The sequence below is a fragment of the Chenopodium quinoa genome, unplaced genomic scaffold (genome assembly GCF_001683475.1).
Source record: "Chenopodium quinoa cultivar QQ74 unplaced genomic scaffold, ASM168347v1, whole genome shotgun sequence".
NCBI classification, from domain to species: Eukaryota; Viridiplantae; Streptophyta; class Magnoliopsida; order Caryophyllales; family Amaranthaceae; genus Chenopodium; species Chenopodium quinoa.
In genome coordinates, this window is record NW_018744626.1 from 802,053 (window position 1) to 865,110 (window position 63,058).

General features: G+C 35.3%; 5 protein-coding genes across 7 annotated transcripts; 3 read left to right on the forward strand and 2 right to left on the reverse strand.

Annotated features, from left to right (window-relative positions):
• Window positions 1-9,397: 9,397 nt before the first annotated feature.
• Window positions 9,398-11,020, reverse strand: LOC110700317 (dCTP pyrophosphatase 1-like). Its single transcript, XM_021877837.1, has 2 exons — window positions 10,187-11,020; window positions 9,398-9,723 (listed from the first exon to the last, which is right to left on the reverse strand). The coding sequence occupies exons 1-2, from the start codon at window positions 10,307-10,309 to the stop codon at window positions 9,502-9,504; spliced, it is 345 nt and encodes a 114-aa protein (XP_021733529.1). The 5' UTR covers window positions 10,310-11,020; the 3' UTR covers window positions 9,398-9,501.
• Window positions 11,021-11,123: 103 nt separating this feature from the next.
• On the reverse strand, window positions 11,124-14,007 carry LOC110700315 (dCTP pyrophosphatase 1-like). The gene is made up of 2 exons (XM_021877836.1): window positions 13,738-14,007; window positions 11,124-11,489 (listed from the first exon to the last, which is right to left on the reverse strand). The coding sequence occupies exons 1-2, from the start codon at window positions 13,858-13,860 to the stop codon at window positions 11,268-11,270; spliced, it is 345 nt and encodes a 114-aa protein (XP_021733528.1). The 5' UTR covers window positions 13,861-14,007; the 3' UTR covers window positions 11,124-11,267.
• Window positions 14,008-17,518: 3,511 nt separating this feature from the next.
• On the forward strand, window positions 17,519-18,442 carry LOC110700847. Its single transcript, XM_021878431.1, has one exon. The coding sequence runs from the start codon at window positions 17,519-17,521 to the stop codon at window positions 18,440-18,442; it is 924 nt and encodes a 307-aa protein (XP_021734123.1).
• A 5,377-nt stretch (window positions 18,443-23,819) lies between these two features.
• On the forward strand, window positions 23,820-28,290 carry LOC110700318 (probable serine/threonine-protein kinase WNK3). 3 transcript variants are annotated; one of them, XR_002507187.1, is made up of 8 exons: window positions 23,820-24,291; window positions 24,506-24,543; window positions 24,662-24,889; window positions 24,971-25,194; window positions 25,305-25,462; window positions 26,490-26,618; window positions 26,765-26,917; window positions 26,999-27,114. XR_002507187.1 is itself a non-coding variant. In XM_021877839.1 (8 exons), exons 1-8 carry the CDS (start codon window positions 24,205-24,207, stop codon window positions 28,069-28,071), a joined length of 2,112 nt encoding a protein of 703 aa, XP_021733531.1. In that variant the 5' UTR covers window positions 23,821-24,204; the 3' UTR covers window positions 28,072-28,290. The 3 variants fall into 3 exon arrangements, 2 of the variants coding, with proteins under 2 accessions (XP_021733531.1, XP_021733530.1); XM_021877839.1 differs by having other exon boundaries at window positions 23,821-24,291; window positions 26,490-26,682; window positions 26,807-26,917; window positions 26,999-28,290; XM_021877838.1 differs by having other exon boundaries at window positions 23,822-24,291; window positions 26,490-26,682; window positions 26,999-28,288.
• Window positions 28,291-30,122: 1,832 nt separating this feature from the next.
• On the forward strand, window positions 30,123-31,992 carry LOC110700319 (elongation factor TuB, chloroplastic-like). Its single transcript, XM_021877841.1, has one exon. The coding sequence runs from the start codon at window positions 30,289-30,291 to the stop codon at window positions 31,756-31,758; it is 1,470 nt and encodes a 489-aa protein (XP_021733533.1). The 5' UTR covers window positions 30,123-30,288; the 3' UTR covers window positions 31,759-31,992.
• Window positions 31,993-63,058: the final 31,066 nt, after the last annotated feature.

Genomic DNA, 63,058 nt, shown 5'->3' on the forward strand with positions numbered 1-63,058 from the left:
TTGGATATCATGCTTGAGGAGGCGCAAAAGGCAAATTATTATATATATATATATATGTATATACGAAGTATATCTTTTTTTCATGTCATCAATTTATGGATTAAAAACTATGAGTAGTGATATCATGTAATCAACAATAGTATGTCAATATACTAGTAGTTATATAACTTTGAACTCATTGTATTTATTACTCCCTAAAATTTGGTGTCACAAGTTATGTAAGGAACTAACTAAGCTTGTAAGGATTGATAGTATACAGTGGCAATTAAAATAAACAATTATAAAGGTAATACGAAGTATGCCTCAAAAAAATGTATGCTTAAAAAAAAGGTAATACGAAGTATAACAAACATTGTTTTGACTTCATTCTTAAATAAAACTACATATGTTTAAAGGGATCTTCATTGTTTTGACTTCGTCACTTTCAAATAATGCTATTACAAGGCAAATCAGGTGGTCGATTCCATGGCTAATCTTAGCCATTCTCATTCCAGTCTTTTCTCTATAGGCTCACGTACATTTTGTGATGATTCTTCTCTTTAATCATTCGAATGGATAAGATAGTTTGGTCTTATTGTAGAATTTAGAGATTAGCCTAATATCATTTCTTTATCACAAAAATTAAAATAAAATAAATCTATATTCTAATCGTAGATTAAAAAAAAAAAAAAAGGATTGTAGAAGCTCAAGGTTGACGTTGGCAGATCCCAGGAATTGTGGCATAGCTTTCATTTGGCTCCTCATACAAATACAAACTGGATTGATTTATACGGAGTAATTGTCTTAATTAATGTAAATGCTAGATTGAGCAAATCCATCATTATCATAAACTATACTAATGGATGCCGTTAACACATCCCGGAAATTTTGGTAAATTGGACGTTAGTGTTGATTCTCCTATTACATTAATACATTATACATACCTTATGGACTGACATGGTACGTACCTTAGCTTATTAGGTTAGTACAACTACCTTTTTACAATCCTAGGAGATGTTTGTCTAGATTAAGGTTTTGCTTATCATTGATTATTACAAAGGATATATAACAAGTTGTCTAAGTATAAGTGATTAGAATAACACTACTTCAATTCATCCATTAATTTATAACTTAAAGAGAGTAGATATAAAATGATGCATTACATATACAAATTAAAGATGATAATTTTGGAGGAATTATGTTGAATTTTAAATTTGATATGTTCAAAATATAAAAATGTGACAACTATTTCCCAACTGTTTGAGTAATAACAATGAACATTAGTAAGGGGATCAGATGAGAGGTTATATTGTTGTATAGTTGATTGGTTGTATAATGTGTGATGTGGTAAAATTTTTATGATTCACTTCCTAACAAATACTCCCCCCCTGCGGCTTAATATTTGCCTTATAAGGCCCTGTTTGATTCACCTTAATTTTGCTAAACTCAAATTATTTTTACTAAACTGAACTTATTTTTACTGAATTGAACTTAATTTTACTGAACTGAAATTATTTTTACTGAACTTAAATTATTTTTACTAAACTGAAATTATTTTTACTGATTTTCTATTATAATTCTTCTTTAAGAAAACTGAATTTTACTGAACTGAAATTATTTTTACTAAACTGAAATTAATTTTACTGAACTGAACTTATTTTTACTGAATTGAAATTATTTTTACTTAATATTATTTTTGTAAGGTGAAGAGAACAGGGCCTAAGTGAAAAGTGGTAATTGGTAAGGCCAAGTTGAGTAAAGTAGTGATCCCATATTCCCATATGACTAATAATAGTACAAGGCAAACTTAAAGAGACAAATAATCAAAAAGAAACCTAGACAAATATTTAGGAATAGAGGGAGTATTCTGTAATTTAAGTATCACAACCCAAAAAAAAAATTACAACAATAGTTGAATGCAATCCCTTAGGTGAATATTGATAAATGTTTTCGTAATTTGCACCTTTTTTTTTTGTATACTTGGAAGTTAAGTCAGTCTATGCTGGTGCAAACACCGTGCAAATGTAACTTCTAAACACATCCATCTTTATTTGCACCTTTTTTTTTTGTATACTTGGAAGTTAAGTCAGTCTATGCTGGTGCAAACACCGTGCAAATGTAACTTCTAAACACATCCATCTTTATTTGCACCTTTTTTTTTTTGTATACTTGGAAGTTAAGTCAGTCTATGCTGGTGCAAACACCGTGCAAATGTAACTTCTAAACACATCCATCTTTATTTGCACCTTTTTTTTTTTGTATACTTGGAAGTTAAGTCAGTCTATGCTGGTGCAAACACCGTGCAAATGTAACTTCTAAACACATCCATCTTTATATATGGAATATACTTTTTCTCATGAACTTCTACTCATGAATGTCTACTTAATTTGACTACTGACTACTCATTATCTTCATTTCCTACAATGCCTAGTCATAAAATATGTAGTATTCTATCTTCTTCCCTTACAAAAAAAAGAAGCTCAAATGTCATAATGTACACATTCATTTGTTGTAAAATAGGAAAATGTTGCCCTCATGATCATAGTAATCTCATAACAACATAATACATCCTATTTTCACCATAACATAATTACTTAACATTACATATATATAGTTAATTACATAACAAAATACTACTTTTAATTTATCCCCTTATTTTGGGTCATCAAAAAATGAAGGTAAGTTCAACACAAGATCAACAATAACTTGACCCAAAAATAAAATGAGAGGAAAAAAAAAAAAAATTAACACAAAGGAAATGCTTGTGGCCTTAAAAGAGTCAAAGACCTCAAATAAGCCTCTATCCACTTCCCATTAACCCCTATATCAACCATAAACTTCTTCAAAACCCGTAGCGGCCCGGCCATGCAACTCCAATGCACCACCGAGCGTGACCCAAGGCTAAACACCCGTCGTCGATTCCCCAACCTTATCGAGCTCATTCGTCGTCTTCTTAGCCTCCTCCGTGGGCGGCACCACCCCGCTAGAAGTGTTGAATTTGGAATGAAGGAACCTCTATTAGACTTTAACATTCTCACTAATAATACTTACTAATGATATCTTTTTCTAGGACTAATAATTATGGTCTAGTTAGTTTTGTTTGATAATGTTTAGTGAAGATCACATATTATATATAGTGGAATTAAGGAAGGATGTGCAATCATTATGGTCATTATGCCAATTATGTTTGCTTAAGTAATCATCTTATAATTAAAATTATATTAATTAAATTAGATAAGTAAAGAGGGAATATAATTTGCTTTAATGATCTTGTATTAATATTTTAAGGGCATGGATGGTTATCATGATGACAACTACTACAACAGACTCTTTTCAACTTTTGTGATCAAAATGAAGCTCATTTGAAGTCACTTCTCGCTAATTATACTTTAATTAAGGTAATTAACTATAAAGCTTGATCAAAGTACCAATTTGGAGCAGTGAAGGTCCTTTAGGAAATTGTACGAGCCGCGAAAAAGTTAAAGTTAATTAAATAATAATTAGTATAGGGTTAAATTACTATTGAAATCAAAAGCCAAGGTCAAGAAGTAGTTAGCATTATTTGGATCATGATGCATAGCTAATATGTTCTTTCTGCGGAAGGTCCCTCTTCATTGATAGATGTTAATATTCTTAGATAGAAGATAAGAAGATTGCCAAATTATTAGTCTTTTTTAGGGTTTTAATTAAATTGAACTTGGCTCAATAACTTCTTAATTGGACTCGACTCAATCAAAGCTTACTGAAGCAAATTTGGCTATTACTTAATATATTTAATCAATATATTAGTATAATTTTAGTAAGTTTAAAATAGTTTTTTTTAGGGTGTGTTCTGCACTGTTGCAGTAGACTTTGGGTAGCTTTTAGTGGTTGACTTGTTCCAACCACTACTTAATAAAGAATATTTATGAGTATTTGATAATGTAATAGTTGGAGTAATGTTTAATGGTGGATGTTACTTTTTATCAAAAGTTAAAAATATTAACATTTGAAGATTGGAAACAACGGTTGACAATTTAATCGATTTATAGTTTTATGGAAAAAAATGATTTTTATTTGTAACATCTAGTCAACTGCTACTTTATCGCTCGAACATCCATACTTTAATTATCTATTTTCATAACACAACTAATTAACAACTAACAGCTACTACTGCAACAAATAGCTACCTCCACAACGATATTTTGCCGAATACGCCAAGTTCAAGCCAAGATTTAGGTGACCAAAATCTAATTGCTAGAGAATATAGACTTTTGTCTCTTTATTAAATCACTTAAATTCTACCCAGGCCATACTATTTTTGGGAACCAATACTTGCATGTCATGGGGCAATCAAATTGAGTTAACTCACTTACACAATTTATATTACAGGTAAACATATATTACTTGTATCACTTTGTTATACTTCAAACTAAATTATAGATAGATTATACAAGTAATTGCTTTTCACAAAGTCTTATATGTGGCCAGCCACTATAAGGGTTACTTCGCTAGTGTAATGGGGGTTACTTGGTCAGTGTTAAAGGGGTTACTTCATCATTGTTATAAAGTTACTCGATCTGTGTTATAGGGGTTACTCGATCGGTATTACAGAGGTTACTTAATCAATGTTATAGGGGTACTTTAAGTGGTCACACGGTGTGGCCGGTCGTACACAAGACGAGCTGATTTTTTTTAGCCCATATCCCAACTTAGGGCCTGTTCTCATACGTTTATTTTCAGTTCAGTTAAACTCTTAATTTCCTTCTCTTATAAAATGTTCAATTCAGTTCAGTTCAGCTGAGTTCAGTCAATGAGAACAGGCTCTTACCAAGTTACCATGTTATATTAGTGCTAAGATTATCACTCAAACCTTGTTCAGTTGCCCCTTCCCTCTTCGAAAATACAAATACTAAGCTATATGTCATCATTCTCATGAAACACGAGATTGATTAATAAAACATTTCCTCTTAAGAAAATTCATAAAAATATGCAAATAATATTTAGAGCTAGATCAAAGACTAAAAGTCAAAAATTTTGTTGAAGCATCTTCTCTTTGTTTTACGCTATAGTTTGGAGGTAAGTTCAAGATTTAGTTTGTATTTCAACAATTTTTCATTTTTAATTAACATAATAACTTAAGTTATTGTCTCGCTTTTATACATGTTCTTGAGAGATAGAGCCATAGAGGATTTTTAATTAAGTTGTTTTGTACTTTTTTTTTTTTTTTTTTTTTGACAGGATGTTTTGTACAAAATTGATTATGTACAAAAAAATAAATTTTTTTTAAAAAAAACTTCGTTTTTTAGTTCTTCCGACTTCTTAGCTTGGTGTACTATCTTAATGGGCCTAATGGCTTAATTTGAAAGAGAACAAATATTTGGCTTCTAAGCAAGGTCTTTGATGACAAGTATAAGTATTCAAGTAACCGAGTGAGCTGTAACTTATAAGTATTTTCAGGCATTTTGCCTTCAAATTATGAAGGAGTTGCAACTTATGAACTTTCATTTCTTTTTTTGAAAAATTCGTTAATCAAGTTACTTTTCATAGAAGGTAAATATAGCATGTAATTATTTATAATAACTAACAGGTTAGTGTTAGGGCATGTTCATATTTAGTGAGTTGAGCTGAACTAAAATGAATTTAATGGAGCAGAATTGAACTGAATTAAATTGATTGAAGCTGATCTGAAGTGAACTGAATAGAGTTGAAATTAATATTTTATAAGAGAAAGAAATTAGAAGCTGAGCTGAACTGATTGGAGTTGAAATGGACTGAAATTAAACTGAATTGAACAGGCTTTGAGACTGTTAGTACTTCCTTCAATCTTTTAAACTAAAAATTGATCTTTTGACACACATTTTCAACAAATGAAATATATAATGAACGGACAAATTAATTTAAAAAAATGATATATTGATAACCCAAGTCTTTCCTCCTACTGATGTTTAAGTTATTTTAATCGATTATTTATATGCTTTAATTAGTGTTTAATTTCGCTAAGTGTATTACTTCGTACTAACTAAATTGGCATTGTACTTAAATATGAACAGGTTTGCAAATATTTCACTACCATTTCAGCAACCCTGGCATTAATACGTTGTACAAAACAAGCTGTCATTGTTGTTAAGCTCTGTATTTAAATTTAATTTGGAAGGAAAAAGGACATCTAACGCACCAACTACTTGAAAAAATATCGTCACTTCTTTGATAACGTTTTTTAATCGGAACCGCCAAGCCTCTTCGATTGAGGAGAATCATGAATGACGTACACTAGGCTACATCCAAGGGCAACAATCACCCGCAAATGTAACTTCAAACGAGAATCTAAGGAATGATATACCTAGAGAAATACTTCCCCTGTTCTGTTAATATTGCAACAATAGACTTTTTGCACTACTTATCACTCTAATTTGACTATATAATATGATTTGTACGTTAAGCAAAATATAGTCATGTGGGATCTTGTTGGATTCGTCTCATAAAATACTTTCACAATATCAACTTTTTATAATTTTTACTCTTACACAATTATAGATATTTAGCATATAAAATGTGCATAGGGATGCGTAATTTCCTCATTGTTGCAATATTAATAGAACGGAGGAAGTATTAAAAATAAAATATTTATTGTATAATAAGCTATTATGATACTAAAAATCTTAGAGCATCACCAATGGTTCAATTATAAGGACTTGCTTGCAATTTAAATAAAGTTTCTAGCTACATGCTTACCATTGGAGAACAAAAAATTGAGCAACATGCAAGCAACTGTAGCCCAACCAAGCTACATGCTTGATTGAAAAAAAAGACAAATAATCTCCACTCATATTGTTACATGTGTATAATTATCCATTATTTTTTAAAATTTTGTTTTTTTTGCAAACTACAATATGTTGTGGTTTACCATTGGAACAATTTGTATCTTAAAAAGTGTTGTAGCTTAGAAATTGATGTGGAAAAGCAAGCTACAAAGCATTGTAGCTTGTCATTGGAGATGCTCTAAAATAGTGTGATGGTAAGCTATTAATTGAGAAATGAAGATAATAAAAATTTAGTTTTTTAATACAATTGTCTGTTCAATTTATCTTATTTTCAGTTATTTTTTTTAAAAAAATTAATAAGTTTATATAAGTTCAAATAATAAGAATTTATAAAGTCGAAATATCAAGGCTTGATAAGCTTATGCATGTCTTCTATGATATAATTGAATAATGAATGGAATTTATTGATCTCATATAACTTTCACCTAAGCCTATAAGTAGTAAAAACTCCTCCCCCCCCCCCCTCATCTCCTCTCTTTTAGAGTTTTCTAAATTTTTGGCCGAAATAGTTTAATTTCCGGCCTTCCCTTTTACTTTACCTTTTTTTTTTTACAATTTAGATTTCGATAATTATACACAATGATGTGTATATTTGTCCTTATGACTAGTTGACTACGACAAAAATCGTTAGATCGACTCTCCGAAAAAGTTGTATATTCCAACGATGTGTGCGCGAAAGATGTACCACAATGCAAGATGTATTCAACAATTGTATGTAGCTTTGACAAAGAAAACCCCTCTTGGATTCAATAATATATATTTTAATTTAAATTTCATTTATAAATGATGTATGAATGTTTATTAATAATGAATCGATTTGTTTAAAATTTAATATAACTTTCACCTATAAAACTCGAAACGATACAATATCCAACATAGACATATCTGTATAAGTGCTAGAAATCTAGAATCTAAAAAGTTGGTCTATGCATGTCACTATGTGGATTGACAAACAAAAGACAAGCCAAAGAACAATTATTCCTCCTTGATATGGAGTTATGAATTTCAACAAGCACAAGACATGGCAGGCCAATTTTTAATTAAAATGTTGAAACTTAATACACGAAGCCAACATTGTTATCAAAGTCCAGCAAAATTCATGATACAATAATGTGAAAAGCTACTATAGAAAGCCAGCATTATTATTAAGGCTAGCCTAATTACCAATGCTAATGTCTCCATCCCCTTAACACGGCTATTAAATATATGCAATAATGAAGAAATTTGAGAGCTCAAAGTAAGACCTCTTACTTGGAATGTTCGGATAAGTTTAGATAAGGGATTATAAAGAATGAATCAGTATTCATTCCTATTTCAAAAGGATCTTGATCAGGGATTGTAAATTGTTATGTTTGATGAGCTAAAATTGATGCTGCTGCATTTAGTCTCGTAGTTGCATCAGCATCAAAAGTTTGAATGGTTTGCGTTCGAATTTGCTTATTAGAGTAAGAGGCTCATCTTTAATTGACTAGGGTAATTGGCATCCAACGTTCAGCCTGCACCTACCTTGCACAGTTGCACACAACTCAGCTAGCAGGCAGTTGTATAACTTGTATTGCTCTTTTTATGTGTAATATACTTCTGTACACAATTGTTTCTGTACTCGGTTTAGTTTAAGTTTAAGAGGCTTTAGAAAGTGGGAACAATGTCATGTTTAATCTAATCTTAAGGCGGTATTTTATACTGAGCAAACATGCTAGAAATCCAGGAGCAAAATAACCTTGTTCTGCTTAGATAGTAATGTAATTGAGAAACTTCTCATTAGCAGATTAGCTTCACTAAGAAAAACTTGAAGTAACACTGATGTGCTGTTAAATTGTTTTGTAACAAAACTAACAATTCGATCTTAGCACGCATACATATTGTTTCGGGGTTTTCTGATGTCCTGCGGGAGAGTTACAATTCTGAGGCTGAAACCGGACGCATGTACTTGCAAAACAAACGGATGCTCCGGACGATTGGAGATCCGCCTCCGACGGTCAAGTTAGTACTTGATTAAGGAGTAATTAATGCGGAAATAAAAGTGATTGGGTCTCTCTAGGTGAGAGTGTTAAATGTGCGTAATCCCCCTTAATGAGGATTAATGGGCATATTTATATGCCTTGGGATGCGTGGCATTACTAGGTTTAGGTTAAACCTAAGGCTGACTGGGCCTCCCACAAAGATTGGGCCTTGTTGGCCGGTTTTCCCATTTGGAATGGGTGGACACGTGTCACATTGCAATTGGTGCAAGGAGGACGAATCTCTTGATGACACGTGGCAGGCTCCTATTGGCCTACATGAAGGACACGTGGCGAAACCTGGCTGGCCCACGTGTCGGATGCTGATTGGTGGATAAAAATCCCCTAATCACATATCATTCTATGTCATATTTCTTTCGATCTTAGCTATGGATTATACCTTGTGTAGTAGAATGGTTTCACCTAGTCTTATGTAGATTTTATTTCATTTCTCAACTTATTAGCGACTAGGGTAACTGAGTATACATATGTAAGAATGTAATCGCATATCCTTGTGACCTTGTCATGTAACAAGAGCGTATTGTACACTGATGACAACATGTCAAGATAACAAGCTGTGCAAAAAATCATATCATATAGTTTAAACAAAAAATAGAACAGAATCAAAGTTTCCATCAATTATATAGCAATGGAAATTAAACAATGCAATAGTCATAATATAACTACATGTCTAATAGTTTTAGGGTTACATCAAGAAGTTATTTGCTAACAGGATACTTAACAGCATTAAGCTGAAGTTTGCGAAGAGCAACTTGGCCAAGATCAATGTTACAACTGTCAGAGAGTTGAATCAAATACAGAAGAACATCAGAGAGTTCTTCACCAAGATGAACTTTCTCTTCTTCTTTCCAGTTTGGCAGACCTCTTTCTACCTCTCCTTTCCATTGGAATATCTCCGATAGCTCTCCCATTTCTCCCACCTACATTTTTTCATATCAGTTATATGCGTGAAAGACAAGATATTGGTTGACCCTGTCTAAATTTAATTGTCACATATTCCAAACCATTAACCAATAATAGAATGACATGATCATTTTTTTTAATCATCCTTCTGCTACGTAATTAATGATTTATTAAGAAATCTAATCATAGAGCAATATTGCCCTTACATTTATCAAGAAATCTGTTCATGAAAACAACTAAATGTTTAAACACTTTCACTATTTCACATGATACAACTAAAAGGTCCAAATTTTATCTAAGGTAACATTTATAAAGTTATTTTGTACGAGTAGTAACCTTAATTATAGTATCGACAATATCATTTATAATCCTGACCCATTACATCACATCATCAAACCAAAACAAATCTAGAGGTAAACATAATAAATTAAAGGGAAGAAAAGAAAAAACAATAGAAAAAGATAGTTGATATAAAAATACCAGAGCCAAAAGAAGGTTCCTAGGAGTATGATAAGGTTCCCAGCCTCTTTCCTTAGCAAAATCTCTCATCTTTTGCCTCAAAAGGTCTAGACTTACGCTTTCTTCCCCTGAAACTCCTGTCATTATTCTCTCTCTCTAAAAAAAAACAGAGGAAAAAAACAGAGGAGGAAGAAATGAAAGAGAATATTAACTCGAGAAATATCAATCTATCCTATACTTAAATAAAAATAAATAAATAAAATATAATAAATATGAGGGAGGTAAATCTTAAAAGAAGGAAAATTTTGGAAATTTGATGATATCAGTTGATATTGAAAGGTATCTGTTTGATTGTTTCCTTTCTATCTCTAATCTCTATGCTTATGTTCCTAAACTGGAGATTTGCTTTTATGATTATGTCCCTTTATTGTTGATAGCATAATCTTCATTTTAGGCTATAATATTGTTAATAATAATGATAATTATAAATTGATTGATATGATATAATACTACATATAAAACTATATCTAATTCCACCTATGTACAACTGTACAAGGCTACCACTCATATCTAGCTGATCATGGGATTCATGGACCAACATATATGATATTTTATCAAGGTGTACCTACTACTTGATGTATGAGAGGGAATGAATGATGATACCTCAAGGGTTTGAGCCTCCTTCCCAATTTTCAGGGAATTTTGAGATCGACTTTCATCATCTGCCCTTATGGCTCACTAAACACCAAAAAAACTTAATATATAGGTTTGTGACTTTAAGGTTTTACTTGTTCAACATATTCGGCATTACCTTGAGTCCTTGATAGTGCTCCCGAAACATATTTGGATTAGTGTAACCTTGTCGAAAATAATGATTTTACTTATCTTACTGATTTCACATCCCGACTTGGTGACTATGGTGTGTATACGTGGTCAAAATTAAAAGAAATCCGTAGAATTAAGTAAGATATCCCTAAGTAAACAAAAATAAAATAAATAATCGCCCTGTCATGCAACGGGAGTGTGTTAGCCACGGCTAGGCAAAGATACAACTATGTCTAAAAATAAGGTTACATGCATCAATTCAAGGCTATCAACTAAGTTATTTGTTAACAGGATACTTAACAGCATTAAGCTGAAGTTTGCGAAGAGCAACTTGACCAAGATCAATGCCACAACTATCAGATAGTTGAATCAAATAGAGAAGAACATCAGAGAGTTCTTCACCAAGATGAACTTTCTCTTCTTCTTTCCAATTTGGCAAACCTCTTTCCACCTCTCCTTTCCATTGGAATATCTCCGATAGCTCTCCCATTTCTCCCACCTGCATTTTTTTCGTCGTTAATTTTTTTGAACTAATGTGTACATAAAAACACAATCTTGATTGACTTTAGTCAAGTTTAGTTATCACATACTACGTATTTCATAATCAATAAAAATACAACATGATTTTAGATAGTTGTGTTGTTTTTATCATCCGTACGTTACTTAATTACGAATATATTAAGACATCTAATCATAGAATAAAATTGCTTCTATTACATAAATATAGAATCAATGACAAGTCTTTTTGAGCATGTAAAAATAGTATACATTGTTGATGGTATTATAAATTTATTACTCGCTTAAAGTAAAAAATATTATAAATATAAATATATATATATATATATATATATATATATATATATATATATATATATATATATTTTGGTGAAATTGATGGTAGAAATTAGAATCTAGAAATTGATTTTAGGGATTAGAATGATTTTGGCTCCGTTACCATGTCAATTTAGAAAGAGTAGAGAGAATAGAGAGTTGTGTTTTGTATTAGCGTATACACAAGTATATATATACAACCTAAGAGATTAGGGCTCGGAACATCGGCCCATATGCTATACATATTATATGGCCTAAAATTACCTAAAAACAACCGTTGAATTAACCAAAAAAAAAAAAAAAGAAAATGGCAGTCATGACACATAGCAATATAGCATCACGTTTTTACATTGGACAGTGAGGTTTGACTGGAACACATCATTTGATGCACTTAAGGAAAGTGGAATAGTGTCATAGTGCGATTAGTTAGCCTAATTGAATGAAACGCACTATAAACACATGACAAACCACTAGACAAAACACCTACAGATCTACTAGACTTTAATCAAGACCTATACTTTTTAAAAAGCTACTTGTATAAAGCAATGGATAAAACAATTTACATAAAATTGCCTTCATAAAATCTGAGAACGTTCTATTCAATTACGTAATAGAAATCAGTTTGATCAATATAAATTTATCATGATAAATAATATGTAGATAATAGAGAAGTCTACTTCTATTTACCTTATTTTCTTTTATTATATGAAAAATCAAACAAATTTTTATATGTGACTGACGATACCGTGTAGTCAGCTACCATGGAATTACTTCGTCAGTGTTACAGGTTTTACTTCATTATCATTTTATGGGTTACTTGGTCGAACAGTATAAGGTGTTGCTCGATTAGTATCATAGGGATTACTTCGTTTTTTTAATAAGCGGTCACATGGTATAGTCCATCGCACACAAAACTGTAAAATATGCTGGAGAAATAAATTTAAATAACATAAATTTAGAAAAATAAATTTTAATAAAAATTCTCATGTTCAAATTACAAATTAAAAATGTTTTAATAAAGTACAACAAGTTCAAATAAATTCAAGTGGGGAAATCATGTGAATAAAACACGCCTTAAACATGACTTAATCAACAAAAGTGATACGTGAATTTCAATTTTAATTAGTACGGAGTAAAAAATAGCTTTAGAATCAATTTTGCTTTAATAATCCAATTAACAATAAATTTTAAATAACAAGACTTGATTAAGGAATGAGGATGATAGTACACTAGCATTCCAAATTTCCAACATTCATGGAAGCAACTATACAGCCCATCAAGAATTTCGGAACAACGCAAGCACAAACTATTACCAAGTTCAAACACTTTCACATCATTAAGTCTTGAGGTTCACACTTTTTAGTATTTAGAGAGTCACATGGATAGGGTGATGAGAATCAATGTTAGGCCATATAATGTATATAGCTATTGGGCCGTTGTTATGTATAAGCCCTAATCTCTATTCTTAGGTTGTATATATATACTGTTCATATCGTAATACAAGATACAGAAAAACTATTCACTCTAATTATCTTCTCTAATTTGACATGGTATCGGAGCCAAAATCACTCTAAATCCTAAATCTCTACAAAAAAAAAAATTCTATCCGATAATCTCTTAAAATTGAGAGGGAATCTCTACTCTCTCTTGAAATTCATAGTACAACATTACAACCAAGAAGTCTAAATTTATTACTTTATTTTTATATCGGGTAACCTATTTTAGAGTTTATTATGTAGCAATTTAAATGCACGATACGTTGGTACTTAAATTATTTTACTACTACAACAACAAAATTTTAGTCTCGAGTTCTCGACCATGTTATTTGTAAACCAAACCAATCACATCACATAATTACAACAAATTAAGAAAAGAAAAGAAAAAATTAGAGAAAAAGATAGTTGATATAAAAATACCAGAGCCAAAAGCAGGTTCCTAGGAGTATGATAAGGCTCCCAGCCTCTTTCCTTAGCAAAATCTCTCATCTTTTGCCTCAAAAGGTCTAAACTTACGCTTTCTTCCTTTGAAACTCCTGTCATTTTTCTGCCTCTCTCAAATAAAACATAAAACAGAGGAAATAAATATGGAGAACAATAACTCAAGAAATAACAAACAATCTATTTTATACTTGACATTGAAACCTAATTTGTTTCCTCTATTTCTCTAATCTCTATGCTTTTGTTCCTAAATATGGGGATTTCATTTTATGATTGTGTCACAATGTTATTGGCTGGTGGAAATAGACATGGTCATGTGGTGGGTCACGTGACCCATCGTTATTAAAAAAATTTGGAAAAAATAGTTGAAACTTCATTTTCACAACAAGCTGGAGGGCCCTTCCCTTTCTCTCTATTCCCCATATTTTTTTCTTTTTCACGTGTTATGTTTTTTTTTTATTTTTAAATCACTATTTATGGAGAGATTTTTTTAAATAAATACCAAAAAAATCTTAATAATTTTTCAAAAAAAAAAATCTTAATAATTACTCCCTTTTTTTTTAAGTAAAACATGTCTTTTGTTCACAAATATCAACATAAAAATTTAAAAAGTAAAATTTTTAATTACCAATAAGTAAAAATTATAGTACAGTAATTGAATATTAACATACTAATAAAGATTTAAACAAAACCTATAAGAATATAATTTTTTTTTTTTCTTACTACTTACGTATAGATCACTTATGTTTGTCAAAGTAGGTTAGATAAATATTGCAAAAGATCCCATTAAAAAAGAAATTGCAAAAGATTGAAATGTTTCACTTTACAAAAATGGAGTATGAATATTACATTTTTGTAATTCAACTAAATCAATAGCTGTCGAATCTGCATTTTATGAATATTTGTTTGCTCTTGTTTATTTACACAATTTTCACATTAAAAATATGAGATAGTCAATGTAGGAAAATGAATTGTCTCAAGGAAAAGTTTTCAATGAATATTTGTTTACTCGTATTTGTCTACAAAATTGTCAGGTTTGAGATGAGTGAATAAAAAAAAAATGAGATAAGTGAATATAGTAAAATGGATTGCCTCAATGTGTAGTTTTCTAATGTCAAATTTTTTGATTTATATTAGTGATAATTAAAAATATCATTGATCAATATTCTATACTAATATACGCGTCCAGTTAAAATAGGACAACTGTACAAAATTACAAACATGTCCATGTTCAAAAACATGAAAAAGAATTTATAATATTCTCCTTTTTAGGTTAACAAAAATTGTCCATGTTCAAATGTTTCCCTTCAAAGACACAAGCATTTCTAGCAAGCAACCCATAAACTCCATACTCCTCCTTCCATAGACCATAGGGTAGCTACATTTTTAGGTTTAATGTGTAATAGGCTTAGGGTCTATTCTGATATACTAAACTAAACTGACAGCCCCGTTCCTAGAAATTTATGGGCCCTAGGCATAATGTAAGAAAACGGCCCCTTACGTAAACAAATTTTTTTACACGCAATAGCTTTAAATATAAGACAACAAAAATAACTTAAATTATTTGAATAGTAAGTCTCCATACACAATACTGGAGTAATAACTTTGCATAATATTTCGGTAATTGAATAAATATGAAACGGTGTAATTGAAAAGATTAATATTTTGAAACAGATACTCATAAAAATCGAAAGATTAGAAGAAGAAGAGGTTATATTGCATAGTTATCTCCACCTAATTGACATCTAAGTAATTTAATGTTAATTGCTAACTAAATGCATTTATTATCTTTTTTTAAAAGTAGCTTATTTTTTAACGAGTAAAAACTACAGTTTAAACAGTTTAAATTCTACAGCTATGCAAATTGAATTATTTTTTTGAATTTTTGGGCCCCTTTCTGGCGTGGGCCCTAGGCGGTCGCACTCGAGGCCTACCCCTCCGGGCCGGCCCTATAAACTGAACTTATTGAAATTAAACTGGACTGAATATTGCATGAGAGAAGAAAATTAGAAATTGAATTGAACTAATTGGAGATGAACTGAATTGAAACGACCCTAATCTAACAAGCAACTTCCTTGGGCCAAACTTTCCAATACGCAAAAACTGTAGCCCAAACTAGGATAAACCCAATTCTTGAAATTGGCTTTTATTGGGTCCCATTTCTAAGAATGGGCCCCTATCACTGAATGCCAGTTTGACTCATAAAAATTAAAGCCCAATAATTCTTGTAAAGTTTTTAAATAGCAAGCTTTCCAAAATTGTATGGGAATTAAAAAATTCCATATTTGTAAGTTGTAAGTTTGTAACCTGTAAGTAGAAAAAAGGTAGTTGAGTGTAGATTGTAGAATTTGTCAATTGAAATGTCTAATTTCGATTATTGACTGGTCATATAGCAAATTAGCAATCCCATATCGTATACTGTCATGTCCAGAAAACCATGCTATATAAATCATTTTATTATCAACTTGCATTCAATGCTCTGTTGAATTATCAATGTCGTCACTTATTTGTTTAACAATTATTGTCGAATTATCAAACAGAAATATTACAAGAGTTTTCTATATTCTTAGCATTATTAATTTATTATTGTGAATGTTATGATAATGGAAATTATTCATAGCAATTATTTGGATTTATAAAAAGGATATATAAAAACAGCTTTTTTCAAAGTAAAATAATGCATACTATGAAGAAAAAAAATATTCTTCTCACAAAAAATTTAAGTATCCTGGCTTATATTATTATCTACCATAGCAACTTAGCAATTTATAACAGTATGGATGTCCACCTACTTAGTTTAATTATGTCTTAAACTCATGAAAGATTACTCGAGTTATGAAATTTAATATATAAGTAAATTTTGTGGCATTCTTTACCACAACAAAAAAAATATCACGGCAAAATATTCCCTTCATTTTCAAATTATATTCTTACTTGACTTTTTAGGTCAAGCTTACATTCTTCAACAAAGGAAGTAATCTTGTAATAAGGATTAAGGACCACAAGCAACATACAACTTAATCAAATTTTTAATACTACTATTTAAATTATATGAATCATATACATATATATAACTCTCTTTGATTCAAACAGAGCTACTTATTAGGACTTAGGTTAGTGTAATCATTGAAGCCTCAATTAATTAATTAACCCCAAAACTCTCCAAAAGAGGAAGGAAAAGCAAAAAGTCATACTTATATATATTAAGGTAGTTATGTTCTTGACCATATTATAAAGTAAATAGAATTATAAAAAAATGATAAGCTGTCATTCAAACAACTCATAATTTGGCTTTTGCCATCTATTTGCCAGTTTGATACATAATAATTATAAATTTTATTTTATTCTAATCAATGCTGGCAGCATCTATCCATCTACTACTATCTATGACTCACATCACATTGCACATCTTATGAGCTGTGACTCTCCTTCTCCCTCACTTTATCCTTCTCCTCTTTACTCATTTTATTTCTCTTATATTATTCACTCTTATACTTTCTATTCATAGTCAATCACATTCAACATTTATCATCATAAAAGTGTCCTAAACAATCTCAAGTAGTTGTATATCCTAATTAAGTACAGTCCAGTATACGATACTGGACTGTATATATAGGAATAAGGTTGTGTATATCTGAACCTCTGATAGATAAATATGATAGCGGATCCAATTGGGATCCCGACGTGTTTCTCATCCGGGGCACGGTCCACGGATGAGTTAGAAAACACGGCCGTGACCCGGGCGGGTCAAAGTGTGATCATGTCAATGTATAGGACTAAGCTAGGGAACCATAGCCGTGTGATCACCGTTACATGGTGTAGGAATCTCCTCCTCCTCCACGGGTTATCGGTTACGATATCGAGCCCTTACGACGAAGGGAGATCATCGTCATCGTCGTCGTTGTCGTCGGATGGTGACGGGCATTACACTTGTAAGGTGGAGCTGAAGCCATGGTACTTTTGGAGGAAACATGGGTCAAAGAGTTTTGCAATAGATGATGGTAAAAAAGTGGATGTTTTCTGGGATTTGAAATCTGCCAAGTTTAATATTGGTGAGACAGAGCCAAGTTCAGAGTATTTTGTTGCTATTGTTTATGAAAACGAAGTCGTTTTGTTAGTTGGTGATTTGAAAAATGAAGCATATAAGAAAACTGGGTGTAGGCCTTGTATTAGTGAGGCTATTTTAGTCACAAAAAAGGAACATATTTTTGGTAAAAAGAAATTTTTTACTAAGGCTAAGTTTCATGAAAAGGGTAGATTTCATGATATTGTTATAGAGTGTAAGAATAATAAAGTTGAAATGGATTTGGAAATGGAGGTAAAAGTTGATGGAAAAGTGGTAATTGAAGTCAAGCATTTGCAATGGAAGTTTAGAGGAAATGGGAGTATACATTTGAATAGGTTAAGGGTAGAAATGTATTGGGATGTACATGATTGGTTATTTAGTCCTGGATTAAGGCATGCTTTGTTTATCTTTAAGCCTATTATTCCGTTATCGTCGTCAAAGAGTTTATCATCTACGTCTCCAATGTCGTTGTCATCGTCATTGTCATCGTCTCTATCTTTATCGTCCACCCCATTGTCATCCCTACTTTCCGAGAGCTCTGGATCGTTGGGTGATGGGTTAAATGGAAATGGGTCATCCGAGTTTTGTTTATTCCTATATGCTTGGAAGGTTGAATGATTGGAATCATATAGCCTTAATAAGTTAAGGCTTATTTCCAATGTATAACAAGAAATTGGAACGTGCGAGCCTCAAATATTTATTTACACTCGAGCGAGCATGGGCTCCTAACTCTCAAGTGGTTAGGAGTACATAAAAAATCACAATACATGCTCTCGAGTGTACCTAATATTTGCTAATCTCAATGCGATTCAACGGGACGTATGATATTACTACTCCCTCCGTTTTAGATTAAATTGATGAATATTCAAGGGGTGGTGCAAGAAGTGGATGGGAAGCACATGGGAGGAGATTAAGGAGAGAGGAGTTCAAATTTCAAGACAGAGAAAGAGGAGCTGGAAAATGGGATCTCACAGCTGGGTGTGTAATCTTCAAGTGGGCTAAATCAGACAGGACAGATTGGATTTGATTACAACATGGGTCAATTCTTCTTCTTCATATCTAAAAGGCATCTAATCACCTTGTATAATTTGTCTGTTTTTTCTCATTTAGTCTGCCCTTGATTGGGAATATTTCAGCTCTATATACACATTATCAATATTTATTTTTTAACAGAGTTTTAAAGATATTGGTCGTAATTTATTTCATGTTATATGTTTATGGTGAACTCTAATACTTATTCGATCATTCAGGAATCAGGATAGTTTATACTCCGTATGTGTATATCAGTATATATATGTGTGTTTGACTGTTTGTACATATGAATATATGATATTGTTTTTAATAATATCATACGTAGTACTTCGATAAACTATGGTCATATTAGGTAATTGAATTCCGGTTGGTTTTTAATTGATTGTTGCCTTATTGTTTATTAACGTTGGCAAACAAATATATTCTAAAATTGTTTATTTGGCTTTTGGAATGGATGAAAAGCTCTCTTTTCAGCTTAAACAGGAGAAAACATATTGCAACAAAGTTTTCTCACAGGTTTTAGCTATTTTGTCCCAAAGTTGGTAATCTTGTACTCCGTATTAATCAATAATCAAATTTATCATTATCAAACATCTTATATGAAGTATAAATAATACTTGTATACACCACCAATATGGCAATATAGAGATCAAACGGTTTGATCTTGCTACTACGGTAAATTATAACTTAGCGGTCTTTTAATATTGTAAAGCTGCAACTAAGCGAAAATTTGATTGTTGAACAAGGCTTGAGGCCCTGTACTAATTAATTAATTATCAACTCTTCAATTCAAGTCCAAACCAAGAAAAAAAAAATCATCATAATATAATGTGTTAAGTAGTCATATATAGTCCCATCTAACGATAAGAGAAGGAATAATGGACCTGAACTTAGATGGATTCGGCCCAAAATTGAATATACTCGAATTGATCTGTTCATTTCTAATTCAAACAATGCGTTTTTAGATGTATTAAGCTATGTTTCTAAATGTTCATACGATTTACATCTACCTTTTCAATTAATTAGAACATTTATATCGCTCTAGTCTCCTAGATCATTATGTGTTAACTTTCAAATTCACGGCCTTGTTGGTAACCTAAATCAACTCTCAAGGAGTTGGTATACACTTAAAAATCTACAGTAATACTTTATGAAATACAATGTACTCCTTTATATATAATATTTTTAATGTAAAAAGTTTATGAGTTTTTATATATACTTTAAATTGTAAAGCATTCATCGCGTGTATTTAACCTTAAATATTATTTTGCCTCTAAATATCAAGAAGATTACATCAAATCACTATATGTCTATAATTCTATATCAATATTCAATACTAGAGTTTTAAATTTTGGTCAGCTTTGAACCTTGTCTTGGACTCGAATAGCAGTTTCCGAGACGCGGCAAATAGTTTAAGGGTCTGTTTACTTCAACTTAATTTCAATTCAATTTATTTAAGCTTCAATCAGTTCAGTTCAGCTCCTAAATTTCTTCTCTCATAAAATATTCGTTTCAAGTCTATTCAATTCTGTTCAGTTCAGTTCAACTCAAAAAAAAAAAAAAAAAAGATTAATTGGGTCGTTTGAGATCAGATAACATAGCCTGGAAACTCTTTCAAACTAAGAGTAATGGTACTATAGTCATTGGAAAATTGTTATCTTCAGTCGTCTTAAGTCGCTTTGTTACTTCTTTTGATCCCAAATTGTTTCAAACATACATAAAACATTATTAAGTAAGATTTTATTTGATTTTTCCCAATAGGTACTTTAAAAATTATTAATCTTTAACGAGTGATTTTCTATCAATAACACGTAATTAGAGTTATTCGTGATTTAAAATTTCCATTGACAAACATGTATGTCAAAGGAAAATAAGAAGAATTTAAAGGATGGGAGGGAATATGACTAGTGTGATGGAATACTTTTGACAAGGTGTCATTAATTAAAGATGGGCATTCAGTTTGTTCTAATAGTATATTTCCTCATCACTTCAAAACATTACTTCTAATCATCAATGTTTACAGGTAACGGAAGAATAATGGAGTAATGGATAATTTAATAAAATAAGTTGATGGAAACTTGGCATGCTATCTAACGCTTCGAGCGATTCATTAGAGATGTAGCTAACATATAATTAGTGATCGAACTACGTCAAATTCGCTTATCCTTTTTTTTTTTTTTTTTTCTTTTTCGTTGCATTCATATTTCATTATACATCTTATACATAATAACATAAGTGATTAGATAAACTTTTTAATTTATGTTTGTGACGCTTGAATTCTAGCTGCCTCTAATTGAGAAACATACATACAAAAATTGATTTGAAGTTAGGAAAAATATTAATACTCCGTATTAAACTAGCTCTATGGCCCGTACACTGTACAACCCACATGCTATTTATAGAAAAAAAAATGTGTTTTCTATTTTTCATATGCGTGCTCTAACAATAGAGAGATAATGTGCTTTATTTATCACTAGTTTTGTACCCGTGCAATGCCCGGGTTGTTTATTAAATTTTAAGATATATTTAAATCTATATGTCAAATTTTAAAATATATCATTGATACAAAATTAGTTAGCAATTGACGTATTATTGTAACGATTTAAACTTGTAGACATGTAATGACTAATAATAATAATATTGGTGAAAAACATTTCTTGACCCTGTCTGAAATGACTCGTGACCCGACCTGATTAACAGGTCTACACACAATAATAAAATTATATTAGATTGTGAAGTATATTATTTTAATTGATTAGAATATATTATAACCCATGGATATGGTACATTTTGAACTAATTCCTTCGCTCTAAAAAAATATTATGATACAAAAAATAAATTTATATGATAATTTATGAGAGTTATAATCTAATTAATTTTTGAATAAAATTATAATTCAATTTGTACATATGAAATATTGGTACTTTATCAAAAATAAAACTCTAAATTAACAATTTTATCCTAAAATTATATCCAAAGTTGATTGAAAATAAAATTCTAAACTAACTTTTTTATCCTACAAAGTTTAGATTTATATATTAGTTATATGATATGCTATTCTTGTTCAACAAATAAAAATCAAGTTTTGTTGTTTTGTTTTTCTTGTTTTGGTCTTGCACCTCATTTAACTGAATTAAAAAAAAAAAAAAAAGAATAATCAAGCTTTGTTGTTCAGAAGTGGGAGGAAGGACGCATTGATTGTTTGCGTAAAATAAATTAAGTTAGAAGAAATATGAAAGACTTAATATTGAACAAATTACACATATAATGAATTATTAGTTTTAAGATTTGTGTTTTTAATACAAAGTATAAGGGCTTGTTCTCATTGATTGAACTGAGCTGAACTGAACTGAACTGAACTGAGCTGAGCTGAACTGAACTGAACTGAACTTAATATTTTATAAGAGAAGGAAATTAGGAGTTGATCTGAACTGAAAATAAACGTATGAGAACAGACCCTAAATGTTTGGAAATTGATAAACTACCTAATGTTTTATGGAGGAATATGCAAAAGGCTAATCCTTAGCTTTAATTTTATGCCTTTATCACTCCATACTTGCCTTAACCTCGAATTATTTTTTGATGACCGATTGTTAACAATTAACATACTACCTCCGTTCATGTTTTTTGTAAATTTGTAATATTTTATTTCTCACAAATAATGCCCAAAGTTGCAAAAAACATGAAACAGAGGTAGTAATACTTACGAGTAGTAGATTATTATTTAAGTTAACTGTCCGAGTTCCCAGATTCATGCTAATAATAACATCTAAATTTCCCAACATATAGCAATGTAGAGTTTTATAATCTGTCTCACCAACAACCAGCACTATCATTCAAATGACATAGCACATGAAAAGATTGAAATTAATAATTCATATTAAGCTTCAATCTCAGCTGATTTTTTTTAATCAAATGGCATATTTTACGGCAAAAGTCATGCCTTTTCAGGTCAGAACACAGAGCTTTGAGAATGATACTTCGTGTATACTCTAATACTCATTATTTCATTAATATATAAAGGATTCAAAAATAAGGAAACACCTACTAGCTTAATGGTTAAAGTGTGCCGTTAAAGTTCGGATCTTAAGCTTTACACTTGTGGTTTACTACTTGGCGATAGTTAACTTAAACGGATCTTAAGTATACTTTAAAGTGAATGGTCCGACCCGTTGCCATCCCTACTTAAGATCCCAACAAAGTACTTGTAGTATATATAGAACAAATCAATTGAATCATTCACGTTACAGTGTTACATACATTATAACAGATTATAGACTTGTTGGAATCTAATTATAATTTTCAACGTGTTCAGACTTGTGCGTGCATGACAACAATGAAATTAAATCGTAAAACACATTAGCATAACCATATAGTATATAAAATTATTTTCTAGAAAGAGTATGTAACAACTTAGCACATGTTCTCTTCAGCTTACTTTCAGTTCATTTCATTTCAATTCCTACTTTCCTTCTCTCATAAACAATTCAGTTCAGCTTGGTTCAGTTCAGTTCACTTAAGTTCAACTTAGCTCAATTAAGTCAATCGGATCAGACCCTTTACCATGAATAAATTAACCTAAAACGAATAAAAAATAATATAAAAGAAGCTAACAAACATAAACTAAAATCAAACGTTTATCACACGATTAGATGCACACTTTTGCCATTAAAAGATTTTTTTTAATTTTTTTTTTTAGGGTCCAAGGTCAATAAACATGCTTCCTATCCCAATAATAATAAAGATTATCTGCACAAGATTAATCCTTGAGCTCTTGTTATATTTCAAGTTGCATTTGTCATTAACCAAATTTGAACTATTAAAGTACAAGTATTAACTTTTTAAGTCTTTAATCAAGTAAAACAAAAGTTGACTTTTTTTCATTACACTAGTGCCACCTAAGCCTAAGTAGACTTTCTATGTTATAGAATGATCTTCAAATCTTGAATGAGCCAAGTGCCAAACGACAAACTCCAAATGTCAAATATTTAACCCGCCATATATAATCTCCATTTATGTCATCATAATTAGGCATTTCAAGGTTTAACTATTTGACTCGTTACCCAAATTCAAACATCTATTTTTGCATATATTTTTTTTTCTCCCGTTTTCCCGACTCTTCGTTACAATTCTTACCAATTTACACCATATCTAAATCATCAAAATCACATAATTTTTTTCATAATAATCTTTGATCTTCAATTGGGTTTGTTTCGATGTTCGATCCAGATTTTTTAATGCAACGATCAGATTTAAAGATCCAAAATTTTCCATTTTGATTGATTGAATTGATAAATTGGGTTTATTTCTTAAAATAATTCTTCTTGATTTTCTGGGTTAATTGAATTATGCGCGGGGAGGCATCCTCGGAGCAAGAACAGGACGACTCCGACAGTGATTTTGTTGAGAAAGATCCAACTAAACGTTACGGTAGGGTAAGTATAAATTTCTTAAATCGAATTTCATAAATTTTGCTATTTTGATTAATTATATTCCTATCTTATAACTTTTGAAAATTAATCATAATTTTGATCATTTTTTTTTTTAATTTTGTGTAAATGTAATACCTTTGTTTGTTAAATAATTTGATTTTGGATGTTTGTTGTAATGGGTTTTTGCCAATTTTGTTTATTCACCTGTATTTTGCAGTATAAGGAAATTCTTGGAAGAGGGGCTTCTAAGAAAGTGTATCCTTTTTAGTTATTTATTCTAATTTACACTGTTTTCATTTTGTTATTATGCTAATTAGTTTATAATTGATGATAAAAAAGTATGCTAATCCTTAATTTAAGAAAAAAAAAATAGATATAGAGGATTTGATGAAATAGAAGGTTTAGAAGTAGCTTGGAATCAAGTTAAGATTTCGGAACTATTGCGAAATTCTGAGGATTTGGAACGGCTTTATTCCGAGGTTCATCTCCTTAAGACCTTGAAGCATAAGAACATTATAAAGTTCTATAATTCTTGGGTTGACACAAAGAATGAGCATATCAACTTCATTACTGAGATTTTCACATCAGGCACCCTTCGCCAGTATGTTTCTAATCGCGTCTCTATTTGTTATTTGGATATTTTGTTCGCCTTATTGAGACATTTGATTCAATTCCATGGTAGATATCGACAGAAGCATAGGCATGTTGACTTGAGGGCATTGAAGAAATGGTCTAGACAAATTTTGGAAGGGCTTCAGTACCTTCATAGTCATGATCCTCCTATTATACATAGGGATCTTAAGTGTGATAACATATTTGTGAATGGCAATAGCGGAGAACTAAAGATTGGTGATCTTGGATTGGCCGCAATTCTTCACCATGCTAATGGAGCACATAGTGTCATAGGTGAGGATAAATTTTCTTTTTTGGAATTTTAAATTTAAGTCCACCCTTTTTTTTTAATCATTACTTGAATGTTGGTAGAGCTCTTGTGGTAATTGTTGTTCTTACCTCAGGTACTCCGGAATTTATGGCACCAGAGCTTTATGAAGAAAATTACAACGAGCTTGTTGATATCTATGCCTTTGGCATGTGTTTGCTAGAATTAGTGACTTTTGAGTACCCTTATACTGAATGTGCCAATGCTGCTCAAATATACAAGAAAGTGACATCGGTAAGGCATTGAAAAGCTTCCTTAAACTCCCAATTCTTTGGTTGTTTGTCTTGTTTATGCATCTCTTTTGTTTCAGTCCTTGCATTATCCTTATCTTAGTATTGTTTAGAAATTACCTGTGATCATCGGTGAATGTTGATATTGTCCCTAGTTTTACTTGTGAGAGTTGATGATGACACTTTATGGGACATGAACCTTTCTCTTAAGTGTAAAGTGCTTATTGTATCATCTGCTGTATGATGGCGGCATGGTGTATTAAAGCTACCTACTAATTATAGTCAATTAAATATCAGTTAAGGAAACAATTCCTGATAGTTAATACTATGTAGCTATTCGCTGGAATTATCTGCAGCATGTTTGGTAGAAAGTAGTTAATGGTTTATGGTAATGTACCTCGATGTTTTTCTTCATGAATATCCGCAACCACTCAATAGCAATTCAGATATTGAGTAATAGTGAAGTGTTTTGAAGATCAATTGCCCGTTTGCTGTGTTAGGAATTAAATTTCCATGCTTCATTAGAGCTTAGTTGACAATATGACTTTTGTACTTTTCAGGCATTCATATCCCTGTTTTGTTTAATTCACTTAATCAACTTCCAATATAATGTAATGTCCTTAAGTGTTTTCACTATGATAACTTATTTTTATGTTTATATTTGGACAAAAAAATTATTTTGCTACTTCCTTTACAATCATCAGATTCAAAGTAGGCTAGTGCGTTGATTTCAATCTATCTAAAATATAGAGTTATTACAGTATTTGTACAGCTGCATCATTGAAATTACTATATTCAACGTACTTTCATTGGCAAATATTAGTACGTTTTGTCACACAATGCTCTTCATTTGCATTCTTTAATTGAAGTAAATTGTGAATGAAGTTAAATTTGGACCTTTTAGTGGGTTTTATGCCTTGAAAATAATACAGAGTACAACTTATTTATCGATTTTTACATCATGCACTATGCATTTTTGTGGATACATATAGATAGTCTTCATGGTATTTTTTTTTCCTTACATTTGCTAGGGAATTAAGCCTGCGTCTTTGGCAAAAGTGACAGATCCTGATGTGAAAGAATTTATTGAGAGATGTATAGCTGATGTGAGCAAGAGAGTATCCGCCAAAGACCTCCTAAATGACCCTTTTTTGTCAGACGTGAGTCCTGAGACCACTGCACATTCATCACATGTTAATATTCCGCATTTAGATTCAGGTTCAGGTATGTTATTTGATAAGTAAGAACATTATAAAACTTTTACTTGCTTTTCATTTATTCAAATTACATTTTGAAATTATTACAGAATCTACTCAGAGTATTCACAGCAAGTCTGATATTGATAAAGGAATATTGTTGGACAATCCTAATCCCGGGCTAAGTAGAGACGTTACACTAGAAGGAGAAAGAAAAGATGTCAACACAATATATATAAAATTGCGGATAGCTGATTCCACAGGTTAGTTTTTTTCTTTGACTACATTCATCTATTATGCCAAGCATATATTGTAGATTATTAAAGTGTTTTGGAATGGTACAGATAAATGCCGCAATATTCATTTTCCATTTGACATTGAAGCCGACACGTCAATTGCGGTTGCTAGTGAAATGGTTCATGAACTGGACCTGACAGATCAAGATATTACAACCATTGCTGACATGATTGACTCTGAAGTTCGGGATCTAATCCCAAATTGGTCAACTAAGGATTCATCTGCTGGTGATTCATTTGATAGCCCTAAAACTGACCCTAAGGAGGATTCATCTCCACATAACGCCTGTGAAAATAAGGATGATACTTCTCCATTGTCAAATGCATCACCGTTTTCTACAAGCAATGTTTTTCCAGACCAACTACCTTCTGGTCGTAAGTTTTGGTCAGATTCTCCAAAAGACTCTCCAAAAATTCGTGATGAGATGTCACCAATTGGGAATTCTAGTTGGCAAGAATTTGAGAGCGATAAGTTTGGTCATGAGCATGGAGAGCCAATTGAGAATGTTGATGAGCCATACACTGAATCGGTGTCAAATAAGCTTTTAAAGCACGAACATGAGTGTGGTGGGTTACCACCAAAAAGTCCTACAGTTTTTCATTTACGAAGTGAGAGTGATGATGTGTTTCATAAATTAAGTAGTCAAGAAGAGGATTCTTATAACAAGAAGGATGATATTACGGTTCCATTTACTCAAAATGAAGAAGGTAGCCACAAGGATGTTAGTAAATCATATAGTGTGGAAAACTACGATGGCAACTCTTACAATGAATCAGATTTGAAGGCTATTGCTGATACACTTGATCAGTTGTTTATTCAACAGCAAAAAGAAGTAGATGATTTGAAATCGAAACATAAGTTGGATATCTCTCATGTTTTAAAAGATCTTCCACCTCAAATGCATGTAAAAGTGTTTAACATGTGCAGCACGAAAATGGTATCTTATATGCCCAATGTTGGTGGGTATAATGGCATTGATGATCGTATTCAAGTACCAGTAAAAAGAATATTTACACGCTCGTTAAGTACCCTTGATCTTTCTATTACAAGAACAAACATAAAGCAGGAATCAACATCTGGAATTGCTGTTATTTTAAAAAATGATTTAGAAAAACCGTGAATTTGGAAATGATTTAATACATTGATCAAATGGTATTCAACAATTGTGAATTGTGATTGCTTTTGATATCTTAGATTTGTAGATGTTAGTTTCTGTAAATGATACTTAGTATTATCATTTATGTTTTCTTATTCAAATATGTCTGTGTTCTTTAATGATATCTATGTACAAGTTACTTGTAAGGAACAATTTTGTGATGATTTAGTCTCAAATGAGAATAGTTTGGTTTCTATGTTTCAAGTTATTGCAAAATTATTATGCAAAACTATATAATAGTATATGTAGTTGGTGAGCATTTCTCAATTACTAATTTACTATACAAGTACTTGTTGTGCTGTTTGAGGATGCATGAATTTAATTATCTAATCATTTGTTGCTAATAATTACAAAAATAGGATTAGTGAAAGAGAACTTTGAATTGAAAGTAAAAAATTAAATATCATTACTATGAAGAAGAGGTGATTTGGGTGGATACGCGGCATAAAAGGGGACTAGATTTTGCTTCTTCCTCCACCATAAATAAGTTCTATAATACTTCAAGTCACTATCAAGCTATCAGCCCATAACTTGTCTTATTATCCTTTCTTTTTTCATCTTAAGCCTTCTTTTGAAGTTGTTGCTTGTTTTCACTTGTTTTCCAACAGTACTCCCAACCTCTTTTTAAAGGTTAAAATGCAACAATTTGATAAGCACACTTGTTAATATATCTAATTATTAATTATAATTTAAAATAATACAATAAACAAAATAATATAGAGATATTACACATTGAGATCAATCTAAAATATCTTATAGATTAACATTTGAATTATAATTTAAAATAATACAATAAACAAAATAATATAGAGATATTATACATTGAGATCAATCTAAAATATCTTATAGATTAACATTTGTTTATTTTTTACTTCCTCCGTTCTTTTTTACTTGACCTGCTTTGACTTTGACACTATTCACCACCCCTCCTTTGTCCGCATTTTGTGAATAATATGTAAGGAAAAACACATATATGTTGGATCATTTTGAATTCGTCTCAATAAGTACTATCATAATATATAACTTTTATATTTTTTAATTATGGAGAATTAAAGTTATTGACCGTTAAAGTTTTGCATTGACAAGCGTGATAAAAGAAACAGGTCAAGTAAAAAATAACAGAGGAAGTATATGTTTGTGTTCAAGAAAGTTCAAGTTCAATTTAAATTAAATAAGTCCAAATTAGGAGAAATTGAAACAAACAAACATATAAAGTGTTAAACACCATCTAAGTTTAATTAAATATTAAAATAAGCTCTAATAGTAAATTAAAAATTAATGTTTATCATGTTATTTCGGAAATTTTGTGTAGAGCTATCCTAAATATAGGGTTATTTATGAACAACTACCCATTTTTTTTTATAATTTGTTTAGAACTACCTGCAAGTTTGGAAACGTTTTGGTAGCACTACCCAATGATGTTTTTCCGTCCAATTAAAACGTTATTTTGGCCCAATTTTCACTTTTGTCAATTACAATGACCAATTAATGCTAAAATAAGCAAAAACCCAATTCAATTAACCCCTAAAACCTTAGAAATCAAAATCCCTAAATAATATTAAACTCATGAGCCTTAAAGTGAATTATAATTAAAACCCTAATTAGGTTAAGTAGGGTAAATTAAAACCTTTAAACAAATTGGGGAGTTAATTGGGTGACAAAAGTGAAAAAGTTGGGCTCCAATAACGCCTTAATTGGACGGAAAATATATGGAAAGTGCTAACAAAACGTTTTTAAACTTATGGGTAGTTTTAAACAAATAAAAAAATGGATAGTTGTTCACAAATGACCTTATATTTAGGGTAGTTCTATCCAAATTATTCTCTTATATTAATTCGAGTAACTTAGTTTTATCGAATATTCATATAACTTTATAAGATGAAGAGAACACGGCGTAACGCATAACCGAAGTTACCGAAATTATACAAACACAACCCCGGAGTTAACAATCTTAACTAGGGTAGAGTTGGAAAGGCCCATATCCACAACACTCACAAAGAGATAGAATCACACACAACAAACAATTGAGAGGCCCTCCTTTCTTTTCATCTCTACCCCCAAAATCTCCTCTTTTCCTCTTCAGGATAACACAAACCCCAAACTTCACTACTTCACTCTCCTTCATTCTTCTTCCTCTTCCACATTTTCTCTCTCCTCTATCCTCTAACCTCTCTAATTTCAATGGCGTTATCAGCTACTTCCCCTGCTAGAGCCGCCATTGCTTTAGCTTACCAACCTCCCCACAATCAACAATCTCTTTCTCATCTCCCAAATCTCTCTTTCCACCCTAAATCCCAAACCCCTTCTAAATTAATCCTTTCATCTTCATTCACCCCTTCTTTCACCACCTCTTCCTCAACCACCACCACATCTACAACCGCCGCACCCTCCGCCGCACGCCGCCGCACCTTCACCGTCCGTGCGGCAAGAGGGAAATTCGAAAGGAACAAACCCCATGTCAATATCGGCACTATTGGTCATGTCGACCATGGTAAGACCACTCTTACTGCCGCCCTTACTATGGCGCTTGCTTCTATGGGTAACTCTGCCCCAAAGAAATACGACGAAATTGATGCTGCCCCTGAAGAGCGTGCTCGTGGTATCACAATTAACACGGCCACCGTTGAGTATGAAACTGAAAACCGGCATTACGCTCATGTCGATTGCCCCGGACACGCTGATTATGTCAAGAACATGATTACTGGTGCTGCTCAGATGGATGGTGCTATCCTTGTTGTGTCAGGTGCTGATGGTCCTATGCCCCAGACTAAGGAGCATATCTTGTTGGCGAAGCAGGTGGGTGTGCCAAATATGGTTGTGTTCTTGAATAAGCAAGATCAAGTTGATGATGAAGAGCTGCTACAATTGGTGGAGCTTGAGGTGAGAGAATTATTGTCTAATTATGATTTTCCTGGTGATGAAATTCCAATTATTTCTGGGTCTGCTTTGTTAGCTTTAGAGGAATTGGTGAAGAACCCTAGTCTTAAGAGGGGGGATAATACTTGGGTAGATAAAATTTACCAACTTATGGATGCTGTTGATGAGTACATTCCTATTCCAACTAGACAGACTGATTTACCCTTCTTGATGGCTATTGAGGATGTGTTTTCGATCACCGGTCGTGGGACCGTGGCGACCGGGAGGGTTGAGAGGGGGACTGTTAAGGTTGGGGAGACTGTGGATATTGTGGGAATGGTGGATACTAGGAATACTACTGTTACTGGGGTTGAGATGTTTCAGAAGATTTTGGATGAGGCTATGGCTGGTGATAATGTTGGGTTGTTGTTGAGAGGTATTCAGAAGATTGATATTCAGAGGGGTATGGTGTTAGCTAAGCCTGGGACTATTACCCCTCACACTAAGTTTTCGGCTATTGTGTATGTGTTGAAGAAGGAAGAAGGCGGTAGGCATTCGCCTTTCTTTGTCAATTACAGGCCTCAGTTCTACATGAGGACTACTGATGTCACAGGGAAGGTGTCAAAGATTATGAATGACAAGGATGAGGAGTCGAAGATGGTTATGCCTGGTGACCGAGTTAAGATGGAGGTCGAGCTTATTCACCCTGTTGCTTGTGAGGAGGGTATGAGGTTCGCTATTAGGGAAGGTGGAAAGACTGTTGGTGCTGGTGTTATCCAGACTATCATTGAGTAGTTTGGTAATGGTAGTAGTAGTGTGTGTCTTTGTATGTTTTTTCTTGAGGGGAAGAGGTAGGAGGGGGTTCCCTCATTTGGTTAGGCGCTTCAGGAATGTAATGAGATTGGGCCTAAGCTGTATAATTTCCGTCTTTTTACATGTTTTTTTGGGGAGTAGGGTTGAACATTTGAGATATTCTCATAATTGTGCAATTTAATTTACACCTTTTACAGAATAACCTTGCTGATTTCAGTCTTCTCTAGTGTTTATTCAATTTTTCAATATGAATTTGTGCTTGTAATTGTTGCATTATGTCAAGTTGTATACTTGGAATGTATTTTTACTTATTTTATTATCTGCAATCGATCTTATGCTGGTGGTTGTATGTTGCGCAATTGTATTCTATTTTACTACAAAGATTGTTAGTCATATTCATGTCTCAAGTTACCAAAAGAGTAACTAAGTTTCACTTCTAGGAGTCTCATACTTGATTGATCAGCTGGCAAAGGGGTAAATGTATTTGCTTCATCAATATGCTTTCTTCCTGACAGCTTGCATTTGAACAATAACTGTGTGTGAATGTGCCTTACTGAGCAGTAGCTGAAAAAGGTTATATGTGTGTGAAAGTAGTTAGAATTTGCATCAATGATAAATGCCTTGGTTTAGCATTATCACGAGTCATGAGGCTTCGAGTGTGATTACAATTCTTGCTATGACGGACCTTGGTGTTTTTTATCACGAAGAATTGAACGTTGTTGCAACCAACTTGCAAAATCATACTTGGGAATATTGGGACCTATGAATATTGTGAAATTCACCTTTTTGTTTTTTGCTTACAAAACCAGACAGTGCCAGAATGTAGCTCAGCTCAAAGCTGCACTATTTTTAACCAAGTTTAGTTGTGAATGTTTATTCTTGTTGCACTTGCAAAATAAAAATTATCTGAAATTAGCTATATAGCTGCACCCATATTTAAGTATCTACATATTCCCCTTTTGAGGAGGGTTTTAATGTCTGCCCTTTATATAGAAATAAAAACAGTGTAGAATTCTGTTTTGTGTATTGCTTGTTTGACAGATGCATCATTTTAGTATAATTAGCAGGTTTTGACTTTTGAGTTCTCAAGTACGAAGGCATGACATATTGACATGGTTGTTGATGTCTTTTATCAACATGATAGATACGAGTAAAGCTGATTCTCTTTCGCTTTTGTTGTCAAAAAGCGATTGCCCAAAGCCATTGCTATCTGTCCACTGCTCTGTTTTAACATATTTCCTGCTATGTTAAGGAGCTTAATGTGCACTTTGCAGCATCATATAAACCTTCATTATTGCCTTGGTGTTGAATGCTTGTTTTACACTGCATATCTTGTTCTGTTTGTGCTGTTAGCTATCCTTCAGTTACTGAGTGACTTTTCTGGATGTAAGAAACATAAAGGTTCTGCGAGCAATTTAGCAAGGATCGGCTAGATTTGTAGGTTTGATAATCCTAACCAAGTTGTTGGCAAATTGCATACATCGCTTTCCTTTGTCATTACAGTATTGCTGAAATGTTTACAGTGGACCACTATGTTTCACCATTCCTTGTTTCAGTTTGTGTGCTCATAAGCATCCCTACGAAGCCTCAATAGATATCTTGGCCTTTCTTCCCATTTGCAACCACTCACACTGGACAAGATCTGTATTCTAAAAAATTTCAAATCCTCCATGGTTCCGCGCCCTCCAACCTAGTAAAGCCTCATTACCCAGCATTGCAAGTTTTCAACCCATAGTCCCATACAATCCCCTAGTTCTGCACTTCTTCCTGTAGATTTGTCTGCATTCATAATTGTCTGGTAAAAAAAAAAAAAACTTCAGGATGATGTGATTTTTCAACCTTATTTGAGATATTGAAAATTGCATAGTCGATTTGTATTTCCACAACGAAGCCTTTGAATGATAGCATCAAATTAGGGTGTCTTGGTATTGTACTTATAACACTTAATAAAGTTGTTAATCAGACAGCCATTCATAAAACAGCTAGTGGATCCTCTTCTCCAGTGTGTGTTTGCGTTGCCTTTGTTCAAGTCTGCACACCATTAACACCTACAGTTACAAAGTTACAATGTCACATTGTCACCTGACCGTGACACAAGTTGATATAGAGGTTAAAAAAATCATTTTTTTTTTTTTGACGGGAAAAAAATATCAATAAATTGTTGACTATGGCTTACGGGTATCTAATTGAGATTTGAGAGTGGTGACTAGAACCTGTTCTTTTTTTTTTTTAGAGAATATCTTATTTTCACTTATTTTGTAAGATAAGTTCAGTTAAATTATATGGAGTAGAAATACTCTATTATTTGTATTTGCTAATAAGGCTCCGGGTCCGGATGGTATGCACGCTTTGTTCTTTCAAAAATTTTGGGGAACTCTTGGTAGTGATGTGATCAGTTTTGTGAAGGGATGGTGGCGTGGAGAGGTTGACCTTTCTGAGGTAAATCGTACGTGTATTGTTTTAATCCCGAAGTGTGACTCCCCTCAATGTATGTTTGAATTTAGGCCAATTAGTTTATGTAATGTGATATACAAGATCATCTCAAAAACACTAGCAAATAAACTAAAACCTCTTCTTAGTACCATTATCTCGGAAAATCAGAGTGCGTTCGTACCTAAGAGGTTGATTACGGATAATGCCCTCATAGCTTTTGAAATCTTTCATTCGATGAAGAGGGGAGGTGAAGGCAGAGATGGGAATGTAGCTCTGAAACTTGATATGAGTAAAGCTTATGACAGAGTAGAATGGGTGTTTATAGAGAAAGTGATGTTACAGATGGGGTTTCGGGTAGCATGGGTGGAGAGAATAATGAGATGTTTATCAAGCGTCTCTTTTTCTTTTAAGTACAATGGGGAAATTTCGGGTTCCCTTGTCCCCTCTCGTGGTCTCTGGCAAGGTGACCCTATTTCAGCGTACTTGTTTTTGATTTGTGCGGAGGCTTTCTCTTGTATGATTACAAAGGCGGCGAATGAGAAATTAATTCATGGGGTTCGGGTTTGTAGAGGTGCTCCAAGGATTTCTCACCTTTTCTTTGCGGTTGATAGTATATTATTTGCTAAAGCAAATTTGCAAGAATGCTCTAAAATTGCTGATATTATCAGTACGTATGAAAGAGCTTCCGGACATAAAGTTAATCTAAGCAAAACCGAGGTTGCTTTTAGCAAATGTGTGGATTCGGAGAGAAGGCAGGTGATTATTGAAACTCTTGGGGTAAGGGAGGTAGATAGGCATGAGAAATATCTTGGTCTCCCAACGCTAATTGGGAGGTAAAAAAAAGCTGTGTTTACTTGTTTAAAGGAGCGTATTTGGAAGAAGTTAAATGGTTGGAAGGAAAAATTGCTCTCTCGGCCCGGAAAGGAGGTGTTAATTAAAGCCGTTGCCCAAGCTATTCCTACATATATGATGAGCATTTTTAAAATCCCGGATGGTTTGATTGATGAAATCCAAGCTATTTTAGCTCGATTTTGGTGGGGGTCTAGAGGTTCGGAAAGGAAAATCCATTGGCATAGATGGGATCTCCTTTGTTTACCGAAGTCTATGGGTGGTATGGGTTTTAGGGAGTTAAAATGCTTTAATCAGGCTTTACTTGCTAAGCAGGGATGGCGCTTGTGTAATGAGGGTAATACTTTGCTGCAACAAATTCTGAAGGCAAAGTATTACAAACATTCTGACTTTTGTGGTGCAGCTAGGGGCTTTGATCCGAGCTTTACTTGGAGATGCATTTGGGGGGCAAAGTCTTTGCTTCTAGAAGGGCTTAAATGGAGGGTAGGGAATGGGTGTTCTATAAATGTCTGGAAAGATGCGTGGCTCCCTGGTCCAGGATGTCACTTTGTTCCTACGCCTCTACCAAACCATGATCCGAATCTGCTTGTGAGGGACCTTACTGATTTCGATGCTGTATGCTGGAATCATGCTTATGTTACTGCGAATTTTGATGTGGACGATAGCAGCAAAATTCTCAACATTCCTTTATCTAATTTTTTGGTGAGGGATAAACGGTTTTGGTGGCCTACATTGGATGGTCTCTTCACGGTTCGGTCAGCCTATTGGCTTGGTAGGTTGGGATGCACTAATGCGTGGAATATTTTCTATGGAGAAGGTGAGAAGGAGCTATGGAAAGAAGTTTGGGGGCTTGGTGGTCCGCCTAAGCTAAGCCACTTCATATGGAGAGCTTGTAAGAATACGTTGGGAGTCATGGATACATTATTTTCGAGGCACATTAGAAACTCTAGCACTTGTCCAATTTGTGGGCATCAAAGGGAGACTATTGTGCATGCCCTATTCTACTGCTTCCCATGCTATTTCAGTTTGGCAGCATAGTGGCTTCGCGAGTTTGAGTGAGGATGCTCCACAACATTCTTTCAGAGAGTTTTTTTCCTGGCTAGTGGGTAAAGTCGACAAAAAACAGCTTGTAATTTTCTCATGTCTTGCGTGGGCTGTGTGGTATTGCAGAAATAAGGTTGTGTTTGATGGGTATAATGAGCTGAATAGTGTTAGCATCGCTGCTGGGTTTGTGCGACTATGGCATGTACAATGCAAAGGTGGGTGGAAGGATGAATGCTACTGATATATCATCTGGCATTGCTTGGTCTGTTCCTAGGCGTGGCTGTGTGAAGGTCAACTTTGATGCGTATGTCCCCAATAATGGCAAGGTGAGGCTTGGGGTAATGATAAGAGATGACCAGGGGTCCTTGCTGCTGGTTGCTGTGAAAAATTCTGGTTGTGTGTGGTCGTTAGAGCTCGCTGAAGCAGCTGCAGCACGCTATGGAGTTGAATTGGCGAGACGTATGGGCTATGAGAAGGTGATTTTGGAGGAAGATGCTATAAATATTGTTAGAGCTATCAAACACAAGCATGAGGGTGCAGCCCCTATTTTCCTATTGTTTTTCGTTTTTTACTTGTAATCATATTAGAAGGGTGGGAAATACGGTGGCTCATTATACCGCTAGATGGGATCTAGATGGTAATGATGAACGAATATGTATGAGTTTTTTCCCCCAAAGTTTTATAACTTTGGCGGAACTTGATCTATAAATTTTTTTCCCGCGGGTTTCAAAAAAAAAAATTTGTATTTGCTAATATATGAACATAATCCTATCTCTATGGAAAGTATCAATGAGTAATAAATTTTTAGGGAAATAATCTTCAATAGTATGAATTAGTTATAAGAAATTTATTGATAATAATGGTACAAAATCATAGGAATAATATAAATCAAATTCTTAACATGGTTTCAAGCCTTTTCTATTCCTACCCTTTCACTTTGTTTCAATTTTCTCAAGCACATCCTGCTTATAGCTATTTATGTTATGCGTTTATAAATTATTTTGGAACTAATGTTTTGTTGTAGTTGTAGAAGTGATCATAAAAGAGAGCATGATTTATCACATGATATATTATATATTATGAAAAAACCCTTTAAACGTTTTTAGTTAAGTTATGCTGATGTCAGCTATCTTAATCACAAAAATCATTATAACCTATACATTATAACCTATACATTTCACATAGCAAATGCCTAGCCCTTTCCAAAGCCTTCCAACCTCTAAAGAACAACCAAACACCAATAATGTCTGCCAAATCCTTAATAGTAGTTCATTTTGCAATTCTTTGCACCTTCTCCTTCCAAGCTTTGATGTTCATCAAAGCAGATGATGGACAAATAGCACAAGTATGCTCCAAAACAATAGACCCAAAAGCTTGTACTGATTGTCTAAGATCAGGCTCAAGTAGCGAAAATGCAACTGATGTTGTTTTAATAGAAAACTCCATGTTATGTGCAACAAATGCCATGGACTTGTTATTCCACGATACATTCAGGTATCAAGGTAATACTAGTGGTTCGACAATTAAACAAACGCTTAATGATTGCTTGGATCAATTTGAGGATGCCAAAGGCAAGGTAAATCATATTTCTGATGTAGTGAAAGGCAAAGATTTTAGTCTTGCACGAAATCTTTGTAATGGTGTCGTAGATCAAATAGGTAGTTGCACTAAACTTTTTCAATCAAAGGGAATTTCAGTGCCAGTCATTGTGTCTAATGACATACGCACTGTCACTACCGATTGGTTTATTGTTGTTGATATTTTGGAGAATTTTATGCCTTGAAATTTTATGTACTTGAACAAATTAGATCAATAATTAAAATATTATGATTGTTATGATGTTATACTCTATTCTCAAATTTCAACTCTTTTTACTTATTTAATGTGTTCACATACGCTATATTTCTTCGGGCACTAATACGAGTTGTTTCGGGTGAAAACAATGGGACCTTGCCGAAGGTCCGATGAAATGGAGAAGACTAGATTCGATCCAAGTAATGTTGGGCCGAAGGTTTCCTGCACAGTAAACACACGTAAACTAGCCTCGGGGTGTTGCCGAGGAAGGCCCCTCCGATGCTAAAGTCAGTACAGTGTGTTGAAAGAGAAGACTATGCAAGAGAATTAGTTGCTTGAGGCTTTGCTTGAATGAATGTACAAATGTAATATTGATGACTTTTATACCTCTTCATACATGGAGAAGTTGGGCCTTAGCCCAATTGGCTTGCCTTGAGGACTGATCTTTGACTTTAGCACAATTGGAGAGATGAACCTTGACCTTGGGCTTTTAATTGGATCATTTAATGCCTAAACCCAATTGGACTAAATTGGACCCAAACACGAGTAATATAATATCCCATGTTACATTCGTGACAATATTCATGTACCTTTCTTAATGTACACGATGAAATTTATCCAATCTCTCTGGTTTACTATTCTCATACAGTAAGATTTAATATACAAAATTCATGGTACTTGTCGATTGACATACACAAAGTTGGCCACTTGAGCAAAGCGTGCAAGTACGCCACCTAAACAAGTACGAGTAATCCAATAAGTATACCTTTTCGTGACACAGTTTGTCTTTTTAATTAGCAAGTGTAAGTTTGTAACTCATAGTTCATTTTCACCTTAAGCTTTTGGTAACAAGCGATGGGGAGTGTTAAATTATATCATACCAAATAACACATGTAATAAGTGTCTCACATTTTGAGAAAAAAAAAGAGAGTTAAACACTTTATAAGGCTAAAGGGTTATTCCTTCTATCGCCATAAAGAGCTGTCAATTCGGGTAAACGGGTCGGGTAAGAGTGGCCGGGGTCAAATCGGATTAATTCCATAACCTATACGGGTCGGGTTTGGGTTGGGCCATACTTTAGTCGGGTCACATCGGGTCATACTTCTTATCGGGTTTGGGTCGGGTTTAAGTCGGGTTACATTCGGGTCGGGTGAACAATAGGTCGGGTTTAATTCAGGTTTTCACGGGTAAAAACAGGTTAGGGTAATTCTCGGGTTCGAGTCGAGTTCGATTCAAGTCAATAATTTGCGGGTTAGAATTAGGTCAGGTCGTCCCCGAGTTTGAGTCGGGTTCGGTTCAAGTCAATAATTTGCGGATTATAATCAGGTTGGGTCATTTCCAAGTCGGGTTATTCTCGGATTCAAGTTGGGTTATGTTCAAGTCAATAATTTGCAGGTTAGAATCAGGTTGGGTCATTTTCAAGTCAGTCTATATTCGGGTTCAACTAACTATAAATAGATAATTATCATTTTTATCAAGTTAATTATTTCCTTTGACTATAATATATATGACGATATACTAGGGAACTATAGTATATAATTTAGGAAGATAATTATCTCCTTTGACCATTCAACAAATATATACTATATTTAACTCTTAAATTTGAGGATGATACTCCTTTCTTTTGCTGGCTTGGACCGACTTGGTCTCCCTAGACCAAATGCTTTGATCAACAATAATAAGGTGGTCTAAATTGCATTTAAGGTGATTTGAAATCGGGTCAGGAACAATTTGGGTTGAATTTAGGTCGGGTCAATAACAAGTCGTGTTAATTTCGAGTCAGGTTAGTAACAGATCGAGTTGAATTTTTGGGTCGGGTAAGTAATAGGCCTAGTAAAATTTAGGTCGGGTCAATAACAAGTCGCGTTGAATATGGGTCAGGTCAATAACAAGTCGGGTTGATTTCGGGTCGGGTTTGTAACAGGTTGGATCAAATTCGGGTTGGCTTAGGAACGAGTCGGGTTGAATTCAGGCCAAGTTAGTAACAAGTCGGGGTAAATTCGGGTTTTGACGGGTTAGGGTCAATTTCGGTTCAAGTCGGGTTCGGTGCAAAATAATTAAATTGGCCGTTGTAAACCGGTAAATCGGTGCAAGTTGTAAACCGGTAAATTGGCTGTTTTACAGCAAATTGGATGGTTCCACACACCCAATTGGACTCCCGTAGGTTATTAAGGACCGTGGTAAAAATTTCGGCAATTTTTATTTCCACGCAAAAACAAAGTCAAAAAAATCCAAAATTGAAGATTAATATCAACGCTTTTTGAGTAATTTAGGAGGTTTTGGGGCCCGGTGTTGAAAAGTATTGAAATTTTATAGGATATATCTTGGGTTCATATAATGCCGTTTGGAACCATATGACCATTATTTGTTATCATAAATGTTCGTGGTATGCCCGAGTTAATGAAATCGGTGCAAGTTGTAAACCGGTAAATTTGTCGTTTAACAGAAAATTGGATGTTTCCACACACCCAATTGGACTCTCGGATATTATTAGAGATCATGATAAACATTTCGGCAATTTTTATTTCCGGGTGAAAAAAAAAGTAAAAAAATTCCAAAATTGAAGGCTAATATCCATGTTTTTTGAAAATTTTGGAGGTTTTGGGGCCCAGTGTAGAAAAATCTTGATATATTTTAGGGGATACATCTTGGGGTCATATAATGACGTTTGGAACCATATATAATCATTATATGTTGTCATAAATGTCCGTAGTATGCTTGAGTAAATGAAACCCGTGCAAGTTGTAAACCGATAAATTGGTCGTTTAAAGACAAATTGGATGGTTCCACCAACCTAATTGGACTCCCGGGGGATATTAGGAACCATGGTAAACATTTCGGAAATTTTTATTTCCGGCCTTAAGAAAGTTGAAAATTACAAAATTGAAAGCTAATATCCACGCTTTTTGAGAAATTTTAGAGGTTTCGGGGCCCGGTGTCGAAAAGTCTTGAAATTATAGGGATACATTTCGGGGTCATATAATGTCGTTTGAAGCCATTTATGATCATTATATATTGTCACAAATGTTCGTGGTGGACTTTATTTAATGAATTCGGTGCAAGTTGTAAACCGGTAAATTGGTCGTTTAAAGGAAAATTGGATAGTTAAACCCACCCTATTGGACTACCAGAGGGTATTAGGGACCATGGTAAAATTTCAGAAATTTTTATTTCCAGGCGAATAAAAGTCAAAAAATTCCAAAATTGAAGGTTAATATCCACGCTTTTTTATAAATTTTTAAGGTTTCGGGGCCTTGTGTTGAAAAGGCTTGAGATTTTAGGGGATACATTTCGGGGTTATATAATGCTGTTTGAAACCATATATGATCATTATATGTTGTCATAAATGTTCGTGGTAGGCTTTAATTAATGAAATCGGTGCAAGTTATAATTCGGTAAAATAGTCGTTTAAAGACAAATTAGATAGTTCCACCCTCCCAATTAGACTCCTTGATGGTATTAAGGACCATGGTAAACATTTTGGCAATTTTTATTTCTGAGCAAAAAAAAAAATCAAAAATTTTCAAAATTGAACGCTAATATCCACGCTTTTTGAGAAGTTTTGGAGGTTTCAGGACCCGGTGTCGAAAAGTCTTGAGTGTAACACCCCCAAATTACTCTCTAATATTTACAATAATAATCCAACTTTAGGGAGTAACATGGGAGTATTACCGCCACGTGATTACGTAAGGCTTAACAAAGTTTTGCAGCGGAAAATAGTACTTTAGTTTCATTAATAATAATAGTAATAATAATAGTTTGATACACTTTCAAAGTAGCTACACCACTAATACTATGTATACTAAATTAAACTAGGTGATCACCGCCCATCATTCCCAATGCAGCATATAGTTCACGTTGTCCGATCGCCATCACCTATCTACTTATCAAAATGATAAGTAGGGCCAAGCCAAAACAAAACAAATACGTATTAGCCAAAATGCTAAGTACATACAAATGCTAGTCCTGTAAAATCAATTTAATTAATTAAACATGTTTTCAAAGAGATTTAACTTAAATAAATCATAATTTATCCAAACCATTCATGAATAGAAATTCATGTATAAAATTTGTCAAAAGAACCAATTTTCGAAACAACCAACTTTCCAAAGATAATTCCGAATAGGATGGATCAATCCTCATTTTCGTAAATCATGTTACCACCTAAGTGTGCACACCCCCCAAGATAGTAACTCCTTTACATAGTGCTATCAAGGGGAAAGACTAGGCCATACAAAGTCCATAGTCTTCAACTTACTCCGCGTAGTGGGAGTTAAAAATCCAAAGATCCAAGGAATAAATCCTGATAAATAAACTTTCCAATATCCCATATTCGGGATAAATTAAAACAATAAAACTTCCTTCTTGAATATCAATACAAGTTTATAATCAACCATATAAAATATTAAAATATTTGAGATTAAACGATTAAAACATGTTTCACCGAAATATATTTCACAATTATTTAAACATGGTTCGAAATCACTTAACATGTAAAACACGTTGCATATAAAAGCCACTTTAAAAGATCTAGCCACGTGTACGTACCTTGATCCTTGCACACAAGTACGGAACTCCTAATTTCAAACCCGAAATTCCTCCTATAACAAACCAATAATCCTAATCAAATACTTTTCAACCCATAGACACACGGACTTAGACTATCGACTTTGACTAGTTGTGCTGAACAATTTATTATCATAACCTTTTTATAAAATTAACACTTGTATTTATAAAATTATCTTTATTAATTCATAATAATAATAATAATAATAATAATAATAATAATAATAATAATAATAATAAGGTAGTAGTAATGCTACGTAAGTAGTAGTAGTAGTAGTACATGTGAGTAGTAGTAGTCATATTAATAACAATGATAATAATAATAATAATAATAATAATAATAATAATAATAATAATAATAATAATATAGGAAGTAGTAGTAATACGTAGATGTAGTTGTAGTAGTAGTACTACTAGTGCTTAGTAGTAGTAGTAGAAGTTGAGAGTAATTGTAGTAGTAGTATTACTAGTACTTAGTAGTAGTACTACAATGAGAAATATATGGTTTACTTACGGTGCAACGCAAGGAAGGAGGTGGCGGCAAGGTGGTGGCCAAATGATGGTAATAGGGTGGTGCCAGCAAGGTGGTGGCCAAATGATGGTAATAGGGTGGCAGCGAGGAGGTGCTCGTAAGGAGCTCAAGACTACAAAATGAAAGCTTGAAAAGGAGGTGAAAATGGAGGAGGAAGGAGAAAGGAGAAGGAAAGTAAGAAGAGAAGTAGGAGGTGTGATGGAATAGCTCATGTTTCATGGCTATATATAGCCCCAACTCAGGCACTATTCCAACCGATTTCATAAATGCTGCCAACCCAATTAATGCGGCCAACCTAATAAATGCTGCTGGCCTAATAAATGCAGCTGACCCAATAAATGCAGCCGGCCTAATAAATGTTGTGGATATGAGTAGTAAGGGTTGACCTTGATTACGGGAGGAGGAATAATTTGGTACTTGGTAGTTTGACTCGGGAGTAAAATACTGAAGGCTAAAATTCCGACAACTTTGAGTTGACTCGCGTAATAAAATTATATTTTTGAAAAATCATATATGGACTTAAATAATTTTTTGTATAATAAAATATTTCGGAAAAATCCATAATTAATAATTAGTAAATGGCTTAAAAATACGGGGTATTACAGTCTACCCCCCTTAAAAGAAGTTCGACCTCGAAACTTGAGTAAAAAGTTGGTTAAATAATCCAAGTTAATATAAATTGACTCATGCACAACTTATAATGACTCGAAATGACTCAACTATGACTCAGGCACAACACATAGTAACTCAAGATGACTCAAAACTAACCTAAAAGGGAAAAAGCAAACTCTATCGCATTCTACCCCCCTTAAAAGGAGTTACGCCCCCGTAACTCGACTACTAACCTCCGAAAATAACTCTGGATATCTTTTCCTCATATCTGCTTCGGCTTCCCAAGTAGCTTCCTCGGTTTTATGGTTTGACCATAGAACCTTGACTATCTTAACATCCTTGTTCCTAGTGCTTCTCACTTTACTATCCAGAATCTTCACAGGTCTTTCCTCATAAGTCAAGGGTTCTCGTCCATCTCGATGGTTTCAGGCTGTAAAACATGGGAAACATCTGGTATGTATTTCCGAATTTGGCTCACATGGAACACATTGTGAACCCTTTCTAGCTCATTAGGCAAATCCAACTTGTATGCTACCTTTCCCACCTTTTGGATGATCTCGTACGGTCCAATGTACTTCGGGCTTAACTTTCCTCTTTTCCCGAACCTCATCACTCCCTTCATCGGGGATATGTTCAATAAAACTTTCTCACCTACTTCGTATTCCTCATCCCTCATTTTCAAATCTGCATAGCTCTTTTGACGATCTTGTGCGGCTTTTATTTTCTCTTGAATCATCTTTACTTGTTTCACCGTCTCCTCGATCATCTCTGGCCCGAGTGTAACTGTCTCACTTATGTCGTTCCAACATATTGGGCTTCTACACTTCCGCCCATACAAAGCCTCGAATGGCGCCATCCTAATTCTTGCATGATAACTGTTGTTGTAGGAAAATTCTATCAAGTCCAAATGATCTTCCCATGAACCCTGGTACTCCATGACACATGATCTCAACATATCCTCTAATGTTTGTATTGTTCTCTCTGTTTGACCATCGGTTGCGGGGTGGAATGCAGTGCTCATCAACAACTTAGTCCCCATAGCCTTTTGTAAACTCTACCAGAAGTTGGATAAGAACCTTGAGTCTCTATCCGAGATGATGTCCTTCGGCACACCATGGTATTTCACCACAAATTTTACGTACGCTCTTTCCAATTGATCCATCGACCATGTACTCCTCATGGGTATGAACGTTGCACACTTCGTTAATCGATCCACTATGACCCAAATTGTATCATTTCCCGCTCGAGTCTTGGGTAAGGCTCCCACGAAATCCATAGAGATCGAATCCCACTTCCAACTAGGCACCTCCAAAGATTGAACTGTTCCTTGGGGTCTCTTATGCTCGATTTTGACCTTTTGACAAGTCAAACATCTAGCCACAAATTCTGCCACTTCCCTTTTCATATTCGGCCACCAGAATGTCTTTTTCATGTACTTATACAACTTATCCCCTCCGGGATGCATTGAATAAGGAGAACTATGAGCTTCCTCCATCAACTTCTGCTTAAGATCACTCCGATTCTGAGGGACACACCATCTCCCTTTAAACCTCATGCTTCCATCATCGGCTGTTGAAAAGTCCAATACTTGCCCTTCCTCGATCTTCTCTTTAATCTTGTTTAACTTCTCGTCCCCAGGTTGGCTTTCTCGAATCTCATCATAAATCGACGGTTTGCTCAACAAGGCACTCAAAATCTTCTTAACTTTTCCTTGTTCCAATACCTCCAAATTCATCTTTTGGAATTCCACACACAATTGATCTGGTAGAATCATTGCATTAACTGCATGACTTGACTTCCTACTTAGTGCATCAGCTACAACATTCGCCTTCCCTTCATGATACTGAATCTCTAAGTCGTAATCCTTAATTAACTCCAACCATCGTCGTTGTCTCATGTTCAACTCCTTTTGAGTGAATATGTACTTCAAACTCTTGTGAATGGTGAAAATCCTACATGTCACTCCATATAAGTAGTGTCTCCAAATCTTCAATGCAAATACAATTGCGGCTAACTCCAAGTCATGGGTCGGGTAATTCACCTCATACGACTTCAATTGTCTCGAGGCATAAGCAATCACCTTTCGATTTTGCATCAAAACCCAAACTTTGACGCATCACTATACACCTCATATTGCTCACTTCCATCAGGCAGGGCTAACACAGGTGCCGTAGTCAACTTCTCTTTTAATATCTAAAAAGCCTTCTCACACTCAAGAGTCCACTCATACTTACATTCTTTCCTCATTAAGCTCGTCATAGGCCTTGCAATTCTCGAGAAATCCTTAACAAATCTCTTATAATAACCTGCTAACCCAAGAAAACTCTGAACATCTGACACACTCCTTGGGGTCGGCCATTCACTTACAGCCTTTACCTTTGCTGGATCCACCAATACTCCCTCCTTAGAAATCACATGACCTAGGAAAGCTACCTCTTCCAACCAAAACTCACACTTTTAAAGTTTGGCGTACAATTGATGCTCTCTCAAGGTTGACAATACCGCCCTCAAATGATCCTCATGCTCTTCCGGGTTTCTCGAATACACCAAAATATCATCGATAAACACCACAACAAACTTTTCCAAGTATGGCCTAAAGATTCGGTGCATTAAATCCATGAAAACAGCAAGTGCATTGGTTAACCCAAATGGCATTACAGTGAATTCATAGTGACCATAACGAGTCCTAAAAGCACTTTTTGCAATGTCCGACTCTGCTATCCTCAACTGGTGATACCCTGACCTCAAATCAATCTTCGAAAATATTCCCGCCCCTTTCAACTGGTCGAACAAATCATCAATCCTGGGCAGCGGGTACTTATTCTTGATCGTCACATTGTTCAACTCGCGGTAATCTATGCACAACCTCAAGCTTCCATCCTTCTTCTTCACGAACAAAACTGGTGCACCCCATGGTGATGAACTAGGCTAGATATATCCTTTCTCTAACAAGTCGTCTAACTGAGTCTTTAGCTCTTTCATCTCAGCCGGGGCCATCCTATATGGAGCCTTTGAAATAGGTCATGTCCCTGGCACTAAGTCTATGATAAATTCGACATCTCTCACTGGCGGCATCCCTGGAATCTCTTCAGGATAGACATTGAGAAATTCATTTACTATTGGAATATTTTTCCCATCATCTCTATCTCCTTCTTCTATCCTTTGGACACTACACAAATACAGCGGGTATCCTTTTGCTACACACTTCTTAAGTTGCAAAGCAGATATGATCTTTAACCCTGATTTCTTTCCCTCCCTTCGATAGGTTACTCTAACCTTGTCCGGGCCACACAATGTGACCTTTTGGGCCTCACAATCAATTTGGGCCTTGTACTTGCCTAACCAGTTCATCCCCAAAATAACATCGAGATCTTGTAAGTCAAGCTCGATTAAGTCTGATGGAAACTCTACATTTGAAATAACAAGAAGTACACCCTGATGCATCTTAGTGCAACTCACCACTTCCCCTGACGGGATAGCAATATCTAAGGAAACAGACACCGGACTCTCTAACTTGAGTCTATCTACTAAAGTTCTAGAAATAAAAGAGTGAGACGCCCCTGAATCAAACAAGACTTTAGTAGACATAGAACAAATAAAGAAATTGCCAATTACCACGTCGGAGGCAGTTGCAGCCTCACGGCTGTTCATCACGAACACACGACCCTTGGGAGCAGCTCCACTGTTTTTGGGTGTTGGCTTAGGAATGAATCCACTGGGATGAGCTGGCTTGGGTTGGTTCTTCTCATCTTGGGGTTTACCCGACTGCTCATCAGAGACCTTCTTATAACACTCATACTCACGGTGACCTGGCTTTTGACAGTAGCGGCAAGTCACTAGGTTTCCCTCACAATCCCTTCCTAGGTAGTTCTTCGTACATCTCTTGCAAAAATAGGTTCTCTTGGGTTTGTCTCCATTCCCTCGGTTCCCATTCCCTCTTTCAAAATTACCCCTGTTGTCCCTTTTCCCATTGAAATTCCCACTCAGGTTCCCCTCAACTTTGGGTTTCTTCTCACTCCCATTGAAAGTCCCACTAGGCTTCCTCTTTTCCCCAGAAAAGTTTCCCTCTAGCTTTCTCCCCTTGATCCCATAAAGGTGCGCTGCTCTCCCATAAACCTCATCTAAAGTTTCAAAGGTCACTCCTCCTAGTTTTCCTTGAAGGGTCAAAGTCAAACCTTGCTCAAACCTCTGTGCCTTAAGTGCTTCAGTTGGTACTACCTCTGGTGCAAATCTCATCAACTCAATGAACTTGCTATAATACTCATTAATTGTCATGTTCCCCATCCTAAGGTTCGTAAACTCCATACACTTTTGTTTCCTCAAATAGGAAGGGTAAAACTTCTCTCTCAAAGCTTCCTTTAATTGAGCCCACCCAAAGTTAGGATTACTCAACAAGTCATCTCTCCTTTGACTCCACCACAAATCGGCTTCCTCTCTAAGGTAATAAACAGCATTATTGACCTTTAATTCCTCAGGGCAATTAATAGCATCAAAAAGGTAAGTGGGTGGTTTGGCCGCAGCTATTCCATCCACCCAATTAGACTCCCGGAGGGAATTAGGGACCATGGTAACAATTCAGAAATTTTTATTTCCGGGCTTAAAAAAGTCAAAAAATTCCAAAATTGAAGGCTAATATCCACACTTTTTGAGAAATTTTGGAGGTTTCGGGGTATGGTGTCGAAAAGTATTGAAATTAAAGGGGATATATCTCGGGGTCATATAATGCCGTTTGGATCCATATATGATTATTATTTGTTGTCATAGATGTTCGTGGTAGACTTGAGTTAATGAAATCGGTGCAAGTTGTAAACCAGTAAATTGGACGTTTAAAAGCAATTTGGATGGTTCTACCAACCCAATTGGACTCTCGGAGGGTAATAGGGACCATGGTAAACATTTCACCGATTTTTATTTACGAGCGAAAAAAAGTCAAAAAAAAATTCCAAAATTTCCATGCTTATTAAGAAATTTTTGAGGTTTCGAGGCCCGTTGGCGAAAAGACTCGAGATTTTAGGGGATACATCTCGGGGTCATATAATGTCGTTTGGAACCAGTTATAATCATTATATGTTGTCATAAATGTTCGTGGTAGGCTTGAATTTATGATGAAATCGGTGTAAGTTGTAAATCGGTAAATTGGTTGGTTCCACCTTTCCAATTGGAATCCCGTAGGGTATTAGAGAACATGGTAAATTTTTCGGCAATTTTTATTTTCGGGCAAAAAAAGTAAAAAAATTAAATAATTGAAGTCTAGTATCCACGCTTTTTGAGAAATTTTGGATTCTTCGGGGCCCGTTGTCTAAAAGTCTTGAAATTCTAGGGAATACATCTCGTGGTCATATAATTTTGTTTGGACCCATATATGATCATTATTTATAGTCATAAATGTTCGTAGTATGCTTGAGTTAATGAAATCGGTGCAAGTTGTAAACCACTAAATTGGTCGTTTGAAGGAAAATTGGATGGTTCCACACACCAAATTGGACTCCCGGGGGGTATTAGGGACTATGGTAAACATTTCGGCAATTTTTATTTCCGTGAGAAAAAAAGTCAAAAAATCCAAAGTTGAAGGCTAATATCCATGTTTTTTTAGAAATTTCGATGGTTTCGGGTCCCGATGTCGAAAATAAATAAGATTTTAAAGATACATCTCATTGTCATATAATGTCGTTTGGAACCATAAATGATCATTATATGTTGTCAGAAATGTTCGTGGTAGGATTGAGTAAATGAAATTAGTACAAGTTGTAAATCGGTAAATTGGCCGTTTAAAGGCAAATTGGATGATTCCACCCACCCAATTGGACTCCCGGAGGGTATTAGGACCGTGGTAAACATTTCGAAATTTTTTCATTTTCGAGCGAATAAAAGTCAAAAAATTCCAAAATTGAAGGCTAAAATCCACGCTTTTGAGAAATTTTGCAAGTTTCGAGACCCGGTGTCGAAAAGTCTATAAATTTTAGGGGATACATTTCACGGTCATGTAATTCTGTTTGGATGCATTTATGATAATTATATGTTGTCATAAAAGTTCGTTGTAGGCTTGATTTAAAGAAATCGGTGCAAATTGTAAACCAGTAAATTGGCCGTTTAAAGGTAAATTGGATAGTTCAACCCACCCAATTGGATTCACGGAGGATATTAGGAACCATGGTAAAAATTTCGGTAATTTTTATTTGCGGGCGAAAAAAATTAAAAAAATTCAAAAATTGAAGGCTAATATCCACGCTTTTTGAGAAATTTTGGAGGTTTCGGGTCACGGTGTCGAAAAGCCTTGAGATTTTAGGGAATACATATCAGGGTCATATAATAACGTTTGGAACCATATATGATCATTATATGTTGTCATAAACTTCTTGGTATGCTTGAGTTAATGAAATCGGTGTAAGTTGTAAATCGGTAAATTGACCGTTTAAAGGCAAATTGGATGGTTCCACTCACCCAATTGGACTCTCCAAGGGTATTAGTGACCATGGTAAACATTTCGGCAATTTTTATATCCAGGTGAAAAAAAGTCAAAAAATTCCAAAATTAAAGGCTAATATCCACGCTTTTTGAGAAACTTCGACGGTTTCGGGGCCCGGTGTCGAAAAGGCTTGAGATTTTAGGGGATACATCTCGGGGTCATATAATGTCATTTTGAACCATATATGATCATTATATGTTTTCATAAATGTTTGTGGTAGCCTTGAGTTAATGAAATCGGTGCAAGTTGTAAACCGGTAAATCGGTCGTTTAAAGGCAAAGTGGATTGTTCTACCCAGCCAATTAGACTACCGGTGGGTATTAGGGACCATGGTAAATATTTCGGCAATTTTTTTTCAGGGTGAAAAAAAATCAAAAAATTCCAAAACTGAAGACTTGTATCCACACTTTTTGAGAAATTTTGGAGGTTTCGGATAGAGCTGTCAATTCGAGTAAAATGGTCGGGTTTGGGTCAGTAAGGGTAGGTCGGGTAAATTCGGGTCAGGTCAATTCGGATTAATTATATAACCTATGCGGGTCGGGTTTGGGTTGAGCCATGCTTTAGTCGGGTCACGTCGGGTCATACTTCTTATTAGGTTTGGGTCGGGTTAATAACAGGTCGGGTTACATTCGATTCGGGTGAACAATAGGTCGGGATTAATTCGGGTTTTCACGGGTTAAAACGGGTTAGGGTAATTCTCGGGTTCGAGTCGAGTTCGGTTCAAGTCAATAATTTGCGGGTTATAATCAGGTCGGGTCATTCTCGGGTTTGAGTCGGGTGCGGTTCAAGTTAATAATTCGCGGGATATAAGGTCGGGTCTTTTTCAAGTCGGGTCATGTTGGGGTTTGGTGAGTCCGACTCACCGCGGAAACAAACCCCGACCCAAGGAACCACTCGCAATAATTAAAATCATAAAGCATAAATAAATAATCACTAATAAAAGATAACGAATTTTACCCTCGAAGCGAGCTTCGCCCAAAAACCAGGGCTCTTACTTGAAAGCTACGAGCACGTCAAGCGCCGCGCCTCCAACGGTATCCACCCACAAAAGGGCGAACACAACTTTAAGGTCTACTACCTGGGGGTTAGCGAGGTCCGACCGAAACCCGAGTGTTATATGAGTTTAAGAGTTTTTCCAATATTATGGAATGCTCTTTTTAACTCCCACTCCAGCATCATTTCCTATGCCCAAAGTTGGGTATTTATAGGGAATGATGGAGTATGAAAATCTCTCCCATCAATGTGGGACAATGAGTTTTTCTCATTTTATTTTAAAGCTAAAATAAAATTATTAAGCAAACTAGTAATAAATCAACAAGTGTCAAGCATACATGAGAGAGTAGGTGAGGACCACTTGGAGATGGGGACCAAACTTGCTCCCCACTCTCTCCCTCACGTTGTGCCACATGGCAACCCACTTGCTCCCAACCTTCCCCTTATACACGGCCCTATGGCCCGAGCCAAGCCCGAGCCCGGCCCGCACCCAGCCCGCAGCCAGCCCGCAACCAACCCGCACCTGGCCCGAGCCCAGCCCGCACCAGCTGCTGCTGTGGCATGGTGCGGCGCGGCTGCTGTTGTGCCTAGCCGCGGCTGGCCGTGGCTGCAGCACGGTGCGCCGGCTCGTCTTGCCCCTAGCATTCGGATGCTCGGGGCACTCCGATGCTAGGGTATTTTCGGAAATATTGTTGATTTATTATTATTTTGCGTGTCTCGTCTTTTATTATTTAGACTCGACTTCCGACGATCGGTTTCGACGCTCTAAGCTCGAATTACCGACGTCTAATTATTTAACACTCGGGCGACGAATTAATTTCTTCCGAATTAATTCGTCGAGTTGGTTCGCATATATTTGCTTGGGTGTGACCCGAAGGGTTCAGTCAAGATTAAGCTGTAATATTAATTATATTAATATTACTGATCGGAAGCGGCCTCCACCCAGGCATTCCGATCACTTGACCTTACTGAATATATTAGCTTTCTAATAATTCTGAACCCGCTATCAGAATAATACACTTGTTCGAAGGACACTATTCCTTTCAATCTCCCACTTGTCCTTCCGGACAAGTGTGCATTTAGTGTATAGCCCTTATCCTATGTCTCTTCATGTCTCTTCATGAACTACAGAGTAAGATTACTAGTCATCTTTGTTGCGTCCAGAAGTGTTTCTCGAAATCCGAGTTTGACTGTCAATAAGCAAATGATTTGTAAAATCCATCTGAGCACGGCCATGCATTTTTCACAGTCTCGCTCTTCGAGAGGCCTTGTAAACAACAAGACATGTTCCCTATTGTTAGTAGGGGGACATTTCCAGTCTTGTAATGTAGCTTCTCTTACTAAGAGGACTCACCCGCCCAATATCTGTCTTTATAATCCCCAGTTACGGCGAACGTTTGGCGGATACCAAAGCGGATCAGTACTCAAACAAGAGATCTCCCACTACTCATGGTCAAAGGAAAAGAGTTCCGATAGTAATAATGAGAAAATACTTATGACGATTTTAAATCTCTTAAAGTATCCTCATAGGTCGATCAAGTATGGTTCTGAACCAATACCTGTGCAAATGATTTATATCCTCATAGCACAAGAAAAGGTGCTATAAATCATACTACACACTAATCTCTGATGGTCATCAATCGTCCACAAAATATGACCTTGATTTGGGATAATTTTCGATTAAATATTCAATGTTCACTTTAATAGGTGTTTCTTTATCCAAGCCATTGACTTGATACCCTATTTTGAATATTTATTAAAATCGAATGGACTCATTATTTAATTCTAAACCACAATTAAATAGATACGGAGTGATTTAAATTGCATGAAAAATTTTAATTACTCCAAAACTGAATGGTTCATCATAGTGCTTTACATCAACATTGTTCAAAATTTGATTAAAACACTATAAAATGGAATTCAAAGCCAGTTCATGACATGCTTGATTCCCATTGCCTCAATGTGTTTGTTATGCTTCACTTGAGGCAAAGGTTTAGTAAGTGGATCGGCTACATTGTCATCCGTTCCAACTTTGCAAATTCTGATTTCACCTTCTGACTTCCAATCTCGAATCATGTGAAATCGCCTCTGGACATGTTTGACCTTCTGATGTTCTCGTGGCTCTCTAGCCTGAGAAATAGCTCCATTGTTGTCACAATAGAGGTCTATTGGACCCTTGATGGAGAGTACAACACCAAGTTCATCAATGAACTTGCGAATCCAAACTGCCTCCTTGGCTGCCTCAGATGCTGCCAAGTACTCGGCTTCAGTTGAAGAATCAGCGGTTGTGCTTTGCTTTGCACTCTTCCAACTAAACGCTCCTCCAGTGAGACATAATATGTATCCTGATTGTGACTTAAAGTCGTCTCTGTCTGTCTGGAAGCTTGCGTTGGTATATCCCTCAACAACCAATTCATCTTTACCACCATAAACCAGGAATTTATCTTTGTTCCTTTTCAGGTACTTTAGAATATTCTTGGCCGCAGTCCAATGCGCCTCTCCTGGATCTGATTGGTATCGACTCGTAGCACTTAAGGCATACGATACATCAGGCCTAGTACATATCATGGCATACATGATCGATCCAATAAGCGAAGCATATGGAATTCGACTCATCCTTTCTCGCTCATCAGGTGTCTTTGGACACTGCTTCTTGCTTAAGGTTATGCCATGTGACATGGGTAGGTGCCCTCTCTTGGCTCCTTCCATTTGGAATCGAGCCAGTACCTTATCGATGTAAGTACTCTGACTCATTCCAATCATCCTTTTTGATCTATCCCTATAGATCTTGATGCCTAATATGTATTGAGCCTCTCCCAAGTCTTTCATTGAAAAACATTTCCCGAGCCAAGTCCTTACAGACTCTAGCAATGGAATGTTATTTCCAATGAGCAAAATGTCATCGACATATAAGACTAGGAAGGCGATGTCACTCCCACTGACCTTCTTGTAGACACAAGACTCATCTGGATTCTTGATAAAACCAAACTCACTGATGGCTTCATCAAATCGCAGATTCCAACTTCTGCTTGCTTGCTTTAATCCATAAATGGACTTCTTAAGCTTGCATACCTTCTTAGGATTATTCTGGTCGACAAAACCTTCAGGTTGTGTCATATACACAGTTTCTTCCAAAATCCCATTGAGGAAGGCGGTTTTGACGTCCATCTGCCATACTTCATAATTGTAATATGCAGCAATCGCTAGAAGAATTCGAAAGGACTTAAGCATAGCTACTGGAGAAAAGGTTTCATCATAATCAACGCCGTGAATTTTCCTGTAACCTTTTGCTACCAGCCTTGCTTTGTAAATGAATACATTTCCATCTTTGTCGGTTTTCATCTTGAAAATCCATTTACATCCGATAGGTGTATAACCTGCGGGTAAATCAACCAAGTCCCATACTTGATTTTCAAACATGGAGTCCATTTCGTATTTCATGGCCTCTTGCCATTTTGCAGAGTCGGGGCTCGTCATAGCTTGCTTGTAGGTTGCCGGCTCATCTCCATCCACTACTAGGATGTCCAGATCTTCGGTTAATACAACACCGAGATATCTGTCAGGTTGAGATCTTGGCCGAGTCGACCTACGTAGGGTAATGGACTGAGCATTTGCATTGTCGGGTTGACTTTGCATATTTTGACTTTAACCAATGTCAACAACTGCTTGGTAAGCACTTTGATTGTCAACTTGTCCTTGTTGCTCCCTCCTCTCGAACTTCGTCGAGTTCGATTTTCCTCCCACTTGTCATTTTGGAGAGATGCTCCTTCTCCAAGAAGACACCATCACGAGCAACAAACACTTTGTTCTCGGATTTGTTGTAGAAGTAATACCCTTTGGTTTCTTTTGGATAACCCACAAAGTAAACCTTGTCAGATTTCGGATGAAGTTTGTCAGAAATGAGTTTCTTGACATATGCTTCGCATCCCCAAATCTTGAGAAAAGACAACCTTGGCGGTTTGCTTGTCCATAATTCATATGGAGTCTTTTCCACTGCTTTTGACGGAGCACGATTTAGAGTGAGTGTCGTAGTTAAAAGTGCATGTCCCCAGAAAGAGATTGGAAGTTCACTAAGACCCATAGTAGATCGGACCATGTCCAACAGGGTTTGATTCCTCCTTTCAGATACTCCATTCCATTGAGGAGTTCCCGGAGGTGTCAACTCTGAAAGTATTCCATGTTCTTTCAGATGGTCATCGAACTCTTGACTCAAATATTCGCCACCTCGATCCGATCGAAGCGCTTTGATTTTCTTGCCGAGTTGGTTTTCAACTTCTTTCTTAAATTATTTGAATTTATCAAACAATTCAGATTTGTGCGACATTAGATAGACATAACCATATCTACTAAAGTCGTCCGTGAAGGTTATGAAATACCGATAACCACTCCTTGCGGGTGTACTCATTGGTCCACATACATCGGTGTGTATTAGTCCCAATAAGTCACTGGCCCTTTCTCCTATCTTGGAGAATGGTTGCTTTATCATCTTGCCTAATAAACATCCTTCGCAATTCTCAAAGGATTCTAAATCAAATGAGCCAAGAATGCCTTCTTGTAGAAGTTTCTTGATGCGTTTGATGTTAATGTGGCCAAGGCGACAATGCCACAAGTAAGTTTGACTGGACTGTGTAGTCTTAGCTTTCTTTGCAGGATTATTAACGTTATAAATTTCCTTGTCTAGTGATAACACATAAAGACCATTTTCTGAATGTACCGTACCATATAAAACATTATCGAGATAAAATGAACATGATTGGTCTTTAACTCGAAATTCAAAACCTTTGGCGTCCAACGCCGAAATTGAAATGATGTTTTTGGTAATGTTGGGAACACAATAAACATTGTCAAGTTCCAAAACTAGCCCCGTGGGCAAAGACAAACTAAGAGATCCTATGGAAATAGCACCAATCCTTGCTCCATTTCCTACCCGGAGCTCGGTCTCTCCCTTCGCTAGCTTCCTAGTGTTCCTTAGTCCCTGTGAATTGGAACAAAGGTGTGAGCCACATCCGGTATCTAATACCCATGAAGCCGAGCTAGTGAAGTTAAAGTCTATAACGTAAATACCTGATGTAGAAGCAACGGTTCCGTTCTTCTTATCTTCCTTGAATTGTAGGCAGTCTCTTTTCCAATGTACCTTCTTCTTGCAATAGAAGCATTCGAAATCAGACTTAGAAGATGCTACCTTTTTCTCCTTGTTGTCTTTGGTAGCTTTCGGCTTAGGCGGAAAGTTCTTCATCCCTTTCCCCTTGAAGCCCTTCTTCCTTTTGCCTTCCCCTTTGAACGGCTTACCCTTCTTGATCATGAGAATATCATGCTTTCCTCATCCTTGAGCGTCTGCTCGGCTTGCTTCAACATCCCATGAAGCTCGGTGAGGGTTTTCTCCATGCTATGCATGTTGTAGTTCATCTTGAACTGGTCATAGCCTTTGTGAAGGGAATGGATAATGATGTCAATAGCCATTTCAGTTGAATACCCCGCATCAAGCCTTCCCATGTTCTCAAATAATCCAATCATTTTGAGCACATGTGGGCTGACTGGCTCTCCTTTCTTGAGCTTAGTCTCAAGGATCTGCTTGTGGGTTTCAAACCTTTCAGTTCGAGCCTGCTCTTGAAACATATTCTGTAACTCAGAAATGATCTCATAGGTCGATTCCTTCTCGAAGAAGGTTTTCTGAAGTTCAGGAGACATAGTGGCTAGCATTACGCACTTGACATCCCGATCGGCTACTTGCCATCAGTTAAGGGTCGCTTGAGTTACCTCCTCATTTGGAGCGTCAGGCATTTCCTCATCAAGGACATACTCTTTCTGTTCTTGCATAAGAACGATGCGCAAATTCCTTTGACAATCAAGGAAATTGGTACCACTCAACTTCTCTTTGTCGAGAATTGAGCGTAATGAAAACTGATTGTTTGGGGTTGAAGACATGATTCTACAATTGAAAGAATTTTAATGAAAAACCATTCAAAATACTTAAATAAGATTGAATTTTATTCATGCAAATTTTCAATACTTATTTAACATCTTATTCACACGTAAAAATTGTCCCTATTTTGTGAAAATAAGGCGATTCCAAGATCCGAAGAAACAAAGACTGGTTAAGCATGCTTTGGCTTGTCTTAAACACTCAATCTTCTTGGGTAAGCATTACCTTGCTAATGGCTCTAAGCCACTCTTGGTTAGATAATCGTCGCATCTAATGCATCTTTGACGATGTATCTCTTTTGCCACGGTATGTGAGGACTCCTCACCCATACCGATGAGTTAAACCAAAACCAACGTGCACACCCGGTGTGCCTTATGCCCCTTGGAGAAGTGATGGCACCTCGCTTTGGCGTAGCCTACCATCACTCTCGTTCGGTTAATAAGTGTTGTTTGGAAAGGCAAGTTTGACTCAATATTATTAGGGACCTAGGATTTCTATGTTGGTTGATTTAAGTGAACTTAACTAATCATCGCAACATCAAGAAAACCTAAACATGCATCTAACGAATAATTCACACATATATATAAGAATAAAATATAAATCGAAATTATAGATGCATATTGGCAACTAGCATGACCCCTTGAGATCTTCATATCTTCAAAAGGTCTTCATTTGCAATTCGAGGCTTTGTCTTCCAAGATACGCCGTCTTCAAGACTTAACCAAACTATGCAAAAACTAGTGTCTACAACTAGGAAAGATCTAAATGTTAAAGTACAAAAATACTTAACGGTGCGTAGACCGTATTTAGATTTACAAAAATACATAACGACACGTAGTCCGTATTTTCTATCCTAGTCGGGTCCCACTAGTTGCCATTTCATAAAACCTGTGAGAGAGAATATATACATATATTCCATTCATCCATTCACTAATTTCAAGGTTAGAAAAGACTTAAAATTTTTGAAATTTATAGTCCGTATTTGAAATTTATGCCATTAATTTCAAGGTTAGAAAAGACTTAAAAAAATTTCGTCAAAAACGAAAAACCCCTCGAAAAAGGCATTTCTGGTTAGAATTTGGCTAAAATCACATATCCCTTTGGGAAAAAAAACCTTTCCAGAACACGTTTTCCACCCAAAATTCACTAGTCTTGGGCGAAAATCTGGGTTCTGGGCCAAAATCGACATTAAAAACGGGATTAAAATAAATAAAACCGAGCTACTAATCTAATTAGCAACTTAAACCAGAAAATTAAGCCAAAATAAACCTTGAAAAACATGATTATAAAAATAAACGAGCGGGGCTCCGATACCGCTGTTGGGGTTTGGTGAGTCCGACTCACCGCGGAAACAAACCCCGACCCAAGGAACCACTCGCAATAATTAAAATCATAAAGCATAAATAAATAATCACTAAGAAAAGATAACGAATCTAACCCTCGAAGCGAGCTTCGCCCAAAAACCAGGGCTCTTACGTGAAAGCTACGAGCACGTCAAGCGCCGCGCCTCCAACGGTATCCACCCACAAAAGAGCGAACACAACTTTAAGGTCTACTACCTGGGGGTTAGCGAGGTCCGACCGAAACCCGAGTGTTATATGAGTTTAAGAGTTTTTCCAATATTATGGAATGCTCTTTTTAACTCCCACTCCAGCATTATTTCCTATGCCCAAAGTTGGGTATTTATAGGGAATGATGGAGTATGAAAATCTCTCCCATCAATGTGGGACAATGAGTTTTTCTCATTTTATTTTAAAGCTAAAATAAAATTATTAAGCAAACTAGTAATAAATCAACAAGTGTCAAGCATACATGAGAGAGTAGGTGAGGACCACTTGGAGATGGGGACCAAACTTGCTCCCCACTCTTTCCCTCACGTTGTGCCACATGGCAACCCACTTGCTCCCAACCTTCCCCTTATACACGGCCCTATGGCCCGAGCCAAGCCACGAGCCAAGCCCGAGCCCGGCCCGCACCTGGCCCGCAGCCAGCCCGCACCAACTGCTGCTGTGGCGCAGCTGTAGCATGGTGCGGCTGCGGCTGCTGCCATGGTGCGGCTGCAGCTGCAACCATGGTGCGGCGCGGCTGCGGCTGCTGCCGTGGTGCGGCGCGGCTGCTGTTGTGCCTAGCCGCGGTTGGCCGTGGCTGCAACACGGTGCGCCGGCTCGTCTTGCCCCTAGCATTCGGATGCTCGGGGCACTCCGATGCTAGGGTATTTTCGGAAATATTGTTGATTTATTATTATTTTGCGTGTCTCGTCTTTTATTATTTAGACTCGACTTCCGACGATCGGTTTCGACGCTCTAAGCTCGAATTACCGACGTCTAATTATTTAACACTCGGGCGACGAATTAATTTCTTCCGAATTAATTCGTCGAGTTGGTTCGCATATATTTGCTTGGGTGTGACCCGAAGGGTTCAATCAAGATTAAGTTGTAATATTAATTATATTAATATTACTGATCGGAAGCGGCCTCCACCCAGGCATTCCGATCACTTGACCTTACTGAATATATTAGCTTTCTAATAATTCTGAACCCGCTATCAGAATAATACACTTGTTCAAAGGACACTATTCCTTTCAGGTCATTCTCGGTTTCAAGTCGATTTCGGTTCAAGTCAATAATTTGCGGATTATAATCAGATTGGGTCATTTTCAAGTCGGGTCATTCTCGGATTCAAGTCGGGTAATGTTCAAGTCTATAATTTGCAGGTTACAATCAGGTCGGGTCATTTCCAAGTGAGGTCATATTCGGGTTCAACTAACTATAAATAGATAATTATCATTTTATCAAGCTAATTATTTCCTTTAACTATAATATACAGTATATGGCAATATACTAGGGAACTATAGTCTATAATTTAGGAAGATAGTTATCTCCTTTGACCATACAACAAATATATACTATATTTAACTCTTAAATTTGAGGATGATGCTCCTTTCTTTTGCTGGCCTGGACCGACTTGGTCTCCCTAGACAAAATGCTTTGATCAACAATAATAAGTGGTCTAAATTACATTTAAGGTGATTTGAAATCAAGTCAGGAAAAATTAGGGTTGAATTTAGGTCGGGTCAATAACAAGTCGTGTTGATTTCGAGTCGGGTTAGTAACAGATCATGTTGATTTTTTGGGTCAGGTTAGTAACAGGTCTGGTAAAATTTGGGTCTGGTCAATAACAAGTCGGGTTGAATTTGGGTCAGGTCAATAACAAGTCGGGTTGATTTCAAGTCGGGTTTGTAACAGGTTGGGTTAAATTCGGGTCGGGTTAGGAATGGGTCGGGTTGAATTCAGGTTAGGTTAGTAACAAGTCGGGTTAAATTCGAGTTTTGACGAGTTAAAACGGGTTTGGGTCAATTTGGGTTTAGTCGGGTTCAGTTCAGGTTAATAATTTACGGGTTAAATTCGGGTCGGGTCATCTCCACGTAAGTTCATGTTTGGGTTCGGGTCTCACATACTCTTGTTTACTCGGGTCTAGGGTTGTATCTGGTCGGGTCAGGTCGGGTTTGGGTCACCATTTTTTCGGGTTCAGATCGGTTGGTTAATAATCGGATTTGAGTTGGTATTTCGGGTCGGGTCAACTTTTGACAGCTCTATCGCCATATAGTTTTGGGGTGGAACCTATTTTGGTCTTGTGAAGTGGCCTGGCCCTCTCTCGATTTGCAGGAAATATAGTGACGTGTGTAAAGTTATTAATCAATAAGTATGAAGCTTTAAATGATGCAATTACAATATATTTTTTTTTTTTAGTATTTTAGGGGTTACTAAGGCATGTTCACTTCAAATTAATTTCATTTCATTTCAATTCAGCTCCTAATTTCTTCTCTCATAAAATGTTCATTTCAACTCTATTTAGTTCAGTTCAGTTCAATTCAATTCAGTTTAGCTCAATTCATTAAATATGAACAGGCCCTTAGTCACTGTTTTAGGAATTACCTGTATCAAAGGAAGATATACATTGAACCGCAATAATGATGGTTAACAATTAAAGATTATCTTGATTTGGAAAAAAGTTGATTGGGAAACGAGTATAAAAGGCTGTACATTGAACAATTGAAGAAAAAGGCCGAAATTTAAGCCTTTTGGTCTTTTGGATGTCTCATGGACAATTGTGGTCACTGGCCCATTCTAACTCTACGCACACCATTTGTAATTATCCCGAAAATTATATTTGATCACTAATTTCTCTGTAATTTTGAAAATATGTTTGATATTCTAATGATATGTTTGTATTATTGCAAATATTATGCAGAGTATAATTTTTCATTATTGAGAATCCTTAACCACTTTGCAATAATCATCTAAAAAAAAAACTCCATGATATGGAGTATATTATTAATGATTTCCACATGTGATTATATCTTACCATATTTTGTACACATAATACATTAATACGTCATCAACATTAGAAATTGTATCTTACCATATCTTGTACAAGTTGGAACATAAAATTTGGTAAATAATTTTCAATCTGTACACATTTTATGTCAAATTAGTATTCAAAAATACACATAACAAAATTTAGAATTAATTTTCAAGATAGTACATTAGTAACATTACATAATACTTGTATTTATAATTAAGATGTGATTGTCTGTTCAATTAACAAAGAGTTAATTAACATAAATTAATTAATCTTACATAAAATCCGACATTAACTTATAATAATAAGGTGTCACACCCTAATTTCCAACCTGACCATGTGCACCACATGATTCCCAAAATTCTCTCCTCTTTCCATAATTCCATTAAATTTACACTATATAATCACCCTCAAATCTACTTAATTTCTTCTCCATAAATTTTCTCCTAATTTCTTTAATTTCCTCAAATCACTTTCTAACCCAAATGATCACAACAAGTACTTGTAGTAGTAGTTCATCAACTACTACACTTGTTTTCTCCCTTTGCTTAGTAACATACTTCTTTTCCTCCTACTCTACCGAGGCAGGATCACCCTCGGCTCTACGGACCGTCATACTCGCCCTCACCGGGCTCTCCCTAGTGTCGATATGCTTGATCGTGGTGGCGCGTACCACGATGGTTGCTTGGATCACTGTCCTTGTGTTATTAGCCTTCTCAGGGAAGCGTAGACGTGTTTTGGTACATGATGGGAGGAAGATCACTACTGATGTTGCAATGAACTTGATTAAAGTCATGTTTAAAGAACGCCAATTTCTTACTGTTATATGTGCTGCCGTTGTAAGTCTTTTGACCATGGCTCAAGTAACAAGCAGAGTCTAAATAATTTTATACAAGCTATTAACAGGAAAATATAAAGCAAGTTTGATATTTTAGGACAACTATGCTTTTTATATGTAACTATGAGTTTTGTCATATAGAAAAAGATACATAATTTTTACAATGTATATTGATTGAATTTTGATTTAGAGAATCTTAACTCCTTGGCAAGACCGTACAGTTTATAATTCTACTCATCCTGATTTTTCGAGTCGTACTTATACTAATATTTAAAATAGAAACTTTTTGTTTGTTATAGATAATTTGTAGCGTCTGTATTTGAAAATTATTGCACATAATATAAAACGGATATATGATTGTCAAACTATGCACATTTAGAACTTGCATAGTAGCACCAAGATGATCTGAGGTCCAATGCAGGTGCGGATCAGGCCATTAAGGTTGTTCCTAGACAAATCTAAGTAGATTAGATAACCCTATGAGGCCTTGTCATAAACGCTTATGTTGACTAAACGAAGATAACATTGCACTTTTGGAACTAAAAAAATGGTAAGTATGAGTGAGGGCAAGGGACATCACTTAAGTGTGTGGGGCGGTGATGCTATTGCCAAAGTGTGAAGGCACACCACTACATATGAGGCACGTGTACAAGGGTAAGACATAAAACGATAGAGTACATTTCATCCTTACAAAAACATCTATTTTTGACAATTGAGGATATGTCTTAATTAGACTTTGGGCCAAGAAGCAAGACCAAGCCAAAGGCAAGTCACCTTATGACGTAATAACGACATGTGGGTTAATGTATACTGGGAACCCCAAGAAACACCCCGATGCATAATCTAGCTAGGTCGAAAAATATTTTCTAA

Bases quoted from the DNA above. Each gene is read 5' to 3' on its own strand.
- LOC110700317 (XM_021877837.1), bottom strand. From the start codon at position 10,309: ATGACAGGAGTTTCAGGGGAAGAAAGCGTAAGTCTAGACCTTTTGAGG. The intron at 9,724-10,186 runs GTATTTTTATAT...GAAAAAATGTAG, and splicing joins GGAACCTTCTTTTGGCTCTG to GTGGGAGAAATGGGAGAGCT.
- LOC110700315 (XM_021877836.1), bottom strand. From the start codon at position 13,860: ATGACAGGAGTTTCAAAGGAAGAAAGCGTAAGTTTAGACCTTTTGAGG. The intron at 11,490-13,737 runs GTATTTTTATAT...AAAAAAATGCAG, and splicing joins GGAACCTGCTTTTGGCTCTG to GTGGGAGAAATGGGAGAGCT.
- LOC110700847 (XM_021878431.1), top strand. From the start codon at position 17,519: ATGTCAATGTATAGGACTAAGCTAGGGAACCATAGCCGTGTGATCACC.
- LOC110700318 (XM_021877838.1), top strand. From the start codon at position 24,205: ATGCGCGGGGAGGCATCCTCGGAGCAAGAACAGGACGACTCCGACAGT. The intron at 24,292-24,505 runs GTAAGTATAAAT...TGTATTTTGCAG, and splicing joins CAACTAAACGTTACGGTAGG to TATAAGGAAATTCTTGGAAG. The intron at 25,195-25,304 runs GTGAGGATAAAT...TTCTTACCTCAG, and splicing joins TGGAGCACATAGTGTCATAG to GTACTCCGGAATTTATGGCA.
- LOC110700319 (XM_021877841.1), top strand. From the start codon at position 30,289: ATGGCGTTATCAGCTACTTCCCCTGCTAGAGCCGCCATTGCTTTAGCT.